Here is a 72,089-nt window from a genome sequence, read left to right as displayed (position 1 = left end):
TATTGGAAATTTACACAAATGAAATTCGACTCAGTTATTTGTAGGACTGGCTTGCACTTTCATGCAAAGTTTCGTACATTATGTTTGTATAAAACAATGATACAGCAAAACGATAATTCAGCATTTAATGTCGAAGTTTAAATTTCAGATTGAACATTAAACGTTGACTATTAAACGTTGATGAAAACAGGCCATTTAATGAAATTTTCTTTTATTATGTTGCTTAGAATTCACGAAAATTTATATTTGCTTTATATTTGTAAGTAGATATAGGTGTAATCACTTCATATCATTATCCTTAAGTTTACACATTCGATACCCATGACATTTGACCTTTTATGTCCTGTCATTCAATGTTATTATACTCACCATACACTTTTGACCTTCGTGGCATTTGACCTTTGATGCTTTGTAATTGCCTTCAAGGTCAGAGTTACAATCATGAGCAATACACTTCCAGCATTTCAAGGCACTTCCTGTAAAATAATATAAAAAAAAACTAATATATGATCAAACAAAATATTTAAAACGGAAACTTAAAAAAATACGTTCTTTTCTGGTAAAATCAAAGTTTTATTTTAAACTTGACTGCGTTTATATGTTTATCAGTACAATGTAAACAAATATAAAAGTGTTTAATCATTTAATTTTGTTGACACGAACGTCCATGTTTTTTCTAAAAAAAGGCTTTTTCTTAGGGACAGAAATTCATTGATTTCAAATATTGATGATAAAATGAATGGGTATGTTACTTGCCTTGTTTGCTGAGAAATAATACTATTGATTAATTCAAACACATAATCAGCCCCTAACACCCCCCCCCACCACCCTCCAAAAAATTGTTGAAGATTTCACAATACTTCGCCCTTATGTCTACTCTTATATTAAAAGGAGGTTATAAAATTTCATCAAAAGAAATAAACTATATATTTCCAATAGGGTTCTAACCCTATGTAATGTTTTAAAAAAATCTCTAATAGCATCACTGGCCCCAGACCGGAAAGAAAGTACCTCTGTACATGTTACACCCTACCCATAGGTATACTATAAGAACCATGGTCATGAACGGGAAAGTGCACTAATCCATTTCAATCGTACATTTCTCACCTAAAACGCACAGTTCGGTGAATGGGTACCTAGCATATCGATCAAGCGGTAATTTATCTTCCATCGAGCACCAGTCACATTATCTCATTATTTCATATTGCATAAATACTCCACATATTTTATGCTTTCGTCAACGTTACAGAGAAAACTTGCGTGAACTTCCCTAATGAACATCCGGTCTAGAGGTCACAGCAGTGTGCAAATGTTAGGCGAAATGTAAACAAACAAAAACAGAATGCAAAATATTCAGTTTTGAAATAAAACTCGAAATGATGAATGAAATTCATCTTAGATATGATTTTGAACTTGAAGTCATACATTGGTATCACACACATCTGTACTGTTTATTTAATTCATATTGCACGTTTATGCTGCATATACACATTTTAGCGTACACGTGTAGTTACACGACGACTGACATACATTTTCACACCAGCCAATCAGAATGGTTTTGTAATATAGACCGGAACTTCACTAGGGAAGTTCAACCAAGTTTTTTGTGTAACGTTGAAAAACTATAAACTAAGCGTTGTTTCTCTAAGATAAGAAGTATTGAAGAAATGTGACCGGTACACATGGAAGATAAATTACCAATTGTTCAATATCCATACACATCTACCTAACTGTGCGTTTTAGGTATAAAATGCGCGATTGAAATGGATTAGTATATTTTCTCGTTCATGACCATGGTTCTTATAGAATACCTAGGGTAGTGTATAACATGTACAGAGGCATTTTCTTTCTGGTCTGGTGCCAGTGACCGCTATATGAAAAATGGAAATTGTCATAAAATGTTGTTCAAATGTGATAGAAATTTCTTTTAAAACTCATTATAGGAAACAGGTTTTGTAATTATCGGATAAAAGACTAGAAAGAATGGTGAAAATTTATTCATGAAATTGATAATAGCACAAGGAATTTCAAGAGTTCTTGTGTCAACGGTTACATTTGTGCGTCAACGGTTACATTTGTTTTAACTGGTTTAGACTCTTGACAGCATTGTATTTTGAAACATCTCTTTGTGTTCATGATGTAACATTTACCAATATAAAACATGATGTAACATTTACTAATATAAAACATGATGTTACATTCACCAATATAAAACAAACTTATTGACAAGATACTTCACAAGACATTAACCTTCGCTATTTAGTTGGCGAGTAACAATTTACATGTAAGCGTTTTATCTTGTCAATCTGAAAAGTTTTTAAGAAGTAGTCAAGGAATAAAACCGAATGAATACTTGTTACACAGAGGGGTTTTCTGTTACATTTTACGTCGCACCGACACTATGATAGATCATATGGCGATTTTCAAACCTTTTATGTGATGGATATTCAGGTATCCCTCCGATGATTATTCAGACACAGGTGTACACCCGGGTAGAACCATCGACCTTCCGTATGCCCGCTGGTTGGCTTTCTCACACAAACAAAACGAGGTTTTATTGTCATAACAAACCGGTAAGAGGCGACTGATTCGAGTTCGGTGACCTTAGCCACTTGGTCACGGAGGCCACTTTTTATACAGAAATTACATACAAACGTTAATTTATTGTCTACACGTGTGCCTTTGTGAGTAGTTAGATACATGGGGTTTTTGGCATTTTGACCCCCCCCCCCCCCTGACCCCTTGTCCCTATTCTATAAGTGGACTTTAACCTTGCCCTAAAATTAAAATACTAACTTAGTACCCTTGATACCCTAAAATTTTTTAAATCTTTAGTTAAACCGAATGAAAACCTTTGGTTTAACCTTATTTGACCTTTTGACCCTTGGTCAGGACTGACCAATGCCGGACAATTTAAAAAATAAGAAAAAAAAACAGTTAAACAGACGATTTATTGTCGCATTCCTTTTATCAGCTGTTATTTGCAATAATCAATAAAGCGGCACCGGTGCATTAAACCAATATTTGTTTAAAGTTGTTGATATTGATAAACTTGAAAATGACACCGGTGTTGATAAATAGTTTTTGTTGAAACAGTTTATTGAGAATTACGCTGTAATCCGTCTGCACTTAATGACCTTAGTATAGAACGTTTCGCAGACGACATATGTGTCAGTTTTTGTTGAAACAGTTTATTGAGAATTACGCTGTAATTCATAAAATTTTTTAAAACCATTAAACGTATAGATTATAGCTTTGTAATTTGGTGACACACGGTGTGTTTACAATCAATATTATAAGTTAAACAGACGATTTATTGCATTCCTTTTAAGATAAACATATATCGAGGAGTTGTTTATACAACATATTTGATCTTATTTTCAATTAGTAAGTATATTATTACACATAGTAATTAAACCTTTAATCCAAAAGGCTGTTTCTATCATAGGATACAGGTTCATCTGATATGTAGAATTTGATGTAACTGCCCATCAAAAGCATAAATGTTAATTCTGTAAATGCTGAATCGTCATACGGGTGAATATCAAACATTGTTCCTTGTTTTAGATAAATTTTAATTTTTTTCTTATACATAGATATTAACTTATCAGTATCAAAGTCCTCAGCTGCCTCAGCTGTTATATTTACATTATCAAATATACCAAAAAGTAAAACATCATCCTGAGGCCTATTATTTCGCCACCTAAATATAAAATGTGATATTGGGCTTTTAGTCGGTTTATACGGTTCACCCGGGGAGCTTGCACCCTTTAATAAAATCTTAATATCTATTATATAAGTTCCGGTTTTTCTGACTATAAACACACCACTCAAAAGCATATCTAGTACATCTATTTTATATTGTTGGTTTATGCTTATAAAATCTTTATAATCTAAGATAATTCCAGGTCTTATTTCAAATATATTTAAATAGTTCAGATCGGCCATATTTTTATATGTTGAATGTATCCAGGCACCGCGACGGTCAAAATACTTTTTCATTTGTATGTAATCAAAAGTATGATTATAATAGTATTCAAAGAGAAACGCTTCATGTCTCACTTCCTCTACTCTTTTTTCTATTTTCCTGTCTTTCTTTTTAAGTTTAAGAATTATTTCAGCTAAATCATCAACTCGTTTTGTTGTAGCAACTTCAGAAGCAGATAAACTATCAACAGTATTTTTTGTTTTAGCTAATTGTGTTTCTTGTTTTAAGAAAACATTTTTTACTTTTGTAATTTCTTCAGCATTAGTGGTAATTTCTTCAACATTAGCGGTTATTGCTTTAGTATTAGCAGTAATTACTTGGGTATTAGCAGTGATTGATTCTCCTTGTTTATCTGATATTTTAACTACAGAGTCCAAATCATTTATTATTTTTTTAATTTGATCATTAATTATCTTAATTGCTTCAGTATTACGCAGTAATATACTCTCCTTGTTTAGCTGATATTTCAATACAGAGTCCAGATCATTTTATGTTCTTCAACTTTATCATTAAATTCATTAATATCTTCTTGTAATTTTTTTGTAATATTACTTAATTCTGCATATTTTAAATTATGACGGTTGTCAACAATACTAATCCAATTTCGAATTTGTTTTTTAAAGTCATCTATTTTAGAATTAATTTCTTTTTTAAGGTTATCTAATGCTGTATCATGATCATCACCTCTTTGTGAAGCTGCCTTTTCCAATTCAGATTTATATTCTGCAAATTTATTTGAAAATGTATCGAGTAAATCTTGATTCCTTTTGCCATTTCAGTATTTAGTTTATTTATTTCTGTTTTGATTTCTAAATGATACATATTTTGTAACTTTTTCTCAGCTTCATAATCTTATCTTTTAGCTCTTCATGTTTAATCATACTATCTTTTAATTCTTGAACTTGAGTGTATAAAATGTTTAAATTGACTCGAAATACTTCTTTTTGTTGTCATCTGTCAAATCAGATTTCTCTTCAAGTTTTAATAGAATTAGTCATAGCTTTCATTTCTTCTTCAATTTTACCTTGTAATTGATTAATTAATAATGAATTCTTTTTAAAATCTTTTGTTAATTCTTCAATATTCTTTACTTCTACTTCTAGTGTTTGTTTTTATACTTTTGACATCTTCAAGTTTATAGTCATCTATTACACTTTGAATTTTTTTATACACAAACCGTCTTGAAACTGCATCGTTGGGTTTATCTGGATTTCCTAGGTTGATTATTTCATTACCTCCCATATCTAATGCTCTATTCATTGTGTTATCAAGTTCCTTATTTCTATGAAGATACGATTCCGTTTCCTTTTTTTAAGCTTTTTGAATTGCTTTTTAGTAGCATAATCACTTAAATCAATATCAAATTTAACTTTACTTACACTTTCAGTTTCACTTATTTTTTTGTATCATTAAAAACTCCCATCTATATATTACCAGTAAAGTTTTTTCTTAAAAACTTCCTTGGTTTGTCAATATAAGATATCATATTTTTGATTTGTTGCATTAGCAAAATGAATCACGATCTATATTTGTTCATTACAAATCATATCATTTCTCGTTTACCTGGACTTTCAAATAAAATATAATTTGAACAGTTAATTCGAATATCTTTTGGTGTTTTATAGTAAGACTGACTAAATAAATAACACAACAGTTTTTGTGACGTCCTTGAATAAAGTATTTTGTTATTTCATTTTGAACTTTTTTATCTTCACATACAAAATCATCAAACTATAACTACTTTTTGTTTTTCTGATTCAAGATTCTCACAAGGTTCAATTTGGTCGGGATCAGCTGAATATTCAAGTATTTCATTTGGATTCTACTTTAATTTTTTTTTGCAATTGACTTAAGTTGTTAATTAAATCCTGATATTTAGATTGTTCTAGGTTTTTAGCATATAAGTATAATTTATCATAATATATAAGAGGTTTTCGAAGTATATGCATTAATGTATTGTTTTTCCAGATCCTGACGATCCACATATTAACATTCTAAAACATGAATCTGGCATAAAAGGATAAAATTGTTTAAAGTTATTGGATTTATCACTTTTTGTATCATAATTTGGAATTTCCATTTATATAATATTACATTATTTTACATTATTTTACAATATCTTACATTATTTTACATTATCTTACATTATCTTACATTATTATATAAATGCAATCAAAACTTAATGAAATAAGAATAAGAAAAAAATTAGTCGGGCAAAAGATGAGAGATCTTAGAGAAGAAATAATGAGAGAAAAAATAAGAAAAGCTACAAATCGGGATATGTATACTGAAATTTATAAGCCAATTACTGAAAAAATAGAAAGTCAAAAAGAACAATTATCAAGTCAGTTAAAAGCATTACCTGGAATTAAGGAGCAATTAGCGTTACTTCCAAAAAGTATATCAGAAGATCTGACACAAGGTATTGCTGAATTAACTAAAGGAATGCAAGAAGAATCTAAAAAACAACAAGCTTTAAAACCAACTTCCACATCGATAGATTGGGGAGATGAACCTGTTGGATGGGTTCCTCAAGATGAACTTAAAAGATTAGAAGATTATGGAAGAAAAAAGATGGGAATAACTGAAACAACTGATGATACAACTGAAGAATCAGAAGAACTGGGAGCAAGACCGAAAGAAAAAAAAATACATACAGTAGATTTAGATGCTTTTGTGGATAATGATGTTTTAGAAGAATATAAATATTCCAAACCGTCTGAAATATTTGACCTTTTAAATGCAGATGAATCTAATCCAGATAAAATAAATGAAGACAATCTTGAAGCTACAATAGATAAGGTTACTGGAAATATTAAAAAATTAAATGGTCCAATAACAAGCAAATCAAGATCAAAAGATCCAAATAAGCAAGAAGAAGCGAAAGAATTAAAAACGTAAACAAGGCGAACTGATAAAGTACAAAAAACGATTAAATTATATTCTTGGTACGGAGCTTATATATAAAAAAGGAAAAAGGATAATAAAACATCTATAACCCATTATAAAGTTTTACCAAATGGACAATACGGTAATTTAATTATTAACTTAAATAAACTTTATGGTCAAAACAAATTAATTGCTAAGGATAGAATAACTGGAAAAGAAGTTATTAACACTAAAGTAGATGATGATTTAATTGATTTGATTAATAAAAGATATAACAATAAGAAAAAGCATTCAAATCATTCAATAAAAATATTTAAAGAATTAACAGAAAAATCAGGATTACCTATCAATAAAAGATCTATGAAATTTAAAAAGTAATTAGGGGACAGGGTTTATGATGTTTGTCCATGTAATCCAAAAGAATTGGTTAATGACTTGGAGTTAATTTGTGGTTCAATTGATGCTGGAAATAATAATGAAGAACTAAAAAATGAAGGTATTAGAATAATTGTGAACTATTAAAAATGAATTCACTTTTACCAGAACAACATGAAATGTTATATAAAAATTATTTTTCTTGAATTTAGTTTTTAATTATATTAAATGGAACAAAAAATAGTATTAGTTCTGAAAACAGTTAAAGATAATAAAAATACTCGAGTGATTTTACAATCAGATTTAGTCGTTCTTTAATTTTAGATAAAAATAAAACTTATGTTGTTGGTTTGGATAGTATTAACACTATGACCTACTCTTGGCATAATATTAGTGATGAATATGACAATAAAAGAATTCGTTATCATAATGGTAAGGATTGGAAAGATTATATTTACAAATGGTTCTTACAGTTACACAGATATTAATAATTATATTAGAGAAACATTAATAAGTAATGATGTTTATGAATTTGATAAATCAGAAATTGCTCCAATAAGTTTGGAATTTGATTTAAGTAGTTTTAAGATTTTGATTTCAATTACAGATAATTTTGGATTGGATTTGGAAGTATCAAATTTTCATACATTGCTTGGATTTGAGAAAAAAAAATTGAGAAATACTGAAGGGGGGAACTACAACACCAAATATAACTAACTCTGTTGGATACAATTTACATTCATTGTGATCTTATTGATAATTCACTTGTGATGGTTAATTTCAGTGATATTATCTATGCTTTTAAGTACTGCAGATTTAACAAGAGCTTATCCATTTACAAAAGAACCACAAAGAGTTGGATATTCTGAAATTAATAAATATATTATAAATTCAATTAGTAATATATATTACAGATGTATTTGGTAGAATAATTAATTTTAATGAGGTTGAAACAAGTTTTAACTATTTTTAAAAGAAATTAATTTAAAACTAAAGTTTTAAAATTTTAATTATGAATTATAAATTTTAGTTTTATAATGTACAAAAAAGTTTATGACAAAAATAAAGGAATATTTATTTATGTTGATGCTCACACAGGAAAAGAAATCATACATGGAACAGGTTATCTTTGATACTTTAACGAAATTGTTTTCAAGCGGAGTTGCATCTTCAATTGGCACAGCTGGAAAAAAAGCTTTGGAAACAGCAGGAAAAAGCAGCACTTGAAAGGGGAAACAACAAAGGTTGGAACAGAAGTTGGAAATTAGCTGCTGATAAAATTGTTGAAAACTTAAAAAGAAACCTGCTCCGGCAGTGGTAATTTAATTGCTAAGGAATTACAAGAAAGAATAACAGTAAAAATAATAAAATAATAATGATAAGAGGAGGATATTAATATGAGAATAAATAGAATATTGTCAGGATCTGGAACTTCAGCTCGACAAAAACGTATTAACAGATTAATTTATAAAAACTAAAGTTTTAACTTTAATAAAAAATAGAATAAAAAAAATAGAATAAAAACTAAAATAAAAAATAGAATAAAAAATAAAATAATATATAATATATACATGTTTAGAACAAAACAATATTGTGAAAGATATGAATTAACTCCTATTCAATTAGATACAGCATTAATATCTGTCCTGGGAAATAATGTTAAGCAACAAAAAAAACGGTTATCACTTTACAATTAATGATAGAAGTTCATATTTTGATTTGGTTTAATGGTTATTTGAGGTAAGTTTTAAAGTAAAATAAGCTTGCTAATGGTAATAATTATGATGGAGATCAAATTGCTTTTAATTATAATGCAGCTTCATTAATTGATCAGTTAGTTGTTAAACAGAATGGAAAAATTGTTTATGATTGTAATAATTTATACAAAGTAATAAATGTAAAAAATTTAGTTGAACTATCTGAAGATTATGCAAAATCAACTGGAACAAATGAATTTATCTATTTAGATACTAACGTTGGCACTGAAATCAGACCTGCCCAAGCTAAATATAATAGTGGTTTTGCTTCTAGGAATTTATTAATCGAAGGTGGTAAAGAGGTAAATGCTAAAATTCCATTAAATAATTATTCATTTTTTCAGGGTTTAGAAACTAATATTTTACCTCCAAGTCAAATTCAAATAACACTGCAGCTGACAGATGATGATGAATTAATTTTTAGAGCTAATGCTGCTGATCCAGGTAGAGTAATTGTAACAAAAATTTAAATTTTATGGGTTCCACGTTTAATTTTCAATGAATTTGGGTTTGATCTAATTACTACTGAAAGATTTACAAAAGCAAGATGGTCATACCTTAGGGAAATGTTAACCAAAAAACGGATAAACAAAAATTAAACAATTTTTAGAAAAAAGTTTGGTGTAAAAAAACCACACATGTATTTGTTTTTTTACAACGCCTGAAAAAAAGTAATTAACAAGAACATAATCCAAATTTTTTTAAAAAGAAAATTTTAAAAAACTTTAAATTAAGCAGAGTGATTTTTAATTTTTTTTTGAGCTCTTGTCGCTTGTTTTTGGGGAAATGGTTTTTTTTATCCAAAAAACAAAATTTATAAAAGTATATCAAGAATTATGATGTTTGAAATTAATTATTTTTTTAAAAAAAAATAATAAGACTAGGGAAAGTCTCTTAAAAGTTTTAAAATTTTTCGAAGTTTGTTTTGGATTTGTTCTTTTTAAAATTTGGAATAAAAAAAGGGGAAAGTAACAAACAGAAATCCAAGGAGATTACTTTTAACAATTAAGTTTAAACTGCATTTCCCCACTGCAAGATATCGTTTTTACGAAATTTGTATTTTAGGGGGAAAAACCGTTGAAATAAATCCTTTTAAAAATTTGAATTTGTCATTTTTTTTAAAATAAAATTGCCCTTTGTTTAAAAAAAAATAAATTAAATTAAAAAAAAATAAATATAAATTAATATAATGACATAAATTTATTTGAATATAAATTTAAACCTTAAGATGGACAAAAGAAAAAATTCCCCCCGAGGCCTAAAAACCAACAAAATTCCACATACTTTTAGTTTAAAAAACATGAAAAATTTTAAGGGGGAAAATTTCCCTTTATTTTCCCCCCCCCCCAAAAAACACAAATTAAAAAATTTAAAAAAAGCTGTTAAAATAAAAAGGGGATTAGAAATTCCAATTTCAAAAATTTCAAATGTCCAGTAAAGGGTTTAAAAAAGGGTGGTTTTTTTAGGAGTTTTAGCTGGTTTGTTAGGAAAAAAAATTCTTCCAATGGCAGAAAAAAATAGCCCCAAAACAAAATTTAGCCCCTTTTAGGCATTGGAGCCCTTTCTGGACTGGCCAGTACTGGTGTTGTAAAATTTGGAAAGGGTTTATGTTTTCAGTAGCTAATGATAAGAGAAATATGATATCAAATATTTACCCTAATAAAAAGAAAGAAAACAGTAGGATTGGAGGAAAAAAAAAAAATTTAAACAAAAAAAAACAAAAAAAAAAAAAGACGGGGGTTTTTTTGGGTAGGGTTGGTGCTGGGTCTAGGTTTCCCTTTAAATTAATCTTTTTTAAGTGGTAAGGGGGACAGGGCCCAGGGTATACAGATTGATTCAAAACGGGGACCTTACAGACGAATTCCTATAGTAAAAAAAAAATAAAATTTTATAAAAAAAACCCAATATCTAACTTTGAAATTGAACAAGGGTTTAAAAAAAATTAAAAATTAAAAATTTTTTTAGGGTTTTTTTTATTTGGGAAATAATTTATTAAATTAAAAGAAAAGGAGGGGGTTTGGGGAAATTTTAAAAATTTTGGGCCCTCTTTTGGTCCGGGAACACTTTGGGTTTGTTATTTAAAAATTTGATTTCGTTTCCTTTTGGGATTCCCCTTCCCCCAAAAAGAAGAAAATTAAAAGGTTTTATCCCCAAAGGGAAAATACAAACAATGTTCAAAAATTAAAGGGCCAAAAAAAAAACATTTTGGGGGATATTATTGTTTTTTTTTTCTTTAAAAATGTTACAAGAAAAAGTCCCTTTTGTATGTTTTTATTGTATAAAAAAAATAAAAATTTTAATAATCAAAAAAAGGAAATGAAAAAACTTTTAAAAATTTTTTTAAAACCAATAAGGACTTTTTTTTAAAACTGGAAAAATTAATTTTAATTTGGGAATATTCAATAATATAAATGAAAAAGAAAAAATAATAGAAAGAAAATTTAAAAAAGAAAACCCCCATTTTTTTTAAACATGTTATCCCCCAAGATACCGGGGTTTGGATTTTTTCCCAAGGGAAAAAAACTGAAAATGTAGTCTGGTTTAGTTCAAAATGGTAATAATGTAAAAATTTAAAATTTTAATTCATTTTTAAATTTTCTTTTGAGAAATTTAAAAATTAGATAAAGGAGAAAGCTAAATTACAACTAAAAAAAAAAGAAAATTTTAAATTCTTAAAATTTTATAATGTAAAAAATAACAGAAAAAATGAATCTATTTTTTAAAATTAGGCAAATAAATTTTTAAAAAAATGATGTTATTTATATTAATTTTTTAAAACTTTATAAAATTTTCATTTAAAAATTTTTTGGTTTTCTAAAATTTTAATTTTTAATTTAAGATTTAAATTTAAGATTTAATTTAAAGAGTTAATTAAAGGAATTTTAAGTTTAAGCAAAATGTATCAATACCTTATAAAGAAAAATTCTTTTTCATAACATGATAAAAGATGTTTTATTTATAACTAACTGGAAAGATTGTGTTTTCAGAACGAATAATTTTAAAAGGGTTTGGGGATTATTTTTGGGTTAAATTTAAAAAATTTAATCTTTGTAATTTTTTTTTAAAAAACCTATTGTTTTCTTAACAAAAATTTTTTTAAATTTTTTTTAAAATTTTTTAAAACTTTAAAATTCGTTTTCTAATAAATATAAAACCCTTTTTTTACTTTAATCCGAAAAAATTTCAAAAATTTACTCCCCGGCCCAGCTTCATCTTTAAAAATTTTTTCCAATTACTTTTTTATTTTTTCAAAAAAAAAATTTTTAAATTTACTATGTAATCAATATTAAAATAAAATTTTTTTCCTTAAAAAAGTCTTTAAGCATTTTTGGGTTTTTATTTCTTAACATAATGAATCAGTTTTGTAAATTTTAATTTACAATTACCCTCGTATTTTTCCCTTAAATGTAATTAAAAATTAAAAAATTAAAAATTTAAAAGTTTTGAAAAACCCTAAAAGAACTTTCCCAAATAACAAGGTTTTTTAATAACAATTTTTTTATTCTATGAATCAAAAAAATTTTTTTAAAACATCTTTGGGAAACAAACCCAAATAAAGGGTTTGGTTTGTTTTTTAATAAAATATTTTCTTTCATGATTTAATTTAATATTAATCCTTTTGGAAAATTCTCCATGTCTTCCCGGGAACGAATTTTTCTTTAACAAAAAAAAGTCCTTTTAAAAGGGAATTTTTTGTTTTTGATTTTTTTTGAGTATTAAAAAAATATATTTTTTTAACCCAAGGGATGAATAAAAGAAAAATTTTTTAGGGTTTTTTTGTTATTTTTAAACCCCGAATTGTTTTAAATAGTTCAAGATTTTTAAAATGAACTACAAAAATTTTGTTTTTTCAAAAAGGGTTGGAACAAATTTTTTTTTCCCTTTATTTTTCCTTTTTAAAAATTTGTTTTAATTTTTTTACTATAATCAGAAAGCCCCTTGATTGGTTTTAATATTTTTTCAGGAGCCCAAAAGGGGAAACATTTGTACAGTATGTAATTCTTTTGGATAAAAAGTTTTTAAACCCTTCAACTTTTAAAATTGGTTTTTCCCTTTTTCAATTAAAAACTTAAAAATTTTTTTTCGGAAAATTTTTAAAATTTCCAGAAAGGGGAAAGGTTTTAAACATAGCCCCAAAAAAAAGGGTTTTTGGGGTCCAAAGGGACATAAGGGATTTGCTTTCTTTTTTGAATTAAAATCTTTATAATTTTTTTGTTTGCTTTACGTATCTGTTTGAAAAAATAAACTTATTCCCCCCTCTCGGTCCCTTTTCAATAAAAAAAAACATTCAATTTTCAGTTTTTAATTTTAATTTAATTTCCCGTCATTTTTTAAAATTTCCTCCCCAAACTTAAAAACCCGGGGTGCTAAAATAATTTAAGGATTAATTTGTAGTACTCTAAACATTTAAATTTTTTAAAATTTTTTAAATTTCATCAGCTAAAAGTAATACGTCAGTTTTTTAAAATAGATCGTTTTTCTCCCCGTTTTAAATTTTAAAATTTTTTCCCAAAAATTTTTTTGATTTCGTATTTGTTGTTTAGATAATGTGTTTATTTAAAATGGAAAATAAAAAATCTTCTTTTGAAGGTAATTTTGTTTTTTAAAATTTTTTTAAAAGAATCCATGTAATCTATGGGTAAAACCTTTTGTCTTTAATTAAAAATTAAAAGGGTTTCACAATCAAATTTTTGGATATGTATTTAAATTCTGGAAAATTTTTTAAAGTTATCCAAAGTTGAGACCCAAAAAATTTGGGAAAGAATTTAATAAAGGACCAAGTTGAAATTTATAAAGGGGGATATTTTTTCAAAATTGTTTTGGAAAACATTAATTTTTTTTTTTAAAATTTTTTATTTGTTGTTTAAAAAAAATGACCCCCCCCCCCCCTAAACCTCTTAAATTTTGAAAAATAAAGGAAAATTTTTGTTTTTGTTTACAATTTAAAATTTTCATTTTGAGTAGCACTTCCTCTAAATTTTTCCCGTTAAAAGGGGCAATGGTCTCTTACTTTGTTGAATCTTCTATATATTTTTTTTCACCCCAAAAATGACAAAACTTTTGTTTTTTAAATTTACTTTTTTCTTTTTAGACACTTAGTTCTTTGTTAAGTCCTTTTTAAAAATTTTTTTACAAAATTCCTCTTCCCCAAGCATTTTTTTTAATAAATTATAAAAATGATTAGGAAACCCCTATTAAAACGGGTTGGTTTTGATATTTATCGTCATAAAAAAAAACAACTTTTTGGGCCCTAAAACCCCAATCTATAGATTTTGATATGGTCAGTAAATGAAGGGTTCAGTTGTGGAAAGCAGTTTAAAAATTTTTTTGTTATTTATTCAAAATCAAACATAAAATTTAAAAAAAGGGACGTAAAAACCCTTTTTGATAATTTTTAAAAGGGACTTTATTCCCTCTTTTGGCATTTTAAAACCTTTGGGTTTCCATTTAAAAGCTAAAAAAATTTTGGAAATGTTCATTTTAAAATTTTTTTCTTGGTAAAATGTTTTAAAAAATTTTTCGGGAAAAATTTTTTTTTTTTAATTTTTTTTGGTTTTTTTAAACATTAATTTTATTTTTAAAATCTTTTATCCAAACATAATTTTGGGGTTACAGTTCTTGAGGCCTTTTCCCGCATATCAGTTATTTATCATTTGTAATTTGAAAAAGGGCCAGTTTTCGTATTGATATTTTGATATGTTCAATGGATAAATTTCTATTTTTTCATAACCAAATATATTAAAAGAAAATTTATTTAAAACTTCAATTTTAGGTATTTGTTTAATTTTAACAGGAAATTTTTTTTTCCCGGGATATCCAAAATCGTTTATATGTTTTTTATATTTTGAAAAAATTTGAGGATTTTTTTTTAACAGGAAATTTGTAAAACTAAATGACACCATCTAAAACATTCGTTATCTCATTCTTTATATTTTTTTTAAACCTTTTATTGGATGTTGGGAATGGTTTTTGGGAATTCTAAATAACTTGAAGCAGCCAATGGACCCATACTTATATCTATTTATATAATGAGCATCAACGACTTAATTTTTCCAGCCACTTCCTTTAGAAATCCAATTTACCCAAATTTATTTATTTTTTCATTTTAAAAACTTTTATGTAAAGTTTTTTTATTTTGTTTTTTGTTAATAAATTTTTAAAGCCTTTGATTTTTTTGATTTTAAAATAAGTGATTTTTAAAATTTGTATCAGTTTTATCCCTTTTTGCAAAAGTTATTTTTTAAAAAAACGTTTATTTTTTTAACCCTTTTAAGTTTTTTTGTTCAGATTTAAATATTTTATAAGAGTCGTTTATATTTAAATATAATTTATTTTTGGGTCTTGTTATATGTAAATTTTTTTCCAAAATTTTTTTTTAATATTGTTTTTTAGATCTCTCGATTTCCATCTTTTATTATATTTAGAAAAAAAAAAAAATTTGTTTTAAACAAAAAAAGGATTTAAAAAAAAAAATTAAAAAAAAAATAAAAAAATAAAGTTTTAAAATTTTCTTTAAGAAGAAATAAAATATTTAAAAAAAAATTTTTTCTTTTTTCCCTTTGTTTTTTATTTTTCCCCCATTTTACTCGGTTTTCTCCTTTTCAGACATTTTTATTAACCCAGAATTAATACCAAGGGGCTTTAGGGAAACTGCAAAATTGGTTTTAATGTTTTTTTTTCATTTGTACCCCAGTCGGTTACAATTAAATTTTTTAGGATTTTTTCGAATTTTTATTTTGGTTTGGGGGGCAATCACATAACTTTTTTTAAAAAAGAGGTTTTGTTTCTCGAGGGACAGCATTTTTTTTTCAGTTTAAAAGACAACCCCGTCCCATTCAAATAAAATTTTTTTTACGAAGATAAGGATCTATAACATTTTTTTAATTTTTCAATAAAATTTTTTTTTTTTCCGCAAAACTTTTTTGATAAGTTTTGATTTAAAACATTTCTTCTTTAAGAACTTTTTATATGAATTTTTGTCTGGATTCATTATTTTTTCCTAAAGGCCCAGATAATTTTTGGGATAAACATTCATCAAATTTTTTTAAAATCTATATTTAAAAATTTCTTTTAGAAAAAAAACTCCCAAAAACACACGTAAAAAATTTTAAAACAGCTCTTTTCTTTTTTTTCTTTTATATCCGTTAAAATTTAAAATTTCCCTTTAATACGTTTAAAAAAGGGATTGAATATTTTTTTTCTTTCTGCCCTTTTTAATTTGTATTGGAAAAATATCCTGAAAACTTTTTTTCTCTTCTTTTTTATTACTTTTCCATTTCCCTGCTTTTTTTATTTTGTTTTTATTTGGTGATGATGTGCTTTTTAAAATTTAAAATTTTTTTTCATCAAGTTTTTGTCTGTTAGTAAAAAATTTGGGAATTACTGATGGAAAAGCGCCCCGGGAAAAATTCACAAATATAGGAATGGCTGGGGGCCCAAATATAATGCCCGCTGAGCAACCAAAAAAAACCGTGTAAAAATTTTATCCGGGTTTCTTACTTTTCCCCAAAATTTATTAAAATTTTTCGTAAGCAGTGCCCAGTTTTGGTTTAAATGGGAAAGATTAAAAGGGTCTATTTTTTCTTTCCATTATTATTTGAAAAAGGGTTTTTTTTATTTATTTTTTAAAATTTAAAATTTTTATTTCTAAATTTAAAATTTCCCTTTTAATTTACTAAATGGTCCCAACTATTAAATTTTTCACTATAACCCTTTTCCCTTTTACTAAAGCTTGTTTTTTTTATAGTTCCCTCTAATAACTTTTTATTCTAAAAAAATTTTGTTTTAGAGGTAAAAGTTTTTGGGTTTATAAAAAGAACTTGAATTTTCATTTTTTTAAATCTTTTAAAAGTGTAGTTTGGGGTTTTTTTTTTTAATTTTATAAATTTTAAATATTTTCCCCTGTCCGTTTGGGGTATATCCTTTTTCAAAAGTCTTTTAAAAATTTTTTTTAAACGAAAAATCGATTTACCAATTTTAAATTTTGTTTTTACTCTTTGGTATCTTTAAATCACCAATTTTAAAAATTAAAAATAAAAAGTACCTTTTTTTAAGTTTTTTTCTAGCTTCGGTTGGGTCCAAATTTTTTTAAATTTGAATTTTTTTGTTTTGGTTTTAAATTTTTAACCCTATCCCGCCCAAAAAAACTAAATAAGTATAAGTATTATTTGCTGTAAAAAAATTTCCCATTATTCTTTTTAAACTTCTATTAAATCTTTCTTACTAAATTTTTTTCATTTAAAGTATGGGACTATTAATTTATTTTTTAAATTTCAAAAATGATTCAAACTTTTTATTATAAAATTCTTTTCCTTCATCTACCCATAAATTTACTGGTAATCGTCCTTCTAAAATTATTTTTTCAAATGCTTCAGTAACAGATTCTCCAGTTTTATTCTTTAATGGAATAACCCAAGCATATTTACTAAATATATCAATAACGGTTAACAAGTACTTTACTCCTTTATTATATTTTGAAAAAGCTTGCATGTCAACTAAATCAGCTGACCAAGTATCATCAATATCATTAACTATCACTCTTCGTTTCCTAAATTTTCTTTTAATTGGTTTGTGCAATTCTTCTGCTAATTCATCGCTCCATGTGATTCCGGGGGTATACTCTACCCCCTTTTCCCGTTTTTTGACTTCTGTTTTTGTCCCAACCCAAGTGTGTATTTCGTTTTGATAGCTGGTTTTACAACTAAATGTTTTGCAATCTTTTCTCCAAATGTTTTTGATTTAGTTTTATTTAAATTGGAAAGTATTTGCTTATCACATGTACCCTTTTTTACACCACTGTCATAGCAAAAATCATGGTCCATACATACTGCATCCAGTTCATTGACAGGGGGTCCATTATCTAGGGGATTTCCTGGCCCACAATAATTATATCCTGGAAGTGTTAAACCTTTCTTAGGTAATAAAGGTAACATTGCTTTGTGAATATCTAAATTACCCCCTGTACTTTTAACAAACTTTGATTTTATTTTTCCACAAGATGAACAAGTAGCCTTTATCATTTTTCTCCCGTTTTTTGTTATAACATAATGAGGATTTATATTATCAGTAAATCTTCTTTCTTTCAAACAATATATTTTATTCTGTAAACTCATCTATATCATATGTATTTAAAACTTTTAACTGGGTTTAAAACCTGTGGGTTTTTAATTGTCCAGCATTGGTCAGTCCTGACCAAGGGTCAAAAGGTCAAATAAGGTTAAACCAAAGGTTTTCATTCGGTTTAACTAAAGATTTAAAAAATTTTAGGGTATCAAGGGTACTAAGTTAGTATTTTAATTTTAGGGCAAGGTTAAAGTCCACTTATAGAATAGGGACAAGGGGTCGGGGGGGGGGGTCAAAATGCCAAAAACCCCATGTATCTAACTACTTTTGTGCATACGTTTTGAAATAATTACGTGCATTGTAGCCTAGAACAAAAACATCGAATTAAACAAAAAGTTGATAATGAGAAACAGGAAAAACTTACCTACTATGATATTATCCAAACAACCTGACAACAAAAGTAAAACTTTAATTCCTGGTTTCATATTAAACTGTTTTCTACAGCAAAAGCTTTCTTTACATTATTTTATGCACGGTCAATATCTTAAGTCTAATGTTGGTTGCCCTGGAGACTATTACGGTATTAAGAGTTTCGTCATCTAAATTCCAGGGACGATCTAGCATAATTTTGCATTTTTAACATTTTTATTTCAATCGTAAATGTCAATTTCTTACATAGAAATCAACACACAACATTTCTAATGTAGCTAAATGAATAACTGGTCTTTACATAACTATCTGGTATCATATTCATTTCTATAGACAAACACTACGCATATGGTTAATTCAATTATTTCATTGTGAATCGGTAAAGTTACATCTCAAAGAAATAATCCGTTGTCAAAATCCTTAACTTAAATAAAACAGTTTAATCCGCTGTTCTTTCTTGTTTCTGGTCGGAGAGATATTTTCCAATAATTACGTCATTTGAGAAACAGCGGTATCGGAAATAAGCTTTAACAAGTTAAAAAAGTGCCGATATGCAAGTCCTCAAGAAACATTGAAATCTCCGGTTGAAGATTGTCTGAAAATTCGACAAAACATTTTCAAAGCTTAACAGTATTCAGGAGAAATTTCCAAAAAAAAAAAAGAAAAGAAAGAAGAAAAAAAAAGAAAAACAACCCGCCAAAGATTAAATTCAGACCATACAACAACATAAAGACATAGTATAGTTTCTTCTTTTCACTTCACGTCGGTTCGCGATTTTCATTTTTTGTTTTTAAAATACCGGTTTTTAATCCGACTTTTAATAATCTAAGAAAATTATATGAATCTTGCGTTTCTTTTATTACCATTTATTTGTGTCTCATTACTTGTCTTAGACTATAAAGTATTTATAATTAATTTTCCTGGTATTTGATTGTTCGTTCAATTTCCATTCATACCTCACTCGGACACAGGCTATCAATCATCCGTAAGATTTTGTTGTTGGTAAAATGGTGTATAATGTAAAAGACAGATCATACATTGTGCCTCGAATTATTACCCAACATTATTTTATCTTATAAAAAGAACATGCATCAATAAAGATACAGATACATATTGTGGCTGTAGGACACGTAGCATTTCTTTGAAAATGCATGTATATGATAATTTACTTTCAATTAAAGTTTTGTAAATTCAGTCTGTAACACAGACTGTCTGTTTTATCAATTTGTATCAGGTCTTAATATTTCATAGAGCAAGTGAAAATAATATTTTGCGCTTTTTGTAATCTGTTTGAGCCGCGATGCGAGAGAGGCAGTATTGGCAAATACCCCATTCACCAGTCTTTGCATAGAGCCAGAATACTCACCGGATGCAGATATATCTCTGTTTCATAACCTTATCTGTATATTCTTTATTTACACATGCGTAGTATAATCCTGAATAATTTCCATTTAAAACAATAGAAAGGTTAATAAAGCATAAGGTCTTACCGACCATGACAAAACAAAATTTATATAGGGAAGGATGTACTGAAATTAGACTTACAGATGATTGCTAGCCTGTCCCCGAGTGAGAGATAAATGGTAATTAAACAACTATCAACCACCAAAAGAAATAATTGTAAACACTTTTTTCAGTCTGAGACAAGTAAAAAGACACACATTAAATGGTAATAAAGTAACGCAAGCTTCATGGAAGTTTCTACAACGTGTTGGACTATCAAAGATCGGAATGAAAATAGTTCCTATTTGCAAGGAGGAACAATTCTGACTTGCATTGATACCGCTATATTGGAAATGACAACAACATCATATAACCATTACCTTACGGCGTCAACTCTTTAACATTAAGAGACTGGAAGCATACATCCGACATAATGTTTTCCCTCCCTTTTTAATGTTGCTGTAATTTGACCAGGCTTCCAGGATGTTATATATTTCACGCCATGTGTATAAATGTTAGGGAATTTTGTCTGGCATATGACTGGTTGAAAAAAAGACACTGAATACATGTTAGATTAAGTGGACTTTGGCATAAATAATTTGAAAGCTATAACGATGTACTGTATTAAATTAAATAGTCCGTTACCGTTGTTAGATTATCTCTCACACCGGTGTTCGATTTGGAACAGTTTGTCTCATAGGTAAGAAAAATATATTTAGGCTCGTTTCCAAAACAGTCAATGAAGTTATCACCTTTAAAATAATCAATTGCAAAACAATATCCTAAGTGATATATTTAATAGCTATTTTAACAAAATCATGTTTGTCTTTTCTTCAAACATTATGTTCATACCTAAAATGGAAAAACCGAAAGCATGAACAAATGAGATGCAACCGAGAATTATTTCGAAAGTTGCGGTACTGCGGTTTGCGAGACGCCTGTATCTAGAGACGACAAACGTACTTTATATGAGGTGAAATACAACATGACATTTCGGCATGAACAAAATTATTTCACATACAGTTAACATAATAGTATATCAATATGTTATGAAATACACATCTCTGTTTAAATATTAACATGTATAACTAGTCTACTGTTAACTATAGTTAAAAAATCTATAACTTGATAACAAATGGCATAAACTTTGAAGTTTTGCAAAACCTGGCCGACTTGCACAGGAAAAACCAGAAATAATACTCGGTTTTGTATTTCTTATTTGTAATTATTTTCTTTTTCTTTTTATTTGGAGTAAAAAACTCTGGAAACCTGTACCCATTTGTTATCGCTTATAAGAGACTGTCTAGTACCACTGAATGTTGGGTCTCATCCTTGCAAAACATCTGAGAATAACAATTTTTACATTAACTAAATTTACGTTTTCGTAAAATAAGTATTACATTACATCGTCATGAACGATTTTAAAATAATGTGTAAGCGTGCAAATTATACAACTGGACACTGTGTCTAACAATGTCAATTCTGAATATGATTAAAAAACTTTTATATGACTTTTTTCAGAACTTTAACATGCTTTTCATATTGGCATTGAATTTGAATTAAGGCGTTGTCGTCTCTAGTAGTGACTCGCTAGAACTGATTTCAATAAAGAAAAATCTCCCATGTGTAGCTCGAATCATTCGAGCGTACTAAACCAGTTTATAATCAATACCGCTGTGACAAAGGTACTCCGACTATACTATGTAACGCGGAGTACCAAATAGTCCTATCTATACCTTTACAAAATAATAACAAACCCTTACTGCGGTTTGCGAGACGCCTGTATAGAAATACAAAGTATAGAAGCAAGTTATAATTCAAATTCAATGCCAATATTTCATACTTTTCATTTAAAGATTAAGATACTTTGAAACTGACATTCTTTTCTCTAATGAATCTTTTATATAACCGTCTTTGGCTAAATCGGTCTTCCAACGACCATGTCTTTTCAGAAACCTTTCAGAAACACCCTGCACGTTTGCAACTGTTGTAGCTCCGCTAGCTCTGTGAATGGGTACCTAGATTTAAATCTTGGGCAACTAAAGCCAACTTTGTCTTAATACATTCTCTTGTTCTAGTATAACTTAACTTATTGTTTTTGTTAATAAGAGATGGCATATTTTTGGATCGGTATGCGCGCTTAAACAGAAAATCATCAGATGTTAAAGACAACTTTGCGTGAGCTATTAAACGGACATGCTGATGAATCACCTTTTGAAATTAAAACTTCAGACCCGTCTCTATATACATTTGTTTTGCTCTGCCTAATCTTTAATACAGCATGATCTGAGTTGAGTTTTATATCATTACAGTGTAAATTACATACTTCACTTATTCTCATAAACCCTGAATATGCTAACATGATCATGGTTAGGTCTCTCAGATCGATGACGTCTGTTGTACACTTGAAGTTGGAACAGAATGTTTTAGGCATTTCTGATGTGATTACGTCTTTTTTCTCCACTGGTTTTGAATTTATGCGCTTAGCTGTATTCAACAGTTGTTTAACTATATTGCTTTCGGTTTGATCAAGAAAATCGTTTATGTTGTGGGCCCACTTGATTCCATAGAAGGCTCCAGTTAACACGTGATCTGATTTGCCTTCGTCCAACAAAGTGGTAAAGTATATTGCCACGGCTATTGGTAATGCTGGTAGTGGTGATAAACTCTTTGATTGACAGTATTTTTAGAAATTGAAAGAAACTATTTGTTTTGTATTTTGACACAGTATTTTCTGATTTCGATTGTATTAGATAGTCTGCCATGTGTTCAGTGATGACGTCATCTTGTATATCAGCCTCTCTAAGTTTTTGTTTCCATGTGCTGTTTAGACCAACAACTGTCAAAAGGCAAATGTTATTAAAATAGTGCAATAATAAATGTTACATTAACCAGTAATTCTGTGTTTAATTTTCATACAAATATTCAATTTGTTTATAGTTTGCACCTCAAAGCTAACATATCGAATGCTAATGGATCTTTTGCGAAACTTCCGTTATTCCCTTTACCTGGTAAAATGACACCCCTTCTTCTTAAATTTATAACTTCTTTAACAAACTCTTTACAATTTCCTGTTTGCTCAAAAATGCGGGGCCAAAATGGCGCACTCTTCCATGATGGAATAACAAGAGTACAAACGACCTTTTCTTCTACGATTTTTGTTTATGCAACTTGTTTTTAATCTTGGTGGAGGTACTACCCACTTAATATTTTGTGACCATGACTCTAATAAAGAAGAGTCTACCCCCTCTGTTCCTGGAACCCACCACCGGGAGTCAAAATTTTCACACTTTTTATTAAAATATGAAGCAGATCTATCAATTGAGTGTGGGCCCCATTTTTTTTAAAGATTCAAAAACATGTGGGGTTATACCCCAGTCGTCGCAATCGAAACATCTATTGAGATAATCAGCTTTTTCGTTTTCTTCCCTTGGAATTCACTCAGGACATGATGTAATATTTTCTTTGTCACAGAACCTGCTCAGTTCTAATACAATGTTTTGAATATTAGACTTTCTACTTCCATTCAATAAAACAGATTTCACATTTTTGTTATCTGAAAAAAAAATGATTACGTGTGAATTTCTTAACATGCTTGCATTGGATTGAACAACTCTGTTCACTGCCTCTGTTTCACGCCATGTAGAACTTAACATCTTTTCTTGTTCAGACCAGTTACCAGTTACTTCTGTGCTAGAACTTACATCTTGCAAAATACGTTTTTCTCATCTTTGAGTAAAATTCGAAAGATTCCACTTTTGTGGATACTATGTCGTTGTGGTCCTCTTCTGGGGACATGTGATCAATTACATTTTTACATGATTTGTCCACTTCCGGGGACATTTCTGAGTACATAGTGTCCACTTCCGGGGAATGACTTCTAATGACTTCTAATCTATGAATTCTTTCATCAGATATGAATAACAGATTTTGTTCCGTATCCAAAATATGACCTAACCATTCTACCTTTCTCGAAGGTATCCAGTTACATTTTTCTTCAGCGAGCAAAAGTCCGAACTCTTCGATTGTTTGTTTAGTGTACTTAATTGATTGAAGTGCCCGCTCGTAATTCTGTTCGCCTCCGATGTCATCGTCTAGAAACATTATGATTTTGTGTCCCTTTTCACGTAAATGAGAAACTACTACCTTTTATCAACTTTGTGAATATATGACCTGGAGTATTTATACCAAATGGTAATGAATTAAATACGGAATACAATGTACTTTGTGTGACCTTTTTCAGGCAAATGAAAATCCTAAAAACGATCTGTGTTCTTCGAAAAGGTCAATATGATGGTACGCCCCTTTCAAATCGTAAGTAAAAAGAAAAGAAGTTTTCTCAAATAAACATTCTGCTATTTTGATGTCTTCAAACTTTATCTTAAACTGATGTAAGAATGGATTTATGTATCTGTAGTCAAATACTAATCTTGGCTTACCCTTTTTGTTGTATGCAACAGTAAGTGGATTAACGACATGAAGAATGGTTTCACATTTAGAAATAACACCTTTAGATAACAAGGTTTTGATCTCTTGCTCAACAAAATCTGAATTATCTCTTGCTGATTTATTGTTTTTAATATAGTGCTTTCTGGCACATTTTTGAGTGGCAATTTGTAGCCATTTTTAACCACATCTAAAATGTAAATGCTATCTGTAGCTGTTCTCCACTTACCTAGATTTTGTTTCAATCTCCCAACTGGAGAAACAGGTTCACATTTAGTTGTCTCTGTTACTTTCGGAGACATTTCATTCTCCTTATTACATTTACCTTGATTAATATCATTTTCGTCAACATTCTGAATAAGTGGTAGTGACTGAATTAAGTTATAACTAAGATTAATTATCTTATTGTTTGACACATTCGCAGAACATTCCGCTGAATCTTTCCAATGACCTGCTTTCCCACAGGCAAAGCATAACCCTGGACGAGGAGGTGCCGTCTGCGGAACCATGGGAACTGCTGCTTGAACAGTGCCAGTAGACGTCGCTGTCGGTCGTCTGTACGGCAAGCCCCTGGCATTGCGTGTTTTCTTAGTCTTTTCTGATTTCATTTTTCTGTTTGCCCTCGCTTCGGCCTGGAAAATCTTCTTTTCATCATCCGAGACATCAGCCAACGGGTTGGTCTCGTACTGGTTCACAACCCGCCATCCGAGTTCGTTCTGAAGTATCAACCAAACGTATGAGTTTTTGTCTATGTGCAATCAAACCCTGAGATGAAAAATGAAGTCTGTGTCAATCGTTTTTCACTTATTTGTACATACATATATAAGTATATCATCATAATATATTTATCTGTTTATTTATTTACTTTTCATTTACCTAAAATGGTAAAACAAAATATCTTTATTTTTATGATAACTGAATTCATTCCTTTTTCGATTCGTGCATAATTCAATATAGGTAATTTTTGTTTCGCCCGAATAATATTACCTGTGATTTGCCTGCTAAATAATCAGCTGATAACCGCTAATTCTGTAACAAAAGCTAGATCAAAATTCGCACGTGAAATAAATTCAATACATGTAGAAAATTAAATACCTTCGGCGATTTTCTTTTGGCTTTCATCAGCATTGCCTGATAGAATTAATTTATTGGCAGCCTCTAAAGCAACAGTAACCTTTGAATTATGTTTATATTGTTCTGCATTTGATTTTCTTTTGAAAGTTGGTATAACGGTAAAAAAACTAGAAATTTTGTCCATTTGATTTAAATTTGAATTGCCACTTATCTTTTCAAAAACTTTCTCCATGTCTGTCGACATCGAAGTTCAGTGTTCTTGTAAAGATGTCCGTAATGTGTTGTCTATCATATCTTGAATTTGTTGAGGCTCCATATCTGCAGATGAATTAAGGCGATGTCGTCTCTAGTAGTGACTCGCTAGAACTGATTTCAATAAAGAAAAATCTCTAATGTATAGCTCGAATCATTCGAGCGTACTAAACCAGTTTGTAATCAATGCCGCTAGGACAAAGGTACTTTGACTATACGATGTAACGCGGAGTACCAAATTTGGGTGTGTAATGTTACCATTGACTAGCCATCAGAATTATAATCTGTTTCAGGACAGGTTTATGTGAACAAACAGCATTTCTGTGCTTTGTTGAGTTTACTGCAAATCATTCTTAAAGATCAATTAAGGTAGTGGAGCAGCAATGGCAATCAGAAACTCGTTCGATTACGCATACTTTGGTACATAAAATACGTATAAAATTGACACATCGATACACTATAGCCATTAATAAGCGAAGAAATGAAACCGACACCTTTTTCGATTAAAGCTACTTCGCTTCCATACTGTCTTAGATAAATGATTATAAAATGTTGCTTGAATTACTATAAACATTTATAATAATTTGAAGCTCATTGCAACACGTTATTATGTTGATGGAAGTATTCCATTGAGTTTTCGCTGGATTTTTGTCTTTTACCAAAGACTCTTAAATGTGTCCATTGGTCCGATAAATCAGAGTAATTATATTTTCTGGTCCTTTTAGACCATTTGATGTCCCTGTATGGGGTGTTGCACATTACATTTCCTCTCAAGAAAAAAATTAAGAAAACCAATTCTACCACTATTGTACTTGGTTGCTTTCTATAAAGGAACCTCATATAGACTTTGTTTGTTTCATTATTTTTATTCTTTTCTGTTTTGATATAACGTAATAGATTAAACTAACCATATACTACAGGGAAAAGTGTCTTAAGGCTCCCGCCAAAATAGTTATCTACCAACTTCTAATTTTGAAAGTTTCATTTAATATTGAATTGCCAATAAAGGGCAATACATATCCTAATATATTTCACATATTATATGATATATAAATAAGACATTGCAAATATTGTGGTTTGTCATGAAAAAAGTGTTATATATGTGAATTTAGTTATAATGTATGTTGAACTTCAATTGCTTTTGCATAATTTTCTTTAATGGTATGTTACGATTGCCTTAATTACTATGGATTCACAAATATATTTTCAGTATTTATTTTACTATCTATGAAAAGAACAATCTAGAAATTACTATTTATTTCATACACAATTTTTGAGCCTCCTGGAAACTTTTAGTAACTTGGTTTTCAGACAAGGCAGATTTACATAATTATGTTTTAAAAATAAATAAAAAGATACTAGAAATGTTTTGCTTGTGTATATAAGAAACGACTAACACTCTGATCAAGTTATCTTTGGGGTTTTAGTCGTTGGCGTAATTAAATTAGTTTTAATTTTTATTATTATAAATGACTATTAATTGAGAATTATTCATTGTGGTTATTTCTTCAACACATCTTTGGTATTATCTCGACAGTAATTTTTAAAGCAGCATGGCTCCAGATTTGGCTAAAAAATAATCTTTCTTTCAAATTGAAGTTTGATCATATTATGAACATTAGAATATGAATTTTTGTTTCTAACATATTTTAGATGTTCCAAATCAAGAAAAAAAATATGTCCGCGTCGGGAATCGAACCCCGGACCGCCGCGGCAATAAAGACATTTTTCCGTCGTCGTAACCAATAGCATTATAGATGAAGTAGTGAATAATGACTTCAAAATATAGATATTTATTATCGAGACAGTTTACCTGCAGTAAAAGCGTGACAGGCGCTTTTTAATTTTCATCGTAAAAAGTAGTAAAAACAGCAAATTCTCAAGTGTTTCCGTAACATAAAGTTTGTCAGTAATTAAGTTTTAAAGCCTTCTTAAGAAATATTGCATTTATTTCAAGATATTTAAAAAAAATATTTTTTTTTGTTGTCGAACGATCTGGAGGCATGCTGCTTTAATATTAGTGCTCATATAAATGTAGTATTTTGGGTGAAACATAACCAGGATCAATTAAGTTTTGATACTACATGTTTTATACTTTCTTTCAGATATTCATTCCACATATTAAATATACTTGGCGTCATTGAAAAGTTACCACTTAATATATACCTCTTTACTTGTTTATACAATATCGACGTCACTTTTTCATGGTCTGTGCGCGGTCTATTACTCATAGACCCTGTCTGATCATGTCTCCTAACCCATTCCATGACTATCAGGTGAGAACAGCACATAGGACGTGCAATTTCACGACATGAAAGTTCGGTGTCAACCATGTCAATGGCCTGATGGCGTTGATCGTGCCTTAAACGTGGCAATCTTAGCACGGATATTCTGGATTTTTTAACGTATTCCTTTTAGTCTGTCGACTAACTTTTAAGTGCGATGAATGATTTGCGATAGAATTTTCGTACATGTCGACATTGCTGTAAAAAGTCATTTTGCACGTGCACCACGTGCCTCAAATGGAGTTAATCAAATTTGACAAATCTTTACACCAGTGACGTCTCAGATGCGTCAAAAATGTAGTCGTGTTTTGCTTTTAACACAGTCCAGTGCGAGTTTTAAAATATAAGGGACATTAGGGTGGTAACGTTTCAGTGAGGCTGAGTATAGAAAGTTCTATAGATTTCTTAAAACGATTTTTTTTGTCATGTTTTTTTTTTGTTGGGTTTTATTTCCTGTTATGCCTGGTTCGTTACAAATGACATTTAAAGTGAAAATAGAAAATTTCTAAGCAAACGACATGAAAAGCTCTTGCTCGTCTATCGTGGGACAAAGTCGCATGAGTTTCTCACACTATGTCCAAATGAGAGTAAAACATTCTGGCAGTACTCGTTACTGTATTGACAGAATCTTGGGTTATTCACGTAAGAGTTACGCAAATAATCTCACTTGTTTTACCTCAGTGTTCTTTAGCGCAGCTAGAAATATGTCTGCCTAAGTTCTATACTTCGGCCTTTAAAGTTTTATTGTAGGGATAATACACGTTTTTTTGTGTATTAACGTCTGCAGAAGCCCGCGGGATTGTTTGTGACCGAGACCGAAGGTCGAGGTCACAAACATATCCCAAGGGCTTCTGCAGATGTTAATACACAAAACAAACGTGTATTGTCGCTATTCTTGCATAAAAATATATTTCACGGCGATTTATGTATTTTTTTCATATGTGATGACTTGACGATTCCGGTACATTTTTTATTTACCATTCCAGTTGTTCGTGGAAACGGTAAACATGTTTTAAATATCCGTATCCAGGGCCCGGAAATAAACAACGCTATCAAAGCACCTCCTGAAGGTTTTTAAGCGATTTTTTATCTCTCATTATTACAAACATAAAATTACCAATAATTGTTCGTATCATTTCACAATTTGGTGGACTCGATCACAATTTCAAGAATAATAACTTTGCATTCGAGTTATATTGAGTACGGACACGCAGTTGGAGTACGGATAAGTACGAACGTAGTGTCAAGTTTCCAAGCTGTTTATATAAATTCTTCGAGAAATTAGATAAAAACATACCGACTGATACTTACCAAAATCATAAATATAATACCTAAAAACGAACAATAGCACAAGTTACACACGATACTTATTTATTCACAGTTATTTACAATAACTGAACAGACGCTTTGTAAAGGAAGTGAACTCTAAGAGAAGCTAGGGCGTACATTGATGGGGGCAGTACGTTTGGGGTTGGAAACAGATACAGCTAAACATACTATGGATTACATTGTATTTATAATGCTACAAGATGAGGTAGTTAAGGAAGAAACAAGATGCAGATGCCAAATATCAGTGTGCGTAAAAATACATACATATAGCCCTGGCAAAGCATTTCAAAAATAAAAATCGGGTATTAACAGCACGTGAATTGCCTTGTTTGCACACGATTTTTCTCCCGTTAATACATGGGCGGATCCAGTGAAAAAAGTAGTTTTTATGCAAGAATACCAGTTTGCACAAATCTATAAAGTACTGATTTCTAGTCGATATTAATTTTTAATCAGATACGAATATAAATCTTGCCGCTCAATAGTAAAATCTATTGGCACTCTGTTCTTTGGGATATTGCTTTGACTCATCAACCGACAAGCTATTTAACAAGTGTATAATATATAAATATAGATGTCCTACAGTTTGAACTGTGCTAAAAGGTTGCAGATTTTCTCGGGCTATCTATAATCCGGAGAAACTTCAGATTCATAGCTCTGCTGAAATTGAAGTGATCCAGTTTGCCCAAACAGTCACACAAACACATACCTATGGTATTAACATTCATATGCTTTGTGCTAGAGAGTGTAAAACAATTAGAATTCTTATGCATATTGATATTATTATCGTGAAGCAATATGTAAAGAAGGGAAAATATCTTGTAGGATACAAACTGTTTTAGCAAATGAGCTGTCTTACAGAACACACCATTCGTGGACATGTACAGTGTTCTGAGGTGTTCCTTGAGCAAAAAAGGCACTAAAGTTCTATTTTAAATACCTGACATTTTACCGTTTCCAACGAAAACATTTATGTTAACCTAGCCAGATCTATGCATGCTATTTTCCCCATAATTACGCATATTTACGCATATTGCAGCTGTATGCGGTTACAGGAATTTCCATGGGAATCTTTCTCAGTACCGTATTTAAGTAATTTAATCTATACAGTGTCTTCGTTCTTACTTTTGACATTCGGACAATGGTAATCAAAATCGTATTTCATTTATGGAAAGGAAAAAACGAGTATTCAAAAGCAGTTTTACCTCGTTTTCGTTGAGGAAATAAACAGTCTTGTAAACAAAACCTCACATTATAAACTTTAACAATATTTCTCAAGATGCCTCAATACATTTTACTTTTACCTTTATATGGGCTACATCGGAAAGAAATCGTATACTAGTATATTACGAACAACAATCACACATTTTGCGACAGTTTACATTTTTGGGTCAAATAAAGTATAGAGCGGATAGTTAGTAACCCTAATACTATTAATAAAATCAGAAAGCGACACTTCATATGTTACCATCAGCAACCTAGTGGGTAAGATAAAAGGAAATAAAGCTATTAAATGCCTTTGAATTATTTATATTACAATTTGTTTAAACTTTGTTAAGCATTACTTGTAATTGTCATCAGATTGACATTGATGTTATTTAAGGAATTGTAATACCTACATTTGTAGGACGTGAAAGATGACAATTTGTTAATGTGTAAACTACAAAAACATGAACGGAGTATCTCTGCATATACGCCTATTCATTCTTGTTTTAACAATTAAATCGGAATAAGATCTTATTATATTTGGATGCACCAGACTTCATAACCGTTACTAGGAAACTTTTTATATTTTCCTTCTCCGACATTCCCTATACATTAGGACAACCTATTAATTTTATAATTACAGTTTTTCTACAGATGTTAGCGTCATTTTCTTGTATTGTATCATTTTAATGCTTCAACAACTATAAATATCTTATCATTTTTCCAAATAAATGCATCATCTCTACTGCTGTATCAATTAATTAAATGTCATCTGTTTGCAACACCTATATCATTTTAGCTCTTGTACATTTTACCACTAATCTTGTCAGCTTATACTTAATTATACAACTGAGAATGTTTTACACTGATTACTTATAGAAATGTTACAAACGTAGCTTCTAGATGTCATCCTATATTGCAATTTATTTCTCGCCAACAATAGACACTTCAAATATGCAAGTTTTATGGAGATGAGTTGACTTAATGGTCATACATAACTGCATGTTTGATGATTAGATTCCTCCTGTAAATCAATGTCCCATTGTCTGTCGCTTAATTGAATGTGTGAGTGTTAAGACAAGTCATTTAGATGGGAAAATCCCTTGATAACGATAACTCGGCTGTGATGATACAGCGAACTTAGATATCGTTGTAACTTAACACTTTACCTTTAGCCTGGTAAAATGCTATTATGAACTGGTCCATCCTTGAATTTGGGCAATACCATTTATAATTCGAAGGGGTGGTCACTGAAAATTTATTGACTGGATAGCGAACGGTGCAGACTATGATCACGTGCAAGTTTGGCGTGCACTGGTCGCAAAGACAGAATCACTTGCCGCCAGCAGCCAATGGTTAATATCACCCTTTGGGCTGACCTCTACTTAACGATGTCGCATTAATGATGACATGTTGGAAGATACACTTAAGCTAAGGTCATGTTCATGTGACTGGTTTTTGGCTTTGTACAGCACTGCTTTTTGTACATACTTAAATGGATCTTACTCCATTTAAATAGATTCATCGTTACATTCCGAAGAGCAGTACACTTTTAACAAGTTTGCATTTAGTTTTTCGAATTTGTTGTATCTCCTTCGCAAAAACAACGAATTTGCAGAAAAATTAAAAGGTTTTAAAGACCGCTGTTTAGACCCGAGTAGATTGTGCAAGCCGTGGATCACTCGAAGTGCACAAGAGCCAAGTGTGATCCGTTCTGATATATTCTAAGAGAGCCAAATACAAAAATCTTCTGTATTGACCCCTTTTATACTTCCATATACCAAACCGACATCAGAGAGTCAGAGAGAGAAAGCTCTATATAACACGAAGAAAAAAAAACCCAATCTACTCTATGTGTAAGTATTCTCGTTGTTGTGCCGAGGATAGTTTTGTGACAAACCTTAAGTGAAAATTATATTTAAACACTGTTAAATATGAATTGGTAACTCGTCAAAGTGGGGTTAGATATAATAGGCCTATAAAAATGAAAATCAATATTTAGCTAAATTTCCTGTCATCGCGCATAGAATATTGTTTTATATATTAAATGGTTTTGTAAATTCTTCAAACAAAGGTCTCATTTTGACGTCTTATCTGGAGCCGTAGTAGGTAGTGCTGTTTAACTTCATTACAATAACTGTTGTATTCCGTTTCTGAAAGACAATTAATCAAAACAACCATATTTTTCTGTTACTGATGGAACGAATGGAGATTGAAACTGAATATTGCAAACACCGGATATGACAAACGATATATTGTCTTCAGAATGGAGTTTGTTTTCCAATTATCTTGAAGTTGTTAAAAGACATTTTCGCAAGAAAGCAAGAAATATCACTCACACACGTGTATATGTAATCAAACTCAGAGTAAAGTTCAAATAAAAATATCATCAAAGTATTGCCTATATATATTTTACTTAGAGCCTTGAATTGGCCTGAACATACATTACACTTTTTTTCAATTCCCATGTGAAATAATTCGTATTTTGAGCATTAATTACACGCTGTTTGTTGTCCATGTATTTTAAAGTCGCTGTCCTTCCCTGGTGTATTGAAGTACTTGAAACAATGGTTCAGTTAAGATTAAAGATGGACATTAACGTATGCTTTTAATATCCTTACTGGTCTGAAAATAACTTGCATATTTTGGATTTTATGTCCCACTAACATTCATTTAGAAACCTTTAGCAGTTATCACTAAGTAAATGCATTTAATAAAACAAAACCAGAAATCTACTAAAAATCAGAACATATATGTCAATGTCCGTTCTTTTATAGCTTAAGTACTAAGGCTGTGTAAGCCGTCAATGGCATTATTTTACAGCTTCAGTATTAAAACTGTTCACGCCCTAAATGTCCATCCCTTTTAAAGCTTAAGTACTAAGGCTCTTCACGCTGTCATTTTCCATATGTTTAGTAGCTTAAGTAGCAAAAAAAAACAAAGACAAGTATCAAACAGGGAATGCCACGCACCGAAAACGCAGCCTCCCAAAACGAAACCCACAGCACGCAAACGTGCACACCACAAACACACACACACGCACGCACGCACTCAAGACTGTTCACGCCGTCAATGGCATTTAGTTTACAGATTAAGTACAAAGACTGTTCACGCCGTCAATGTCGAGCTGTTTAATAGCTTCGGTAGTAAGATTGTTCATGCGCAATTCATGGACTTGCCGATCCTATTCTGTCGTTCATTTTATATAATGGCTTTATTATACTCCTGCGACGTCAAACATGTGATAAATTGATTTTTAAAATTGAACGCTACACGCAGATTCCCGCTCAGTTAGCATAATACATAGAACACACAAGATCTCAAAGTAGGTTCGAATATCTGGCGAGGCGTTCTTCTTCTCTGTGATTATTGTCTAAAGATAATATATCTAAGGTCATTCATTCTCCACCTCTGACTTATGAGGGGGACTTGCCAGGCATTTGTGGAGAACAGCTTAAGACTTGTAAGAAACACAGGGATACTAATAGTGCAGTAAACTGACTAATTCTATCACAGAAAAATGCGTGAAACTCTACTTTCTCATCAAAAGTTTGACATTGTTTATTGCAAACTCCAAAAGTTTGCTTTGCCTTATCGGTATAGTAGAATTTTTGGACAACACTCCTGTGAGATGTTGGGTATTTTAAGTCAAAATACAGTTGAAAATATGTTTTGTAGAAAGGTTCTTTGAATACAATTATGTTTGAAATTTGTTCTTTGAATAGTCTAAAATAATACCGTACATTCCTTACAAAACTTGGTATATGTGACCAAAAGTTTAAGTTGAGCGTAAAGCTAATAGGCATCTCTAACATTTTAGAAGGCATCGCTGAATAAATATTAGACAATTGTTTTTATCTTATTACGGAATAAAGTCTGATGAAATGTAAAATAATTTTTAGTAGATATACCGTTGCAATGGGTAATTTCCATATTATGGACATATTCCATGATGTTCAGCAAGAAGCTGTGGCTATCAATACACGTGCAGTTGGTCGAAAATGACGTCACTAAATGGATTATCCGGACTTAGGATATCGTAACTAACTAACAATACCTTAAGTTACGAACCCTTTACGAGGGCGTTTAGAAGGGTTTGGAGATAGCTGAATAACGTTACCTTAGACTTACCTTAGGTTTAACGTAAATCATACCTTAACGTTCGATACGAAAATTTTTTTTTAAGATAGTGGCCCCTGCTGTCTTTTAAGGCAATTAAATGATTTGGTTAGTTTGAGATATAACATTGCATGTTAAGAAGCTTACAGATAAAAGGGAGATTTTTACAATCGTGGCATGGTACGAATCCTCAAAATTAGATGACTGTTTTGTATAAAAATTTGAATGATTTGGATATTCTGCATTTGATCGAAACATTTTCATACGTTGCGTGCGCATAAGTATTTGGTGGGAAAACGTTCTCGGATGTCTGCAGGACAAACAGTTTTTCTGATAGCAGTTGACAATTGGGACAACTCTAGTAATTCTACTAGATTGTTCTGCATTATCTTCAAAAACTCTAGAGGAAAAAGCAAAATACATAAATGAGCAATGGTTGAAGCACGTTAAATGTGTTGTTGATATTCTGAAAAACTATAATGTAATAAACAAATGACCTCGGAAACAGAAGGGTTACACTGAGGAAAGTTTATTGGCAACTGACATTTAAAGATTGTTCAAACGATATTCAAGATATCAAAGAAACTCGTTGAACTTTGTTACATACAGAATCTGCTAAAGGCTAAATGAATTACAGATACAGAATATTAGCGGAAGCGCATATTTCAGAAGGACCTATTCCCCACCAACTGTTATCATAATTAGATAAAGTAACATGATCATGTATCCCACCAAAATAAATGAAAATGGATTCAAATTAAACGTTCAAACTAATCGAGCTATTGCCAAAAGGGCAAATGCTTTAAGATGAGTTTTCAACAGTTTTTAGAATTTGAATGTATTGAACTATTAGAAACCAAATGGGTATTCCAACAGCTTTAACGATTTGTTTTAAAACTAAAATGAACACTTAATAGTTAATTGATAAAATATTTTTAACACAGATTTAGTAGTGAAAGAAATTGTTTGATTTTACAACCATCTGTTTCCGCAATATCAAACTTTTTTATCAAGTGTTTGTGTTAGAATCAATGAAAGAAGAAGCGCTTATTTATTTTCATGTTTTTTTTTTGATATGCTGATTTACTTTTCTATTTGGAACGTAACGCAGACATTTTCAACTTTGACATCGACAACTTGTCGCACTTAGTCTAGAATGTTACCTTTCGTGAGGGGTTAACAATTACTTAAACCATTAACCAGGAAGTGCTCCATAACAGTAGGAATTTTCTGTAGCAATACTACTAAGCCTTACAAAATTGAATAATTGGTGATATCTTAAAATGCTTTACATGTTTAATGATTTACCCACGCACTATATGTTTTGTAATCAAACTTTTGAATATATCTAACTGCTAAACTATATACACATTGTATGCAAATGTTTTTGCAACATTACGTGACGATTAGTTAGTTTAAGCATTTTCATGGTATAGCATTTGTGTCATACTTTGCGAGAAATCTATATGTGCAAGTTTGTGTGTTAATTTTTGTACGAACTATATATGGACGTGCACATGGACATATAAGTGCATTTAAGAAAACAGGTGTGAACTTGTAAAGCTATAGACGCAAGCGTATATGTAAATGCATACATAATATGGCTGCTGTATAATGATGTCAGTTTCCACTGTAAGAAAATTAGGTATGAAAATGAAAAAACATTATTTACTGCTTTTTCACAGAAACATTTTACTGAAGAAATTTTAAACGTCACATTCTCAAATTCTTCTTTTTTTTCTGTTATTTAAAATGCATTTGAAATTTCAGGTGTTGTGCCGCTAATGAATTTGTGTTCTATCCAAATTAAATCTGTGCTGTACTTGCTTCATTAATTGGTCAGAAACTTATCATTCAGTGTTTCGTCTCAATCACCGAGCTGTAGATAATTCCAATGCAAAAGTAATGCAATGGTCCATTCATTTACCTTATGAAAACTGTTGTAAAGACACTATAAGCATTTGTCGTTTTCACGGTGAACTCGAGCAGACTTTATTTAAAAGATCTGTAACTCTGGTAATATTTACTATTTTACAATGAACACATACCTTGATCTTTTCACATAATATAATGTACACTGGAATTTCTACCGAATAAATACTCGTATTTACTTAAATGTGAGGTGACGAATTAGAAATTTTGCTTAGTGTAGTCTTGCTCAATTCTGTCAAAACTCAGACGGATTTCTGTAATTTGATAACCTGCTGTACGTTATGTCGTTTAGCAGAAAATTAATTAAATAATCCTATAAAGCGAATGCAAGGTTAATAAATATTTTAATTAAAGGAAATTTAAGACATTTTCAATATGCAACTACGTATTTTCTTCCCAGAGGCAATCTCTACTTTATCAATGTGTTTTGTTTATAACGAATGATAAATTATATCATAAATACCGCATTTTATAGCTAGAGAAATTTTCAATTTACAATTTATGTCATCTGCTCGTGCCTTGAGTCGATATAATGCGCCTAAACTCCTATATCTATATGTAATTTCCACTGTGCCGTATACAATGCAAACTTACAGCGGGTATAAATCCTTGATCACAGCGGAAATATAGTAATAAAGAACACATTTTGTTAAAAAATAAAGTGCTAAAGCAGCCTTCATATTGAATGCTTTATATTTTATAGCTATGTATTCAGTAACGTTGCAAAGTTTGCATTTGAAAGCGTCTTAAGCAGCTACTGCATAAAGCGACAATCGTAAACGTAAACAAATGGCAATATACCTTAATAACATATTTAGCGTACCGGTGATTGATAGCGTGTGTCTTGATGGGCGACTGATAGCAATAAAACACTAGAACAATCTTAACAGCGAGGAAATTGCACATTGATGGGAAATCTGACACATATGATGACCATATTAATCAATTTACTACTTCATTTCAGTCAGGAAATCGACTATGTCAACGATCCTCCAGACATCTTGTGGTGCATTAAGATTTTTCTATTATCGAGTAAGTTCCGCAGGTCCTGGATGTTCTTACAGCTACTTTGCACTGAACAAGGGGCTTTTTATAGCGTTAACGATAACTAATTGTTCTTAAAGGAGAATATGCCATTCTAATAGTTAAACTCCAAATGTCAAATGATGGTTGCTAAATGTCTGCTGTATGAGTTGTTTCGAGTTATCTGATAAGACTATTTCAAGCTCAATCTTAGTATACTTGCTAAATGTTTACTTACATAAATGAAAGTTGATATTTTGGGTAGTTTTCTCAAAATATACGATAGTGATGAATTTCTGTGGTTAACAGTTAATGGTACTGTCCAAAATGGGAGATGGATAAGTTCATTATAGAAATTTAGTAAGGTAAGGGTTCAGGAAGAACAAAAGATCACCATTCCAGGAACTCAATGCATACCTTGTTAATATCGTATGTTAAGTCTGGCTTACGATACTGCAAATATGTCGAGTGTTTTTTTTTTCGTGTGAACAAAATAAAATTGTTTTGAATCTTTCACATTCATAATTGTATTATTTTCAAGGAAGAAAATGTAATAACCTGATGTTAAGATAATTCAAAGTGTTACAGATGTTGCCAGGATGTATTAAGGCGGCGCCTAGTTTAGGCTTTATGTTGTGAATTAGTTAACAATAGCAAATTTGTAAAAAATAAAATATAACTTAATAATATTGCAACAAATGACATCCACCTGCTAACATATCTAGGAGCAAATTGATGTGTGTGTATGTGCAAGAACTGGTTGTGAGATAAATATGTATTGTTATAACAGTAGAGCTATTGTATTTCTCTAGGTATGTGTAAAGTTGGAGGTAATTCATAGGTTTTATTCTGTACACACATATTAAAGTGTTCTCTTACTCAGTAAGCAGCTGGTTTAAAAACAACAGACCATATAAATTTTGTTGAATGCATTACGCTTTACGTTATTAAGTTTAGCAAGATACTCCATATGTAATGAGCCAGTCCACTCTTTAGATATTCTGAAGCTATTCCAAGTGTTTAGTCAGAATTTCATGGACACTTCCCGATGAAATGTCAACTGATGCAGATATTTGGAAAGCTGTATAACTGAGTCTTCTGTTACAGTGGCTATTACAACAGCAATGATAAGAGAGGATGCTAACGTTAAAGGAGGCTCTACATGAGGTAGATCTTATACTCGAGATTCTCCCTTATTAAACACCTTTACCCCCAATATGAACAGTTGCTTTGGATGGGGAAAATCATCGTAAACATTTTTTAATTCCTGCAGAATCTATATGGCTGGTACATTGTATATTCAGAGAACAACGCATCCTTTATGTAGGACCTAACGATAAAATAACGCAAGGGAATACGAGTGTGGTGTCGTATAGACACATCTGATAGTTTCCGATATGTATATAGGCAAACACTTTTATATGGACAGAATTTCTTTAAACATTGTGTACTGACTGTGATTCAAGTTTAAAACGGAAATATGTATTTAAAATCAAAGGTACCGGTGCTTAATCTTGAATTATCTGCCCTTGAAAATAGATTTTTCAGTATTTTTCTGCTTTCAAGGACAGACAATCCATGACCAAGGCTGGGTACCTATGATATGTTTTATTTTATATTTCTGTTTTTGATTTAATTCTCTGTCAGTAAACACAGTTAAAAGAAGAAATTCTATCCGTAAGAAAATTTTGCCCCATGTCAATATAGACACTGTGGCAATTGTCCTTGACTATGAACATGAAAAAATGATACCTCAAAGTCCTTGTCTTTTCCATGAACCGAATTTCTTTAAACTTTGTATACCTTAATCTTGAAACATAATGGACTAAATGTTTTCTTAGTGCAATAATAACGAGCTTCAATTAAGCGATGAAATATGCCATAATAACAACGCGTCAGTAGCGAAAATATTCTTTTGACAGGATTTCTTTTTGTAACTTTTAGTTTCCAAGGAATACGGACATAGCACAGTTTAAGGTGACCCACCTTGCGAATTGCTATTACTTTTCAACAAAAATTTGTGTCCATGATTGTATTGGTGAATACACGTTCTTCCTCAATAAAAAAACATAAGTGAACAGATAAAAGTTAAAGTTGATTCCTTAGGAAACGCTGGCATAATGTCAGTAGTTGACGTAGTGGTTTCAAAAATAGAACCTTAGATCTTAGCCTGTCTAGTACAATTTTGGTAACTGTCCAATACATAAGCATACCTTAAAGTCGGAAAACTTTAAAACAGTGGTTGTTCTTGAGGTTGTATCCATATTTATAAGAGACAGTAATCGACTTCAAAATACATTAAATTTTAAGTGTCTTGAAAACACTATATTGAATTAGATTTAATGAGTGATAATAAGTAAATATCAGAATATTTGCATCGTGTTGATAGAATGAATTAGTTGAAGCGATTTAATGTCTTTGAGCGTAGAAGTACTTAAAAGTCAATATTTTTTGTCAAAACTTGAAGAAAATATTTGATCGTGAAAATATGTATTAACTTTCTGATGTGTACTTTACAATGTACTTAATGTCTAATAAATTGCGTTCTAAATGGGAATCGTGCTACTGTTACAACAATTATTTTCTAATAACCCTTAATATGGTAAAGGCATTGGTGTGTTTCTTGTAAAACTGTTTTGAGTAATTATCAGCTCTGTTGCATTATGTTTTAAGAATACGTTTAAGTCTTGATAAAACAAAAATGTAAGGTCTAGTTTTCTTTCAGAGCTCAGGATATTTTTTTGCTTGAAAATGACGCCCATTAGGTAACAATCTCTGATTCATGGCGAATGCGTAATGTTTTTAAAGTTATTGTCTTTGTTAATACTACAAATTTGTGCTAAAAGTACATCTTGCCTAGATCAATATTAAATTCGATTTTGAAACTGTGATCGTTAGGGCATGTTTTCAAAATTTACATAACATCAGGGCTAAAATTTCTTCCTCTAAACCGCTCTGTATTCGTTGTCTGTGTAGTTTTGAAATAACTCAAAGACATTGTTTTTATTATCAACCAATATAATCTAAGGAATGGTACATACAGTTATTTATTTTAGAATTCATTACAATAGTGGAATATTTTATCATATTACTCATTATTTCATTAATGATATGCATTTATCGCATGTTTGTATAATATTTTCCCATTATCATTATAATATAATTCCTAGAATTGTGGTTGAAAAGCTTTGTCTGAGGATGCACATCCTTGCAAAAAAGCCAACAAAAAAACAACAGAATACTTGTTTGCATGCTGACATTAATGGAAACGCTTTTTGTATCAAGTATATTTGTTTTGTTAGAACATTTCTCGAAACGTGATAAACTAAACCAGTATTCTTTCATGATTAAATAAGTTGTTGCATAAGGTTGTTTATGTCTATGAAGATTGTTAGATGGGGCTATGTTTATAATAGATTATTTCCTATTGCTACTGGTAAATTTTATATATGTTCAGTTATTAGATTGCAAGTGGATAAATAACAAAACAAAATATATACAATTTATGCTAGCTTAGTTTCTCAGGGTACTGATCAAGCAGCTCTAGTGTGCCTGAGGAAGAATTAACAGATACAATTAACGAAACTCCCTAACATTCAAATATACACATGTAGCAGGTGATAAATAAATACATACTAGTATCATTGAGAAAGAAGCGTAAAATTTCCAAACATGCTTGGTAAATATATCTCGGTCCAGACACTGGAAATTTCCGAGATGCTCTTGCGTGTCTCCCATATAACTAACAGGCCAGTACTAGCTATTCCCAGAAGAACGGCTCTGCGTGTATCGGCACATAAAAGAACCAACCTGTCTTTTTGCAGAGCTAGGATTAGTTAGTCGGACAGACCTGTATCTGAATGGCTTCTTTCTCTCTGTCTGTTCTGTGGGCTTTCTCTCGCTCTGTCGCTCAGGTCGGATTGCTCTGTGTCTGTACTAGTAAAGGATGAATTTGGCACCCTGAGTGGCTGTCTTTCTACTATGTAAAGCGCATTTGAACGTGTTGTTATGACAAGGGTTCTATATAAATCTGGTATAACATATATCAATGTTGTAGTTTCAGAACTGTTTCAGTAACCAAGGACAGCAACCTTAGCATTGTGCAAGTTGATCATGAAAACGTTTTAATGTAACCTTTTTATGTCTTTGAATATTTACTTGCAATGTGGTTTTCAAGCAGTATTCTAAAATTACGATGGCTATTAAGTAACTGTTCAGGCTTTGCCCGGTTTTATGAAAAAAATGTCTTGCATTTAAATTGGAATTGAACTGGTTTACAAAAAAATAAAGGTAAAGGTAGATTTCCCGGAAGGAAAGATCACTCCAAATACAGCCATAGAGCCATACACCGCAAATAGGCCTACAACAAAAAGAAATTACTGTAATGAATAAATATAGCAGAAGGATTGCTTTAAAATTTTCACAACAAGTACATTTTAATTATATACAAGATACAACAATGGGTAAGTGGTAGTTAAAGGGATGGGGTGTTAGGGTAAGTGCAAAAAGCAAGGATGCATATTCAACAAGCCGCATATATCATACAGCGAGATCCATTTTAATACGAAAAACTGACTAGGAATGTTTTGAAATGAAATATTCGAGAGTAATGAATTTTGGTACGGTCAACGTTTAATTTATTTTAATGTTATATGAAAACGAGGTAGATACAGTCACTGCATGTGTCTGTTTATATTTGAATGATAAGAATTTATTATTACAAGCAAATATTGTTAAATGATGAAAAAAATTCAACGGCTTTATTTCTGAAATCTGCAAGAAAGTTTTCAAGTTGATAACTGGTTTTGTCATTTCAGGAATATTAATAGCTCTGCACTCAACTCTCGGTGATTTCTTCTTAAAGGAAAGTTGATGTACGTTGGAGAAGGTATATTTCCTATTTCGTATAGGTAACTATTTTATACCAAAAAGAAAATGAAACAACAATTAACTACTTTAGAAAACTGTTACCTTCGATGTTTGACAGACAATTTCACTGTATAATTTTATAACATTTATAACTGATTAATAAAATAGCATTAATTTCTTCTAGTTATATATAAAGTTCAAAATTCGATATAAATTTAACAGAGGTACTGATAATAGAGGCACACATGACATTTCTCAAAGGGAATTTAAGAAACTTTAATTTGATCGGCAAGTAATATTTAAGCTGTCTTGATATTATCATAACGCCGCAGTATGGTTATATCGGGCAAATCTTCTTCTTGTTGCTGTAGTTAAAAAGAAGAAAGTATTATGTAACAAGTCACCAGCTTTCCTTGAGATTGTTATACGAACTGTCGGAATAATTCTTATTTGGAAAATATTGATAGCATGATTATTTGGCACCAGTAGTGCTGGAAGTGCTTAATATGATAGTGTTTAGTCATATTGGTAAGTGACAAGACTAGCTGGTATTTGAATATCGATTTGGGTCAATTACAATTATTACTGGATCGCAGAAATGGTATTGGTTAATCTTAACATACGCATTAGTGTATAAAAACTTAGTTTCCGCATTAAAATAAGCTGGTGCCTAGCTATAGCCACGAACAAGATCACGTTGATAAGAAGTTGATCTTGTTACCAACGGAAAGGAACACGTCCGGCAGCTTAAAAATTGCAGCTTAAGTCAGACGTTTGATCATCGGTTTAACGCTATATTATTTGTCTCCGTAAATCGTTTGTAAGGACTTTTCAGGAAAATGTAACTCCAGTCCTGCAAGAAATACATGTTTCTCACGACATCAATAAACAAAATGCCCTTATTCATACTAAGAAAATATTTTATGAGCACATTATGTGTAAATACATGTAAGACATTTTTCAAATACACATGCATGCAAAATGGAAACTTAGTTTGAACATATGGTCTTTTATAAATATTTACTCGTACGAAAAGAATGGCAGAACAGAGGAACACTGATTAGGTAAGTTGTCTGCCATTACATAACTGAAATATTGTTGAAAAACGACGATAAACCTAAAACAAATATATTAGTGTGCCAATATCTGAGGAAAATGTGACTTCTGATGGCATTTTTTGTTAATGATCGGATCGGATATTAGTCTAAAAGTGATCCTTAGGATCAAACATGAAATTTAAAAGGCTCATTACAGAATAATGGAGTCAAAGGTCAAATGAGTGCAGTTGCAAATACACTGTTGCTCTGTGCACTTGTTTTGTTTTCATATAACCCCCTAAATTGGTTTAAATATTGTGTTTCAACGCCTATAGGTATTTTGTTAATAAAATTGATAAAAATAGCAAGGCAAATTATTATACAATATAATATATCATCTATATTATATTATATAAAATTATATATATATGGAAAAAGTGGCCAGCGATGGCAAATTATGTTATGCTAATCTTTATATATTGGTTAACTGCAGAAATATTTTTGGTTCTGTTGTAATATCCAAGGTTCATTTCAATGTCATTTCAAGGTCACAGACATGTCAAAGGTCAAAACTCAATTTTAGAAAACGTACTTCTAACGTATTAAAGATAGCAAATGGTGCGTATATTCAAAATATAGTTATAAAATGACACTTCAAATGCATTTCTTGCATTTCAGGCAGCCATAAACTTAGAATTTAAGCTTTGCACTGACTATAAAACGAATGTTGACTTATCGTTCACTTTTTGAGAAATATATTTGAAAGGGAAAATATAATATGTTTTGAGAAAGAGGACTACGATGGAAAATGAATGATACATAAATGGCTAAGATTTCTCGTATCAACTGTTATAATCTCATTACTATCGTGAATGCAACTAAGTATATTTAGCTCTTCAAGGAGGGCGGGGTCACGAGTTCGATCCACGGGCGAGGCGTATGTTCTCCATGACGACATGGCAGTTATTTGCAGGGAAAAGTCTAGCACTGGTACAGAATCCAGATACACCTGTTAGGTTAAATGACCACCGTTACATGACTGAAATACTGGTGAAAAAACGGCGCTATACCCAAACACAAATAAACAAACCAATAGTTTTAACTAAAGAAAGATAATAATAGCTCTCTTAAGATATTTATTCATAACTACAGCATATAATTTTAATTTCATATTCCTTATTACAAAAATGACGATGCTGTGTTCGAGCTTTTGCCGTGTAAACATCAATAGGGCACCTTAATATATCATGAGAAAGAAAACATTATATTGCTGTGTTTTTCTTCTGAAAATCGTCCAAATTTTTGTAACGAAAATTGTCACGGGTCCCATATCTTTACATACATGACATACTGAAAGAAATAAACATTTGTTCGAAAATACATCTCATTTTGTAAATAAAATTTACATATGTGGTATACTTCTCCAGCATATAAAGAAAGGTATGATTTCAATACTGGTGATAAAATTATTATATAATAATATTTGTGTCAATTTGTCCAAGCAGTGATGGTTAAATCTGATCATTTTAGAGGAATAACCGAAAGGTTGGTCACATTACACGTGTACACAATACGTGTTCTAAACGAAACAGAACAGAGCTGTAGGATTTCAACTAGTTAATCTGTACACTATTTCTTTGATTTGCTTTATTTTTTTTTGTACTGTTGGTCAGGCATTAATCATCACTTTTTATGTACTTGTAATTAAGTAGCAAATTTCAAGCACTAACATCGAAGCTGTTAATGCAACATTAGTATTATCTTATTCTTACAATTCAGCACGCTATTTCTGTTTCAACAGCTATTATTTTGGCTTTGTTGCCACACTTTTTCTTCCTTTTCCAACAAAAGTTGAAGTCGAATCAGATCGGAACGATTTACACATCTGACTCTTGGTTTTATACGGGATGTCCGAAAACAGTTATTATCTTGCAACATTAGTTATTCAGATGTTTTGCAACCAGAAAATATAGAAACATCAGAAAGGTTGATTCAGAACTTTTATAAGAGTACCCTTTTGGCACATTCAGTGAAATAATGAAGTCATACCTTCCTATATATTCATTATTACTGACAGATGATGGTTCAACTAATCAAAATCATAAAATGTGGTGATTCGATAGTAACTAAAAGATATACCATGCGTAAAATAGCTTCATGCAGAATGAGAAGAGCAGGAAGAAGAGATTTGAAATTCAAATCAATAGATTTATGATAAACAAAAACTGGCAATTGAAATTGTCAAGCCAAAACGCCTATATCTTGTGTAGTGGGACTATTATGGGTTTTATTCATTTCTAATATATAGCTAAGAAGTCATTTTAGTTCATTCTAGCATTCCGCACTGATTTTGATAGACAGTATATTTTCTTTTACACGTTTAGCGTTAGCGCACACTTGTTTCATTTTATAACATCAGATTCCCTCGTGATAAATTGATACGTTCGCTCTACGTACCGGGCTCTGTCACCAGCCACTCCTTTGGGATTCTGAAATTGTTATAACAGAAAAACAAACATGCGTTATCCCTACATTCACATTCATAATGATCGTGCTAATGTAATTCGATATACTATGAAATTCACAGCTAGCTATTAAGCGTTTATGAAGTTATGGCATCCATAGAACCAGCATAAACAATTAATTACAAAATTTTAGATATCTAAACACTTGAAGAGCGGTTATCAGTTCTTATAAAATCCTAATGTTAATAGGCAAAGAAATCATTTCAATTCTAGCTGATTCAAAGATAATGGGGAGCATCATTATCATGTTAAAGGAGTAAACAAATCCATAACATTTGCAGTGAACTAATATCTATTTTCAAAGATATCGCTTGATTTTTGTACATACTAGTATTTCTGAACGCCCACATATTCCTGAAATTACTTCAGTACATAAATAAACCACTGAAATAGAGTTTTTATTGACATCATAGGCCATTTTGTATAATGCTTGAGAGATTTGCACATTTCATACTATCCCACAAACAGACTTAATTAAGGTATTTCAGCACGGTCGGATCGAAATTTTTTCTACAATGTAGAATTTGATTAAACTCTGATTTTTCAAAACTTCTGAATATACTAAGAAAATTCAGTAAATAAAAAGGATAGGGTCGTGTGCTTGATTTTGTACTAGACTGATTAGGAAAATCTGGACCTAACACAATTTTTCATAATAGGAGTCTATGGAAAAATCGCAACTTTAATAACATTTTCGCGAATAGGAATGTTTCTACAATGTTGATTTTAACGAAACATCTCACAGTCGTAAATAAACATATAGCCTATACTATGGTGAAATAAAATGTATAGGTCCGTGTGCTTATTTTTGAGATATTTGGTCATCATTAAATGAACCGCCTGTTTCAAGCTAATTTTAAGACATGTTTTTAATTATTTAACGTGTCAGATGCTTTGATATAATATTTTAACGTTAGAAAGATAGTAACAGTGCCATTTTAATAATTTTACTCACAGCTTGCCATTAGTTCATAAAATGATTTTCGTTTCCGTACGCAGAATTCAGGCTTTATTCTACGTTTTCCGGATAAATGACGTTACGCTATTACTTCCAAAAACAAAAAATGCCATCAAAGGCAATTTCTAGCCCTCTTTTTCGTATATATAGGCACACTATATATATATATGTTTGTCTTCCGCACATTTCTTCTTTTTTACGTAGTTTTGAGAAGCTTTCTGAAAGTTTAAGATAATCATATTTAAATATGATTTACAGTCAACTCGTCCCCTAGTCAAATCGTCCCCCAATCAACTCGTCCCCGATTTGGTCATTTCGTCCCCCTCGGCGATTTCAAATTGGTCATTTCATCCCCCTTTTTCGGCCCCCTTTTTAAAACGTATTTTTGAAAAGAAATCAAAGTATAATAAATTAAGTCGGTTTTTTTTTCAAATAATTATACTTTATGCTAATAATATACATACGTTTTCGTTTGTTTTAAGAACTTTTTTCTTTTAAAAATGATCGATTTAACAAGGAGGATTTTCTGTTGTTTTTTTCTCTTTGTTTTTGTAAGGCTGCTATGTTGGATAAAAGGATTGCTGTTTAAATGTCCGTATTTGATGCTGCTTATTTTCAAACTCTTGAATAAGATTAAACTTTTTATTAAACTTTTTTATATTTATTTATTTATTTATTTATTTATTTATGTCTCATTCATTTACAAACACATAAAATTACATACAGACTAAAACAATTGTAAATGACCGTTCTAAATAGAACTATAAGAGACAATATACATACTCACATTTAAAAACATACCATATAACTTATAAATTCATATTAACTTAATTAAGAATTAAAATATAAAATCATGTGTACTATATTCAATATCATTTATGAATAAAATTCCTCTGGTATGACACTAAATAAAAGTTGACAATGACCAAGTGACTACATGAATACATATATGGATGTTGTATGAGTTCACGAGTGCATGAATGTTGAGTAACTGACCTCGTGAGTACATGAATGTACGGATGTTGAGGTAAGTAGCCGAGTGGATACATAAATACATGTGAAGATGATGAGTAGATGACCAAATGAGTACATGAGTGTAAGGATGTTGAGTGAGTACATGAATGCACAAATGCTGAGTAACTGATCAAGTGAGTACATGAAAGTACAGATGTTGAGTGAGTACATGAATGCACATATGCTGAGTAACTGACCAAGTGAGTACATAAATGTACGGATGTTTAGGTAGGTGACCGAGTGGGTACATGAGTACATGTACAGATGTTGAGTAGGTGACCGAATGACTACACGAGTGTGTGGATGTTGAGATGAGTACGTGAATTTTATCATGAAGGGGACGAAATGACCAATTTTGGGGGACGAAATTACCAAATCGGGGACGAGTTGACTAGGGGACGAGTTGGCTTGATACCTAAAATATTATTTGGCGTTTTCAGTTTACCACAAGGCTCGTATAAAAAATAATTATTTTGCTTTCATAAATTGCGATAAAGGACATCTGAAGTGCCCCAAGTTTTCTTTCTGTTTCTGGAAAGCCAACCAAAAAATATTCAGTGAACGCAAACCATGAAATTAGGATATGTACATGGCAGTAAAAAATGACATTATGCTTTGATCACTATTTTAAGCCATCAATGTCCTTAATAACATAAAAGAAATTCAAACTGAAGCCATCAAACATTACATCATTGTACAATATATAACTAAAGAAGCATATGTAGGAGACCTTATACACAATATTTATACATTCACACTAATAAAATAGTTTTCAGAAACAATATCGTTTTATGCCAAATTAAATTTGTAACATGTTGTACTTTCGACCCACTATATATGTTATAAAAGTATCTTCTGAGAAAATATGTAACAGTTTATGAATTTCTATAATTGTGGTTTAAGAATGGAATTGGTTCTTCAAAATTTATGATTCAATTTACCCGAAAGAAATACACTGTCACTTTTATTATTCAAGGCTGAGACAACATCAAGACGGTGTAATTCTGATCATTTATTTCCAATATTTCCCCGAGGAAACAAGAAAGGGAAAATGCTTATTTGAAATGTAAATATTTTAAATTCACATACACACAAGAGACCTTAAGTTAAATACGTTTTCGGTACCATTTCTTGGAGACACAAGATTAACAAGAATCACAAAATCCTGCTGGAAGGTTATAAAACATAGATTTGGTACCATTTTAAAAATGCATACAACCTTTCATTGGTCAAAATCAATGTAATTCTTTACACTTAACTGACCAGTAGTTCACAGTTTAAGGCTGGGTTCAAAACTCAGGGTTATAACACTACTGACAAACAATATGATTTTCTCCGCGAATATGAACAAAGCTAAAGCATACATGTAGCAATAACCTACGCTTCAACTGTGAACTTATATCTGACATAAATAATAAATATAGCCGATCTTTTTTCTCAAGCACTTGCTGTTTGTCTTGATTTTTAGCTATCCACCCAGTCTGTAACGAGCACTGTAATTTGTATCATCTCGAGTTCCTTATCAGTTATTGGAGCTCAGACTGAACATATCAATTAATTGGAAACCAAGGAATGGTGACATAAAGCGATACTGTAAACTTGAATTTCAATTATACAGTGTCTCCAAGTAGTACTGACAAGACATTCTAGTCTCTGTTATTCGAGCTCATATATTCTATCATGCAGAAAACATACCTTTCATGTGTGCGTACATAGGAAAAAAATCATACTTGAAATGTTAACAAAGCTCATTATTTGAGAATTCGGCAAACTTGGAAGGACATAGATTTGACGGAATATCCCTTTCATTAACTTTACTACTAAGTTGTAAAAATGCATGCATCTGACTTCAGATATAATTAACATATTACATCTATCATTCATTTGTATCTCTGTTTTTTTGTATAATCTATTAACTGAAACTCTCGTTTTTCAACATTTAACTGTTATTTAACAAACCCAAAAGAAGAGTTGTAAAGCCTGCAAGAATCACTGATATAAATGACACGGAAACAGTGGAATCACTGAAATTACATAGATCCCGGTCGTCGCAGCACAAGCGCAACGTGCATCCTCCAATCATGTACTTGGTTGGCGTAGCAACACAGGAATAGAAACTGTCTAGAGAAGAGGAATCACATTTATTGTCAGTGCACGTGCGTATCACAGAGTCATAGTGAGTCACATTGTCAAACATTCTGTATCGAACTTTCTAAAATAAGAAATAGAAAAGCAATATCAGCAAATTATCGTTCTATAAAATATAAAATTTCAATAAAGCGTATCCTATTTCTTGAAAATATGACAACATTCGCAGATATAGTTCTAGCCCTGTATTCACTAACGTTAAAAGTCTTAGTCTAAGTCTGCAGAATGGCAAATATTCAATTTCAACTTTATAATTGCAAATTTTAACAATTGCTATAACTCAGCTATTTGTAGAACTAACTTGCATTGTCATGCAGTTATATTACATAATGTTTGTATAAAAAAATGAAACAGCAAAACAATAATTCAGCATTTTGATGTCGAAATTTAAATTTCAGATTTAACATAAAACGTTGATGAATACAGGTCATTAAATGAAATTTTCTTTAATGATGTTGCTTAGAATTCACGAAAATTTACATAAATAATTATTTGCTTTATGTTTGTAAATAGGTGTAATCACTTCACATTATTATCCTTTACTCATGACATTTGACCTTTTATGTCCTGTCATCCAATGTTATCATACTCACCATACACCTTTGACCTTCGTGACATTTGACCTTTGATGCTTTGTAATTGCCTTCAAGGTCAGAGTTACAATCATGAGCAATACACTTCCAGCATTTTAAGGCACTTCCTGTAAAATAATATTAAACAAAACTAATATATGATCAAACAAAATATTCAAAACGGAAACTTAAAAAATACGTTCTTTTCTGTTAAAAGTTTTAGTGTCAACTTGACTGAATAACTGAATTCGTTTATTTATTTATCAGTGCAATCTAATCAAATATAAAAGTGTGAAATCATTCAATTTTGTTGGCATGAACTTCCATGTTTTTTCTTCCAAAAATGGACAGAAATTCAAATTTCAAATGTTGATAATAAAATGAATGGATATGTTACTTGGTTTATTTGCTGAGATATAATATTATTGATTAATTCAACCACATAATCATGTCCCCCACCCCCACCCAAAAAAAAAAAGAAAAGGTGAAAGATTTCACAATATTTCGCTCTTATGTCTACTCTTATATTAAAGGGAGGTTATAAAATTTCATAAAAACAAATAAAATATGTATTTCCAGTAGGGATCTAACCCTATGTAATGTCTTAAATAAATCTCCAATAGAATACCGGTATAAGAACAATGAAAATTGTCATTAAATATTGTTCAAATGTGATTGAAAATTCCTTTAAAACCTCATTATTGGAAACAGGTTTTGTAATTATCGGATAAAAGAGTAGAAATGGTGAATATTCATTCATGAAGTTTTTTTATGAAACTGATAATAATAACACAAGAGTTCTTGTGTCAACGGTAACATTTGTGCGTGCGTCAACGGTTACATTTGTTTTTTCCCTGTGTAAGACTCTGACAGTATTGTATTTTGAAACATCTCTTTGTGCTCATGATGTAACATTTACCAACATAAAACATGATGTTACATTTAGCAATATAAAACTTGATGTTACATTCACGAATATAAAACAAACTTATTAACAAGATACTTCACAAGACATTAACTTTCGCTACTTAGTTGACGAATAATAATTTACATGTATGCGTTTTATCCTGTCAACCTGAATCGGAATAAAACCGAATGAATGCTTGTTACACAGAAGGTTTTTCTGTTACATTTGAATTCGCGCAGACACGACGATAAATCATATGGCGACTTTCAAACCTTCTGTGTGATCCATAGGTGCACCGCCGAGCTTTATTCAGACACAGGCGTACACCCGGTTACAACCATCGATCTTTCGTAAGCCCACTGGTTGGTTTTCTCACACACACAAAACGAGGTTTTCCTGTTAAAACATACCGGTAAGGGGCGATGTTTGGTGATCTAAACCACTCGGTCACGGAGGTCTTTTTTTATACAGTTGTTACATACAAACTTTAATTTATTGTTTACACGGGTGCCTTTGTGCACACGGTTTGACATAATTACGTGTATTGTAGCCTAGAACAGAAACCTTGAATTAAACATCGTATGAATTTCTTGAAATGCAACGTTTTATATTGCACAACACAAAGTTGATAATGAGAAACACCTTACCTACTATGATATTATCCAAACAACCTGACAACAAAAATAAAACTTTAATTCCTGGTTTCATATTTAGCTGTTTTCTACAGCAAAACTTTCTTTACATTATTTTGTAGAAAATGCACGGTCAATATCTTAAGTCTAATGTTGATTACTCTGGTTTCGTCATCTAAACTCCAGGACGATCACCCATAATTTTGCATTTTTAGCATATTGTTCGTAATATCAATTTCTTAAATAGAAATCAAGACCAAACATTTCTTATGTAGCTAAATTCATTTTCTAACATGAATAACTTGTCATTACTTAACTATCTGTTATCATAATCATTTCTATAGAATATACTGCGCATATGGTTAATTAAATTATTTCCATGTGAATTTACATCCGGTAAATTTACATCTCAAAGAAATAATCCGTTGTCAAATTCCGTCTTAAGTTTAACTTAAATAAAACCGTTTTATCCGCTGTTCTTTCTTGTCTCTAGTCGGTGATATGTTTTCCAATAATTACGTCATTTGAGAAACAGCGGTATCGGAAATAATTTTTAACAAGTTAAAAAAGTGTCGATATGCAAATCCTCAAGAAACAAGGGAATATCCAGTTTAAGATTGTCAGAAAATTTGATAATAACAATTACAAAGCTTAATAGTATTCAGAAAAATGTTCAATAAAAAGCTAAAGATTACATTCAGAACATACATCAACAAAAAGACATAGTATAGTTTCTACTTTCACTTCACATCGGTTCGACATTTTCTATTTTTCTTTTTATATTTAGAATAAAACTTTATATTGATTTATTAAACGGAACGCTTTAACGTGTGATCAGAATTGTTCTGTCAGACTATACTGTTTTTATGTAAGTTGGCGGCTTATTGTTGTATTTGCTCAGATATAACATTCTTTAAATGCAGTTTTTGAACTCGATATCTCGAACTCCCCTTATCACAAAATTCCAGGTTATCTCGAAGACATTGTCATGTCCCTGTCCCGAAAACAGTCGAATTTCTGTTATCTCGAAATAAAACACTCGTTCAATTGAAATTCGAGATCCCGAGTTTCAACTGTTAATACATTTAAATGTTCAATATTGGTTTACATTCATGGTAATTGTTTCATTATCTACCGCTTTACCAGATAGTCCAATATTGTTCTGATACAAATGGAATAGACATTAGTTTGTTTTTATAGGACTTTTTAATCGATTCAGTGGAACTGGTTATGCGCCATAGTCAAAAGCTACCCAGTCATTATGTGCAGCAAGCCATTTAATCACGGCGACCGAACTTAAGTCAGTTTCAGTTTTCTTGCTTAAAGCTGAGCACCATATTTTTCTAGTACGTCAATGTTATGAAGGGAATTTTCGTTGATTCCAGTGTAAGACCGAAATATATTTCTATGAATGAACATATTAGACTTTATTTGATTTATACGAGATTTATCAAAAATTTAAATTTACTTTCCCAAATTCCAGCGAAGACTTGAAAGTGTATGTTCTGTTGAGAAGTTAATTTCTTTGGATTTTGGTGCGTGTTCCTCGTATTTATACATGTACCTGGATATATATTCACATCATTTCAAGTACTAGATTTAACGTATTTTTCATGGACTTAAGCATTATAACAGTTACAGTCTTTATCTGATAGTGGTAGAGGCCAGATCGGTTACAAGCATATTCTCTTCCATCCTATCCTATATCTAATATATTTTTTGCATATTTTTGATTTAACAAAAGTCTTCACCAAGTTAAATTCCACTCAACAATGTCTTGTCATACTGATGGAAGCCTTACTGTGCACGTGCTACTGGCAAATGTACCTTTGCACCAACATGTCACATGACATTAAAAAAATCTTCGATAGACAATTCATCTGTTCAATACAGAATAGTACATACTGTTCTTCTAAGTGTCTTTTATTTGTCTGTCGAAAGGAATCAGCGCTGGGAATATTTAATCGTGGAATGGTGGCGGAGAGGCTTATTATTACCGATGTTTCACTTCGAAATAACAGAGAGGTCTAGATTAAGGCTAGTTATTGTGGATGCATTTGAAAAATGAGAATAAAGATGGTATTTGGTGAAGTAAAATCAAATTTTAGCCAAGGCCCATATTCATCAAAGTCCTTAGTCTTAGACTTGGACTTGAAAATGCCAAATTTTGTTGGTTTTTTTGCTCCAATTAGCACTATATTTGCATCGATTACTACAAAATTGGACAATACAGCTATCTCAGTGAAATTTTGTAAGTAGGTGTTTGCTATATACAAAGTTCTGGGAATTAAATATTTTCCGTTTTAAAGACTTAGTCTGAAAGTCAGACTTTCAACTGCCCATGTCGCAGCAGTGTAAGCAGGGACGTAACTGGTGCTTAAAATACTATTTCCAAGTCTAAGAAAATTCTATGAAGCTTGCGTTTCTTGTATTGCCATTCATTTGTGTCTTATTATTGTCTAAGACTAAAAACATTATTTATAATTGGTTTTCCTGATATTTTATTGTTTGTTCAATTTCCATTCATACCTCATTTGGAGACAGGTTATCAATCATCGTTAAGATTTATTTCGGTATAATCTTCCATACATAGATTTTGCTCTTGTCATGGTCGGTTAGATCGTCTTTGTACGGTTTTGGTAGTTTATAAAGCAGACCTTCGCATTGGTAAAACAACTTGTAATGTGACAGACGGTAACGACAGATCATATGAATTATTAAATCCATCATTATTTTATCTGATAAAAACAACATGCATCCATATAGATACTGATACAAATTATTGCTTTAAGACATTTCTTTGAAAGTCTATGTTGATGAGAATTAACATTAAATTAATGTTTTGTAAGTTAGGTCTGTAACACTGTCTGTTTTGTCAATATGTATCAGGACTTAATATTTCATAAAAGCAAGTGAAAGTAATGTTTTGCCATTCTTGTAATTTGTTTGAGCCTCGACGCGAAGGAGGATATTGGCCAATATCTCAATGCCGTTTCCACCAGTTTCTACACAGAGCAAGAGCACTCACTGTTGCATATAAATCTCTGTATAATCCTGAAAAAAAATCCATTTAAAACAATAAAAAGATTGATAAAACAAACGGTCTTTCCGACCATGACAGACCAAATTTATATAGGGAAGAATATACCGAAATTAGGCTTACCGGTGATTGATAGCCTGTCTCCGAATGAGGGATGAATTGAAATTAAACAACTAACAACCACCAGGAGAAATAATTGTAAACACTTTTTTCAGTCTGAGACAAGTAATAAGACACACATCAAATGGTAATAAAGTAACACAAGCTTCATAGAAGTTTGACTATCAAAGTTAGGAATGAAAATGGTTCCTGCTTGCAAGAAGGTACAATTCTGATTTACATTGATGCCGCTTCATTTGAAATGACAACAACATCATATAACTATTTCCTTATTTGACAGAAACTTTGGCGTCAGCTCTTCAGCATTAAGAAACTGGAAGCATCCATCCGACTCACCTGTTTTGACAGGTAAAATATTATCAGAATTATTATCTATTTAAGAACAGGTGCTTTGCTGAATTTACTGCAAAATTAAGGTAGTAGAACTGCAATGGTTGTTTCTATATAAAATGACTATTGATTGAGAATTATTTATTGAGGCCATTTCTTCAAAACATCTTGGGGATTATTACAACAGTGATTTTAATATCAGTGCTCATATAATTATTTGTGTGGATTGAAATTGAAGGAACATTTTTAAAGATTTAAAACCAGGATCAATTAAGTTTGGGTATTACATGTTTTCTATTTTCTTTCAGATACTCAGTCCACATAAATATCAAATTAAATGAATTTTGTGGCATGTTTATTGTTGGCGTTCCTTTCCTGTTATGCATAGCTCTTACCAAAATACATTTATGTTGAAACGTTCTAAACAAAAGACATGACGTGGGACGATGTCGCATGAGTTCCTTTCGTTATGCCCAAATGAGAGTAAAATATTCTGGCAGTACTCGTTATTGTATTGACAGAATCTTGGGTTATTCACGCAAGAGTCATGCAAATTAGATATCACTTATATTACCTCAGTGTTCTTACTTTATACATTATACATTATACCACTAATCTTGTCAGCTTCTACTTAATGATACAACTGAAAATGCTTTACACTAATTACTTTTAGAAATGTTACAAATGTCATCAGATATTGCAATTTATTTCTCGGCACAACAAAAGACCACTTCAAATATGCAAGTTTTATGGAGATGAGTTGACTTAATGGCCATACATAACTGCCGATTTGATGACCAGACACATTTATCTAACTCCTCCTGTAAATGAATGTCTCAATGTCTGTCGCTTAATTGAATGTGTGAGTGTTAAGACAAGTCATTAAGATGGGAAAATCCCTTTATATACTTGGCTGTGATGATGCAGCGAACTTAAATATCGTTGTAACGTAACACTTAATATCACCCATTGGGTTGACATCTATTTAACGATATCGAATTAATGGTGACATATTGAAATTAATTAATATTATGGAAATCCAGACATTGCTAACTTTTTATAGAGAACATATATATTCTAAATGTTTTGACATTGTTTTTTTTTTAGGTTTTATCAGCGCAGAGCATTGATTCATTAAAGAGAACAAAAACAGCTCAAAGGAAAATGTGGTAGCGACAGAGGCTAGTTATCTGATTTTAACGTTCTATCTCCTGTTTTCGAAAAATGAGATTTCAAGACCATTTTCTTAGTCTTGGCATAATTTTTGATGTCATTCGGGAAGGTTCCTCATGGTGTTTGGCTCATTTTCAGCTGTTTGAGAATAACAGTAACACTTGCATTGTCTCCTTTATCTCAAGGACTTGGAACATTTCTATGTAGTAGAATTAATGGTGAAATAAATACTGACGAAAGATACACTTAAGCTAAGGTCATGTTCATGTTCATGTGACTGGTTTTTGGCTTTGTATAGGACTGCTTTTTTAACATACTTAAATAGAGAATTGTTCTTACTCAATTGAAATAGATGCATCGTTACATTCCGAAGAACAGTACATTTTTAACAAGTTTGCACTTTGTTTTTCAAATTTGTTGTATCTCCATAGCAAAATAAAAAAGGAATTTGCAGAAAAATTAAAAGGTTTTAAAAACCGTTGTTTGGATCCGAGTGGAGTTTGTTACTCGTGGATCGCTCGAGGCTTGCAAGCGCCAAGTGTGATCCGTTCTGATATACTCTAAGGGAGCCAAATACAACATATACTTCTGATGACCCTTTGCTTATATCTATATTTACCAAATCGACACCAGACAGCTCTTTACAACATGCAAAAATACAAACTGCACCGCTAAAAATATAATCTAATAATATATATATAAGCCTTAGTATTTTGTGTCAATGATAATTTTGTAACAAACTTGAAGTGAATTGTTTTTCAAAAACTGATGGTCTAAACTGACGTGAATTAAATGAATTGGTATCCCGTTAAAGTAGAGTTAAGAGATAATACAAGAATAAAAAATAACAATATTGCTAAATTTCATATATCATCGTTTATATAAATGGCTTTATCTCATTTTGAGGTATTATTTAGAGTCCTAGAAGGTGTTTTTAACTACATTACATTTGTGTCATTTGTGTTCTGTTTCTGAAAGGTAATTAATCAAAACAGCCATATTTTCAGTTACTGATGGAATAAACGGAGATTGAAACTGAATATTGCATACGCCGGATATAACAATAAATAAGTTATTGCTATATTGTCTTCAGAATGGAGTTTGCTTTCCGATTATCATGAAATACTCAAAAGACATTTTCACAACAAATGTCACTCACAAAATTGTATATGTAATCAAACTCAGAAAAAAGTTCTAATGAAACTACCACCAAAGTAATGTCTATGTTTACGTTAGTGAGAGCTTTTATTTGGCCCGAACATATATTACACTTTTGTCTCAATGGAAATTGTGGCATAATCCGTATTTTTAGTATCAATTACATGCTATTTGTTCCCAATGTAGGTTAAATGTTAAAATCCCTGTCGCTTCCCTGGCGTATTGAAGCAATGGTCCAGTTAAGATTTAAAATGAACATTAACGTGTTGTTTAATACAGAGATCCTAATTGTTCTGAAAACAGCTTGCATATTATGGGTTTCATGCCCCACTTACATTCATTTAGAAACCTTTAGCAGTTATCACTAAGTAAATGCATTTGATGTAACAAAACCAGAAAATTCAGTACATGTATTTCTATGTCCGTTTTTATAGATTAAGTTCTAATGCTGTTTAAGCTGTCAATGGCATTTAATTTACAACTTCAGTACTAACACTTTTCACGCCGTCAGTGTCCATCTGTTTTAAAGCTGAAGTACTTAGGCTGTTCACGCTGTCAATGATAGCTCCGGTAGTATGATTGTTCACGCCGTCAATGTCCACCTGTTTCATAGCTTAAGTACTAAGATTGTGCATGCTGTCAATGTCATTTGTATTATAGCGTAAGTATTAAGGCTGTTCACGCTGTCAATGCGCATTGTCAATGTGCATTTGTTTCATAGCTTAAGTACTAAGGTTGTGCATGCTGTCAATGTCATTTGTATTATAGCTTAAGTATAAAGGCTGTTCACGCTGTCAATGCGCATTGTCAATGTGCATTTGTTTGATAGCTTAAGTACTAAGGTTGTGCATGCTGCCAATGCCCATTTGTTTGATAGCTTAAGTACTTAGACTGTGCATGCTGACAATACGATCTGTTTTATAACGTAAGTAGTAAGGATGTACATGCTGTCAATATCAATTTGTTTTATAACTTAAGTAGTAAGGCTGTACATGCCGTCAATACCCATTAGTTTAATAGCTTAAGTAGTAAGGCTGCGTACGCTGTCAATATCCATTTGTTTTATAACTTAAGTAGTAAGGCTGTGCATGCTGTCAATTTCCACTTGTTTTATAGCTTAAGTATAGCTGTGCACGGTGTCAATGTCAAGTGTTTAATGCCCGTTTTTAGAAGCTTAAGTACAAAGGATGCGCACACTAGCCATGGGCATTTGTTTTATAGCTTGAAGTATTAAAGTTGTTCACGCTGTCAACGTCCGTATGTTTTACAACTTAAGTACAAAGGCTGTCAATATCCATTTGTTTTATAGCTTAAGAATTAAGACTTTGCATGCAATCATATTCTTATAATCCCCGATATCGTCAACGCTAACAATAATAAGAATCGTTACTGTTTCCTGAATTTCATGCATTATGAAACATTGCAAGAATTTCCAAGATCTAAAAATTATCAATATAAAATGCAAGCTGACAGTAAATGTAAAGCCACCGTAATGCACAAGCAAATTTGCCATACTTTTAATTGAATCGAGGTCAAATTTCATCATTTCTAGAACTCTTAAATGGAGAAGAACAACATGCATTAATCCGTTAATGGATGCCTTACAAATTTTCAATTGAAACAGGCGATAGTGTAGTTCGAGCAAATTTGTGTGAGTTTTTTTTTAGATATTTGCACACAGGCTATATTTTTATGCAAACACATTGTATATAACCATTTACAAGTCTTCCAAAAAGATAAGTTTGGGTGAATTGAAACGAAATGATAGATCTTTGCCTAGAATTGTATGCCACCTGGCTTTAAACAAGAATAGAATAATATTCAGAATTTTGTCACATCCATTTTTATGTAAACTGTTACAAAAAAAATACAGTATAAGAACAATTCCTGTTTAGACTCAAAATCATTCTCCCCAAAAAACGTTAAAAAATTACTGGACGACGTCTCATTCTTTCCCGGACTAGCATTCAAACATTATAAATGTAGAAGTCTTTAACCTGTTGATACGTGAAAACCTTATATAAAGTGTTAATAAATTGTTACATAAATTCTATTAAGAAATAAGAAAACAATTGCTTGTAAAATTCCATCCGCCTCCTGCCACCAAATTTAGTGGAATTCTAGTGCGGAATTCTTTTATTCAATGCACTAGAACTCCATGAACACAGAGGACAATAAAATATAACACTTGCTGAATCAAGATTCCCTATTCTATAGCGAACAAATTTTCTGATTCAAGTCTGATCTCCAATACAACGACAATCTATTTTAGTAAGTACTACAAAATTGAAATTGACAAAACAGCCTCGTAGGACGTTTTCATTAGATTGATAGATTACTGTTCTATTGGTAAGGTTTGTTGCACTAATGTTCTTTTATTTGAAACTGATCTACGTTAACAGAAAGCATAAGCAGTTCTAATATGTCATTACAGACTTCTTCGTATTTGTAAAAGAGAAAATGCTGTAATTGGAGCATGAACAACATAGCGTCTCCTGAGTGGAAAGATGCTCTATCTACCATTTCGTGAACGTATCTAGTTTCTTTTTTTCTGGGCGAAAACGATAATAAACATATCTACTTGTTTCATGCATTAAGTTTACTCTGACTATAAATGCTTTTTAATACTATACATTTTAACTTTTTTTACAATTATACATTTTTCACTTTGGAGAACAAATTTGACAAAAGTAAAAAATATGTTAAAGGTGTATTGCTCTACCGGGAGATGGAGCACTGTGAAATTACAAAATTGGACATAGCGCAAAATAATATTTATTACACTGAAATCAGTGCAATGAATTTCGAATGACCTTTTAAACAGTAATTACAGTCACTGTATTCATTTTGAATTTCCAGGTGGATTGGTTTTGTTTTTACCTGGATTATCGTCAATCTAACACAAGTATAGGCCATATTGCAACTTTCAAGCTTTCCATGGTGGAGCAAGACTCTAAGTGCATCATTTTTGGCACGGGTGAACACCCACCTGGGCATATGTAACAACTTTCCTCATGTCAGCTGGATGGCTTCCTCACATGAAATAATTCTACTTCAAACAGTGGATTTATTTGCCAACTCTTTACTATGCTGCCCAACAACAAAAATATTTTGAACTTTAATTACTCAGTAACAGCAATAATTATTGTCAATAATGAACAACAAACCTTAAATTTCTTTTATTCGTAACTCTTCTATTTCTCCAATACAACTAGCTTATCACTACGAGTAAGTTTCTCCATGTTTTTAATCTGGTTGCAGTTTAACATAATACTAAGCATTATAACAATTAACTTTGCAACTAAATATTTTCGGTAATAAATATTCTTTTTCACAAAAACAACCGTTTTTGTATTACTCTTAATTTCTGCATGCGGCTATACACGGTATTAAACTTTCTTATTCATATCAATTCTCTTTTACAAAACACAACCAATGTTATATACATGTCTATTTGAGCTCACCTGAACTTTGTAAGTTATTAGTATAAGTGAATGGTCCGACGACCATCGTCCGTCGTTCTGCGTCAACATTTTACTTAAACATATTCTCATCTGATACTAAAGGTCACAATTATACCAAACTTGGTCAGTAGCATTCTGGCATAGACCTCTGTCAAGTTTGTTCAAGTGGTTAACCTTGGTACCTTTTAGGGGTCGCTAGAGCAAAAAAGGAAAACGTTTAAAAAACTTCTTCTCATGTACCCCGCGATGGAGCTTCATCAAACATGGTCTTTAGCATCATTATAATGTCCAACCTGATTTTGTTCACATGGGGCACTCGGCCCTTTTAAGGACCGCTAGAACTGAAATTAGAAACACGTCATTAACCGCTAGATGGATCTTCATCACAATTGGCCTGTAGCATGAGGTCCTCTCCTAAACGTGTTCAAATGCAGGCACTTGGGCATTTTTCAGAGGCCAATAGAGCTAAAATAGAAACACCTTTAAAAGACTTCTTCTCAGGAACCGCTCAATTGATCTTCATAAAACTTCGTTTGAAGCATCGTTTTTATATTTTTTTGTGAGGTTTAAAGTCGCAATGACACAATTATAGGTCATAAGTTCACTTTTCTAGTAGAACCACCGACCTTACGTACGCCAGCTGGATGGCTTCCTCACATGAAGAATTCAACGCCCCGAGTGAGGCTCTTATAATTATTATAAGGTCCACACCCAATTTTATACATACGGGGGTGCATGGCCCTTTTAAGGGGCCGCTAGAGCTTAAGTTAAAAATACCCTTAAACAACTGCCGGATCTTCATAAAATATGATTGTAGCATCATTATAAGGTCCTGTCCCAATTTATTCCAACTGGGACAATTGGTCCCTTTTAGAGATTACCAGAGCCAATAAAATTAGAAATGCCTTTAAATGCTTCCTTTTGGTGAACCACTTGATGGACCTTCATCAAACTTGACTTGTAACATTGTTCAGTTGGGAGCACTTTGCCCCTTTCAGGGGCTGCTAGAGTTAAAAATAGACATACCTTTACACGATTTCTTCGCATGAACCACTTGCTTGATAGATGTGCATCAAACTTGGTCTAGAGATCAGTATAAGGTATTTTCTCAAATTTCGAAATGGGACACTTGGCCCTTCTTGGGGGCCACTAGATCTACATTGTTTATAGAAATACCTTCTTCTTATCAACCGCTTGATGGATCTACATCAAACTTGGCCTGTGGAATCGTTAGAAGGTTTTATCCTAACTTTATGCAAACGGAAGCAGTTTGCCCTTTCTAGGGTGCACTAGGGCATAATTATCAGATCCTTTACCATGTTTGTTCAGTTGGGGGCACTAACAATAACCCACTATTGCAAATTTTCTTCTCAGAAACATGTTTGCACATATCGTAGTTATCTATATTCAATGGAATTTCTAAAGATACAGCTTCAGAATGACGAAAATGATTTCGATCCGAAATACACATCACTACAGGACTGTTGCAAATCTTGCATGTTCTTTCATGCCTAAAGCTTATGTTTGTATAAGTTATAAAATGATAAAGTAAGCTATAAAAAGCAATCTCATCTTTGAATGTCGTGTAGATAGGCATTCTGCATGCTACCATCTATGCTTATCCTCCATATTTTGTTGTTATCACATGCATCTAACTGAGCATTCTATTGTTAAAATAGAGTATGAGCAATTCTCGGTTAATTTTTCAGGAGATGGAGTACTCATTTACAAAGTCTAATGATGATCGTTTCTGTTACATTTGAACAGGGGACATGGAGCAAAGTGTTACGCTAAATCTTCCTTTATGACGTCACAAATCACATTTAATTGCTGCAGAACGATAGGGCTCGGCGAGACAAACAAATTGGCGTAAAAATCTCATTTTTTTCAAAAAAGGAGATAGAGCACTATAAGAATCAGGCGACGATAGTCATTTTATCTAATAAAAAAATACAAAAAGAGTGTGCTGTATATTTGAAGGAACTGACCTCAAGATAGTATAACAGAAAATGAAACTTTTGAGATATAAGGAACTATTGCTATATGACTTAATGAAGCTCTGCAACTTAGCTACTGGCAGATTTTGTATGTTTCGGAAACACATGAGAAGTTATTTTTTAATAATGTTTCCATTCAAATTAGAATAAAAACCCTTTAAACTGTCTAAATATAAACAGTTGTTAAGTATGAATTTCTTCGTGGTGTATTTAAGATGGAAGGAAAGCCATCCATGTTTTGATACCCTACTCAGACATGTTGTTTTCTTAATTCAGCATTTTTAAAAGTAGTTCATAATTTTGCCAAACTTCGATGTTAAAGAAAATGAATTTTAGCCAAAATCTTGAGTCTAGTCCCTTTAAAGTATAATGAAGCATTCTTAAAGATCCTGATAAATAATTCTGAAAGTGACCGTTATGACATAGTTTTGGATCATTCTTAGTAAGTGCATTAGCAGTGTCAAATGATCAATGTTACTCTTTGCATATATGTAGCCTTACGAGGCCTTTGTATCTCAAATCAATCTTCATTACTTGTATTCCATATATCTCAAATAATATCTGTTATAGAAAAACTCTTGACGCAATGGTAAATTTTATGTATATTAATTTATTTGTTGTTTTCACCAGAAAACCATATGGGCAATTCTTACAGAACAAAAATGCCTGTGGAAAAAGTCGGCGATTAAGGTGAATTAGAAAGACTTAAGTTAAAATCTTTATACATTTTCTTCAGCTTTCCGAGGACATATATCGAAAAGTAACTGATTTAATTTTGTTATCGGGTCTCAAACTTAAGTTAAATAGACGTTTTAGCAATGAACTTGACAACACACAACTGTGTCAACTGCTGTGTCATTGAAACCATTTTCAAACATCACTGGCATGCGTTTTGGTTTTCGTTTCTTGTTTTTTTTTGTTTTTGTTTTTGCTTTTTCTGATATTAAAGAAAAATTGGGAGGGTCGCGGCATAACGTATGGCACGGCATAATTCATGACAATGTCGAAAGGTTTGACTAAGATCAAGCATTGGGCTTATTATAGTTGCCGGACTTCCAAAATGGGAAGACACTTAACTGCTATTATGTTGTTTGATTGCATTCTATGCTACAAAAGGATATTCTCACAGGGTTTCTTAACTATTACAGCATCAGTCTTTCAGTTACGGGTGGCTGCTGTAAAAACATAAAATTTGTAAAAAAGATCCTTTGGAAGCAAAGAACGCAACCAAAAAGAATAATAGCAGACTCGGTTTGACTGAGTCTGTTCATGAGAGGTAATGAAATGTGCAACATCTCTCACGCCCCCTAGCACCGGCTGAAGCGGAGAAGCGGAACTCTATTACAAACATATTGAATGGACTCCATGATCCCAAAGGACCAGAAAATATAACAACACTGAATCCAAGGGCCCCGTACTTGAATTTATAATATTTTCTGGTCTTTTAGGACCATAGATTACATTCATTTTAATCATGATAGAATTCCTCTAAAGCCGGTGCTATAGGCGCGAGTGGTGTTGCACATTTCACTATCGTTAATGAACAATCCGAGTCTTCTACCTTACTTGGTTGCGTTCTATGCTTCCAAAGGATCTTTTCACCGAAGTTATTGATCAAAAAGTCTTCTGTGTATAGAAACTGTATATTACATGCAGTAATTCTTTTGAGACAAATATAATATTATGTTCCTTGTGATCCGCCTATTAAAATTTTGTTCTTATAGGGGAAATTATAAGTGATGATTTAAATTTTTGTTGATGACTTATAAATGGTACTCGATTGACAACATAGCAGTTTATGTTTGTCATTTTGACAGACACATGTGCAGTACTGACTTCTTTGCATTATCCTAAAAATTAATGGAAAGAGACTTCTTATACATATTCGTAAATGATTACTAAAACGGACATGAGTCCATTTAAACGTTACATTACAACATGAAAATCGCCATATTAGCTACAGTTGTGTCAGTGTGCCATTCGTCCAATAAATAAATAAATAAATAAAAAAGTCACTATCGGCCATGACGGATCTTTATTATATATGATTTTACTTCAGTTAATTACTACTTTGATATGTTTATTTTTATCAGAATACGCAGCAGAAGACATAATTATTTATACAACAATGCACCCTGCCAGTATTAATAAACAAAGAAACAAAAGCGACAACATAGACAGTCATATTGTACCAAATAGTTCAGTGATTGCTGCGTTAGCGTTAGTATGGTTTGTTTGCATTTGTAGAATGTACACATACTCTGAAAAATATAGCCTGCTATTGAAGTGCAAAAGAAATATGTTATATACTTACAGGTCGTAAAAACACAAATAATTGCAAGCACGTTATTGACCAATGTCATTTAAAATGAAAAAAAAATGTTTGAATAGAATGAATGTCATGAATTTCCACTTTTCGCTATTTTACTCATGTTTGTCTATCGGGAGAATATGTCGCACGAGAACCTATCATTATTTCCAAATGAGAGTTAACCATTCTGGCAGTATTGGTATTACATCGACGGAATTGAAGATAATTCATGAAACATGCCAATAAAATGTCACGTTTATAATCTAAATCCCTTGGCACGCTATGAAATGTGCTAGAATAAGTTATGCATATCGGTATTTCAATAACTTGAGGAGTTTTATATAATTGAAAAATAAAAATGTATTATTTCATTGTTGTCTGATGTGATATTTCTATCCATGCAACGTATTGATTTAAAGTAAAGTACTCGGTATAAACCGTTGAGACCGAGCCTCAAATTAAGGACATTCATAGCAACGAATTTAGTCTAAAAACGGACCAAATTAGCAACTTTTTAATGTGACAAAAGCATTATAAAATGATAACTTACTGTTTATGACGTTTTTGAATATTTCAAATCTACTAGAAACTTAAAGCAAAGCAATGGTGAGGTTGAAAAAAATTGAACGCACTAAGTCCGGTTCAAAATATAGCTATTGAAATTTGGTAATAAAAAAATAAATGATGCCTGAAAATTAATTTATTATGCCTGTTGTATAACTAATTACATCTAGTTGTTATATTTTGCCCTCTGTAACATCGTATTCTATTCTGCACGTAGGTGGAGGAGTTTTTTTGTCTAAACATGTCACAATTTTTCCTTTTGATACACATACGTAATCATCATGCATAAAATGTCCTTTCAAGGTATAAATGTAATGTGAATATAAAAGCACTAGTAAAATTTTGCAATAAATAAAGTCACTAAATTATTTTTGTTTTGGCATTACGGACCTTATTGCTTTCAATGAAAACGCGACAAACGTCATAATGTAGTATTTTGAGCTGACATCGAGTTTGAAACGATTCTTGTTTTTGTGTCATATTTTCTGTCAACAAATCATCGATTTAAGGTTGAAGTTCCTAGTTTTGAAAAACAATTAATCAACACCTAATCAAAGAAAGAAATAGTTGTTTTATATTACTCTGCAAAACAATTTTAAATTTACTAATATATAGATTGAATTTTGGAAAAAAACTACAAAAGGGGGTAACACTTCGGAGAGTTCGAGAATATTGTATATATCCAATCACAAGCGACAGTACTGTACAACATTCATTGGACAAGTAGACTGTTGATAAAAATGAGCCATTCCATGAGAAAACCAACATAGTGGCTTTGCGACCAGCATGGATCCAGACCAGACTGCGCATCAGGTCCATGCTGTTCGCATTCAAAGCATATTGGAATTACAGAAACTGTTAGCGAACAGAATGGATCCACTTAACTTTGTCTTGATTATCACGTTTGACATTAACCCAATTGTAACTACATGAAAGATTGTTATTGCTTTTATATTAGGGTAATAGACAAGTATTCAGACGCGACGTTGCTATGTTTTCTGCAGGAAAATATAGAAAAACACAGGTAAACAGTAACATTTTCAGCTTAAAAGCTATTTCACAATACTAAAAATTTGGAACCTACGGTAAAAACATTTTTACATTATGATTGTCTGAAACATGTGCAACAGAATGTCAGCCGAATGTTAGTCATGGGAAAGAATTGTCATAGTCGAATATCTGACTATATACGGTGACTACCCATTAATTTTTGGACCGCTTTTTAACAGTTTTTACCACTGTAAATTACTATGCAACACTACTTGCAGTATTATATATATGTTTATTCAATAGCTCGTTGCGATGTGACAAACTGATAAGCCTCTTTACAATATGCGAAAGTGTTAATATAATATTTTTAGAGTGTAGTCTCGCTTCAAGATTGTTTCTCGATTGTTGTCTGTTGATAGCTATATAGGATGTATGCATGATTAATTATAATATTTTGTAAAAAAGCCTTAATTTCAAATTCTATTAAAATGACACACCTATCGATATACCTGTAAAGTTTTTCTGCAATTGCAATAATAATAATAATAATAGAAATTTACACAAGAATACCATTGTCTCCAACAATTAATAGAAAATACATATAATGATGGATGACTATTAATTATTATATCTAAATAATGTTTCGTACGGACTATTTGTAATATTATGAATTTTGTGCCGACCACAAGTTTCAACAAAAATATCACACATTGTGAAATTGATTTTAATACAAACTCAAGCATTATAACACACAACACTGAGGAAAATGGTTTCGTATACGGAAGTGTACGCATTCCGTATAATCCTAATATACGGGCGTATGCGGAAACATTTTTCCCGTATATGGAACATTCCATATACGGGAATCCCGTATTCTTTAATTGGACATTCATGTTTTTCTCACATGCGTCTGTTCATTCATACTTAGCATAAATACGTTTCAACATTTTATGTCAGAATTCAAAGTTAAGGATTGTGCAAGGTCCAAAAGTATGCTTAAGGTGTAGGTTTTGATCATACTTTCAGGAAAGATACCTTTTATATGATATTCGTATATTAGACATATACGGGACCGTATACTCCCGTATATGAACATATTTTTCGCAGTGCAAAGTATCGAAATGTTTGTGATGGCTGTCATGGTAAATGGCATTTATCTGGATCAGATAACAGTCTTTTTTTCCATTTGTATGCATACTCAACTTTCTGTATGTCATTTTAATTCCAAGGAGTAGTTTGTATATTAACTTAAGTTGTCAAAAGTTTATTATGCCTTCAAAAGGCCAATTTCTCCTCTGACCTGTTGTAATAATCGGTATGTTAATGTAGATACCAAATATATATTCATGTCCAGCTTTTGCCTTGGCATTCGATACCTGTCCACAAATTCACTTATATACATGTATCTAAATAAAGGTCTTTACTGTGTTAGACATATTTGATTCCAAGTATCTACGTAAATGAAAAAGTTAGAAGCTCAATTTTAAGTTTATTTCATATTAGACTGAGCTGAAACAAGATATGATTGATGTAATTTTAAATATGTTTTTGATTTTCCAAAATACAATCAATGTTGTATTAACGGCTTGGCTGTCAACTCGGTTTTTAAAATATCTAATAATTTAGTTTAACAGTATTAAAGTTGGTTTCAGTTTGGCGAGTGATTTATATCAAAATATACATTGGAACAACTTAAAATTCAATTATAATTAAAAATTGCAGATCTTTGTACAGATTTCAACCACAGCATTTCATGATGTGTAATTATATCTATTCTGAAAAATGTTCCTTCTTCAGAGAGGTAATTCAGATAGCGATATCCCATTAATGGCACCTTGTTGGATCTTAATACAATTATTGAGAAATGCAGCCATCGATGCTCCTTGTCAACATCACATTTCTAATTTCCGAGACTATTTCTTTGGCATTTATCCAAATACGTTGTAACTTTTTATGTAGATTTTATATACATGATAAACAGTACAGTAAGTTTTAATTTAAAACAAATCAATGCAGTTCAAAATATGCTGCATACAGAAAATATAGGTTTATGTGCCTACTAAAATAAAATTGATTCATATCAATAGAGCATACATTCCTTTAAAATACTGTGATGAAACATACCGGATAAGACTAAGAATTTGAGAATCTGGGGCTTGGAAACAGTTTGAAAAAGCAACAACATTTATCGATATTGAACTCAAAGGTAACATAATTGAACATGTATCGTGATTTTTTTTTGTCGTTGTAAACTAAGAAAAAACAGTTCACATGTTTACATACTCACAATAAAGCTAAATATGAATTTGTCATATTTCATGTCGTCTGGTAATTCAGAGGAGGTGGGGAGCGTAGGTATCATTTCTCTGTCTGAAATAATGAATGCTTTTTCTCGCCATTCAGTTGTGTCCGGATACTATTTTTTGAAAGCACGGAAATAATTTCTTATTTAATAACTGATAAAAGTTCAGAGTGTACAAAACAATATAGTTTCATCCCAGACTGCACTCTTGTTAGGGTAAAAATGAATAAATATGTGATTTCTCTGTGACGCACCATACCACTTAGCTACAAAACCTTCCCTGTCTGGCACTGCCTACATAAAGGTACAATTACAATAACTTCTTTTCATGATATTTAATTAAAATTCTTTAAATATTTAACATTAAATATACTAAATATCATTATACCTAAGCTTTAAGAACTTGGCTATTCTTTAGAATCAAATTTAACACTCAATTTAGTACATGTACAACGTTATATTAAATGCGACCTGTTTGTACCGAAGAAAATAAATGAAAGGACATCCGTTATACCGGTCGTCATGTTTAACTGTTGTTTTTATATAAAAAAAAGAACTGGTACCAATTGGAATGGTTTTCAATGATCAGTCATTTAAATGTTACATGTATATTAGATATTAAAGTATATTTATCTACATTTACAGCTGAGCACTTGATATTACAACAGATCACTTCAAAATTTTCAAAATTTGTGGAAATGAACCGACAAATAACGGCAACATATTTGATGATGAAAAACATTAATCTTAGCTTATAGAGTTTGCCTCCTTGCCTGTTACTCATTTAGATGTCAAGACAAGTCATAAAGTTGCAAAATGTCCGTGATTTAATATGTTGAGATGATGCAGTGACCTGTCGTTGTAATGTACTAGTAGTACATGCTTCATCCATTAAATTGTGGTCTGACTACAATATCCCATTAGTGATGGCATTTTTAAATCATTAATAGAATTATTTGAACATAAAGACGCCGTGACCTTTCCTCCTAATTTAAATTCCGAACATATTTTGACTGGTTTTTATTTTAATACAGAGCTAATGCTGGACCATCTAATGTTGGACTATGTCCATCTGTAGATCATTTTTGTATGGTTTAACGTCACAACGACACAATTATAGGTCATATGGCGACTTTCCATTTTCTGATGGTGGCCGAAGACCCCAGGTGTCCCTTCGTACATTATTTGATCATGGACTAATCAAATATGTATAATGATTTTTGTTATAAATAGTGCATAATTAAAAAAGATGAAACATTGTTTCTCCACAATGATAATGTGTAGAATATGTACATTTGAAACTCTCTACATTTTGTCTCAAGTTATTTCTATAAAATGCTTTTAAGAGAAAATTTAATTTTTGACCTAAAACGATATGATTTATAACCCCATCACAATGGAGTGTAAGAGTGAAATCGAAATTCAAATTTTAAGTAATTTAGATTTGTCCATCACCATACACAGTTTTATGTACTATCGGTTCTTCAGGAAAAGATGTTTTTAATTGCTCTTTAAGTTCACAGTACATTGTATGAGTGTTAAATTTCCCCTCTAGACATAATCGCTTCTGGCATTATAACTGGATTATTTGAGGTTTATGAGCAATTCATCCCTCTATCAAAGACACATTATCAATCACTGCGACACTTTCTCTTCTCTCTTCAGCTCGAACTTATTTTGCATGATATGGTTATATTTAGAAAAGTGATACTCTCGTTCAAATGGAACAATTCAACAAACTGTCAGCGTTTGTCAGTAGGTAACATTTCATTTCTTTTATATTCTTTCTTGGGTTTAACGTCGCACCGACACAATTAAAGGTCATATGGCGACTTTCTAGCTATGGTAGTGGAGGAAAACCCCAGCTGACCCCATGCATTATTTCATCACGAGCAGGCACCTGGGTAGAACAACAGCTGGATGACTTCCTCACCTGAAGATTTCAACGCCCTGAGTGAGACTCGAACCCAAATAGGTGTGGGGCAAGTGATTTGAAGTCAGCTACCTTAACCATTCATCCACGGAGGTCCCCTTCTGCTATTAATACTTCGTATTACTAACTATTTAGAAATATATTAATTCTGTCTTATAATTTTTATTGCATCCAAAGCAAATGAACTTATTCCTTGCAGCCATCTTAATTATTGACTATTGTTACATTCTGACCATATGGTATATTATGCGTAATAGCCTGCCCAACTGGCTCAATACAAATTGACGGTTAGTTGTTAAACTCTATATTATACAACCTAAAATATTTACCCCTCTGTATAATTTGATTAGAAGCTCCTAAGCTTTATAAAATAATGCTCATTGAATCAAATACGTAATATATAAGACGAATGCATGTGGTTAAAATGATGTTTAC

At 31.4% G+C, this 72,089-nt stretch overlaps 1 protein-coding gene across 1 annotated transcript; it reads right to left on the bottom strand.

Moving 5' to 3' along the window:
* Positions 1-48,736: 48,736 nt before the first annotated feature.
* LOC123530977 (uncharacterized) lies at positions 48,737-52,767 on the bottom strand. The gene is made up of 3 exons (XM_053518301.1): positions 52,288-52,767; positions 50,755-50,861; positions 48,737-50,225 (listed from the first exon to the last, which is right to left on the bottom strand). The coding sequence occupies exons 1-3, from the start codon at positions 52,346-52,348 to the stop codon at positions 49,953-49,955; spliced, it is 441 nt and encodes a 146-aa protein (XP_053374276.1). The 5' UTR covers positions 52,349-52,767; the 3' UTR covers positions 48,737-49,952.
* Between the last annotated feature and the right edge of the window lie 19,322 nt (positions 52,768-72,089).

Source organism: Mercenaria mercenaria, chromosome 11 (genome assembly GCF_021730395.1).
Source record: "Mercenaria mercenaria strain notata chromosome 11, MADL_Memer_1, whole genome shotgun sequence".
Classification (NCBI taxonomy): Eukaryota; Metazoa; Mollusca; class Bivalvia; order Venerida; family Veneridae; genus Mercenaria; species Mercenaria mercenaria.
Note: the sequence above shows the minus strand (reverse complement) of the source record. Positions and strands in the feature narration are given on the sequence as shown.

Coding starts and splice junctions, on each gene's coding strand:
- LOC123530977 (XM_053518301.1), bottom strand. CDS start 52,348: ATGAAACCAGGAATTAAAGTTTTATTTTTGTTGTCAGGTTGTTTGGAT. Junction 50,862..52,287: donor TTTGGATAATATCATAGTAG/GTAAGGTGTTTC, acceptor ATTATTTTACAG/GAAGTGCCTTAAAATGCTGG. Junction 50,226..50,754: donor ACGAAGGTCAAAGGTGTATG/GTGAGTATGATA, acceptor TTCTTATTTTAG/AAAGTTCGATACAGAATGTT.